The 71,485-nt window shown below is 41.2% G+C and overlaps 5 protein-coding genes across 5 annotated transcripts in view; 2 read left to right on the forward strand and 3 right to left on the reverse strand.

Moving 5' to 3' along the window:
• Nucleotides 1-3,440: 3,440 nt before the first annotated feature.
• On the reverse strand, nt 3,441-8,297 carry nsun3 (NOP2/Sun RNA methyltransferase 3). The gene is made up of 6 exons (XM_047580783.1): nt 8,005-8,297; nt 6,822-6,925; nt 6,226-6,731; nt 5,838-5,992; nt 5,036-5,157; nt 3,441-4,138 (listed from the first exon to the last, which is right to left on the reverse strand). Exons 1-6 carry the CDS (start codon nt 8,164-8,166, stop codon nt 3,805-3,807), a joined length of 1,383 nt encoding a protein of 460 aa, XP_047436739.1. The 5' UTR covers nt 8,167-8,297; the 3' UTR covers nt 3,441-3,804.
• Nucleotides 8,298-9,589: 1,292 nt separating this feature from the next.
• On the reverse strand, nt 9,590-12,610 carry LOC125005475 (ATP synthase F(0) complex subunit C3, mitochondrial-like). Its single transcript, XM_047580838.1, has 5 exons — nt 12,481-12,610; nt 12,100-12,194; nt 11,207-11,278; nt 10,221-10,420; nt 9,590-9,973 (listed from the first exon to the last, which is right to left on the reverse strand). Exons 2-5 carry the CDS (start codon nt 12,136-12,138, stop codon nt 9,859-9,861), a joined length of 426 nt encoding a protein of 141 aa, XP_047436794.1. The 5' UTR covers nt 12,139-12,194; nt 12,481-12,610; the 3' UTR covers nt 9,590-9,858.
• A 2,167-nt stretch (nt 12,611-14,777) lies between these two features.
• Nucleotides 14,778-17,673, forward strand: rrad (Ras-related associated with diabetes). The gene is made up of 5 exons (XM_047580837.1): nt 14,778-14,936; nt 15,098-15,488; nt 16,130-16,203; nt 16,315-16,519; nt 16,667-17,673. Exons 2-5 carry the CDS (start codon nt 15,116-15,118, stop codon nt 16,942-16,944), a joined length of 930 nt encoding a protein of 309 aa, XP_047436793.1. The 5' UTR covers nt 14,778-14,936; nt 15,098-15,115; the 3' UTR covers nt 16,945-17,673.
• A 728-nt stretch (nt 17,674-18,401) lies between these two features.
• cdh16 (cadherin 16, KSP-cadherin) lies at nt 18,402-48,569 on the forward strand. Its single transcript, XM_047580841.1, has 17 exons — nt 18,402-18,478; nt 18,579-18,677; nt 22,249-22,383; nt 22,630-22,759; nt 23,259-23,417; nt 25,178-25,374; nt 31,092-31,217; nt 34,020-34,170; nt 34,736-34,948; nt 35,926-36,002; nt 38,097-38,288; nt 42,641-42,882; nt 42,961-43,091; nt 44,182-44,421; nt 46,472-46,588; nt 47,143-47,259; nt 47,960-48,569. The coding sequence occupies exons 1-17, from the start codon at nt 18,431-18,433 to the stop codon at nt 48,058-48,060; spliced, it is 2,475 nt and encodes an 824-aa protein (XP_047436797.1). The 5' UTR covers nt 18,402-18,430; the 3' UTR covers nt 48,061-48,569.
• A 17,858-nt stretch (nt 48,570-66,427) lies between these two features.
• Nucleotides 66,428-71,485, reverse strand: part of ca7 (carbonic anhydrase VII) — a 7,683-nt gene continuing 2,625 nt past the window's right edge. Inside the window, exons 4-8 of the mRNA XM_047580861.1 lie at nt 71,003-71,121; nt 70,606-70,701; nt 69,535-69,597; nt 69,282-69,437; nt 66,428-67,731 (exon numbers count right to left, since the gene is read on the reverse strand). Of these exons, the coding sequence (XP_047436817.1) occupies nt 67,612-67,731; nt 69,282-69,437; nt 69,535-69,597; nt 70,606-70,701; nt 71,003-71,121 (554 nt within the window). The 3' untranslated portion in view covers nt 66,428-67,611. The remainder of the gene's footprint in view (nt 67,732-69,281; nt 69,438-69,534; nt 69,598-70,605; nt 70,702-71,002; nt 71,122-71,485) is intronic.

Consider the following 71,485-nt stretch of genomic DNA (forward strand, 5'->3'; position numbering starts at 1 on the left):
TTTCAGTCACAACTTATTCCAACCTATAACATATTACCAACCTGCATTACGTATTAATCTGACCTGATATGAAGTGTGCGTATTCTTGATGATTGTTTCACTCCAATCCTTTCTTTGAATCGCCAAAGTCAAACCAAAGTCGTCTACGACTGGCAGGGGCTGGTATGTGATAAAACTTAAAGCTAGTGTTTTTGATTTTTCGGTTTTGGCACACAAAAATAATGTAGTGACAGCTGCTCTCAAGCTTCCCTCTGTTTTGCCTCCAGTTACACAATGATGTCAGCCATGAAGGGGTCTATACATATACACAGATCAGGCATAACATTATGACCATTGACAAGAGAAGTGAATGACATTGACCATTTTGTGACATGTTCTGGTGGGAAACTTGGACCTGGCATTCATTCATGTGGATGTTACTTAGGCATGTAGCACCCACCTAGACCAGACCAGACACCCCCACCCCATAGCAGCCATCCCCAGCAGGACACAGGCACTCACACAAAAATGCTTTAGCAATAACTCACCCTCAACCCACAGGACCCAAAGACCCCCCCCACTAATAACATCCTGCTACCAGACACCACCGGACTCACTCAGAAGGCCCATGTTCATTCTCTGATGAGTCACAACCGTTTTTTGAAGCACAAGTGAGACCTACACAATATCAGGAAGGTGGTCATAATGTTGTGACTGATCGGTTATGAGGAGTAAGGATTAACTTCATGTCTGCATTTCCAAACACAAGTGACTAAGCTGAATGTTACTAGACTGAAAAAGCGACACTGTGGCTCAACAGAGCTCAAACCAGATTAGTCTGCCTTTCTGTCTCGTCCTCTGGCTTTCAGGACTCTCCTACACTCCCCATCTTTTACCTATTCCATCTACTGTTTCGCTCGTCCTCCTCTAACTTCCCCTCCTCCTCCTCTCCCCTTATTGTCAATGACTAGGGTTTTAATGATTACATCTGGCGGTGCCACAAATTAATTCCTGCCTCTCTGGCAAAAAGCTGCTCCCCACCTGATTATGCAAAGCAGGCCTACATTCGCTCCCTTTGAAGTGGAGGAAAAGCTGCTTAGAGATTCTCCCCCTGAGGAAACACTGCAATATGGGGAACATCAACAAACCCCCGGTTCACACAAAGGTCAGCAACATATTTAACCCCAATGAAGGCTCACTTAATCTCCATTCCTCGCAACTTTCAGGTTGCGTTGGCGTCGTACGGTGTAATGATTCACTCAAATCAGAGGCAAGGAGCGGTATTTTCGGAGGCACGCAGAAGTGGAGGAAAACTAGGACAGCCAATAAAAATAGCCATATAAATGCACCCAATAATGCTCGTGTCTATGGCCACACAGAGTAGTTGGAGGCGACCGGCGCAAGGCTCTTGCAGCTTTCCTACTCCAGCAAACAAGGTTGCTCAGACCTGGCAGCCTTATGTATTTGGAGGGAAGAAATTCATGTCTGCCTTCACAACTGAATATTTTGTCAGCTTGCTATGATCAAAGGGTAAAAAAAAGAAAAGAAAAGATATGGCTTCTTGTATATTATTGTCTACATTACTTGTGAGGTGCTTCACTTTGCTTCAGACCTGAGCAATCACAGCCAGACGAAAAGTTACAGCACTGCAATGAAACAGCGTCTATACGTCTTTGTTAGCATGACACAAGAACACAACCATTAAAAAGAGACAATATGGCCTCGTCAGTCCCACAGAAGGGAGGTGAGAAGGCAGGTATTACTTCTGGTGTGTCGGAAACCATGTGTTAATTCAAAATAGACCTGTGCAGTGAACGATTAGTAGGAACGAAGAGATAAACGGTGCATTAGTTGTGTAATTAGTGATCATTCAAGTCATTAAAGTTATCTCTCACACATGTTCCCGGTGTCAGTGAAGGTCCTCAGGCATTCAGGACATGATATATCCAAACACAAAGCTAAAACAAAAAGATGCATCTTGTCGTGAAGGCATTTCTTCCACATAGCTTCAAAATGTCTGATGAGGACTTTGGGTTTTTATTAGGAACACTGGTGTTAATTGACTTCCTGTTCCTCCTGCAACACTGTTGTATGACGTATTGACGAGTACATGTTGATCATTTTTCATATGGAGTCACTTAATAATAAATTAATTGATGATTTAAGAGGTGATAAATACTGAATGAATGCAACCTAATTTTTTGACCTAATTTTTGGGGGATTTTTAATGAAAGCTTCTGCAGTGTTTGTTTTGTAAAGTCATCTCCAGCTGACATTCAAAGAAGATTTAGAAACAAAAGCTAATCTAAAGCACGCTAAAGACATTTAATTCTACACCGATCAGGCATAACATTATGACCATCTTCTGACGATTCAGTGTTCTTTTGGGAAAGTTTAGACCTGGCATTCATGCATGTGGATGTTCCTTACACATGCACCACCCAGCTAGACGAAACCAGGCGCCCCCGCCCCATAGCAATCACACTCCTTGATGGCAGCAGACATCCCCAGCAGGATGCAGTCTGACACACACACACACAAAAATGCTTTAGGAAACATAAGTTGACCTGGCCTCTTTATTCACTAGATCCAGCCAAAGGCTACCAAAAGGATGCCAACATTTGTTTTTTTGTTCTGTTATTAACTCTTTTGGAGTCACGAGGGACCTACAAGATATTACGGAGGTGGTCATAATGTTACGCCTGATCGGTGTACATGCTCAGCAGCTTCAGCCCTGGATGTCATGGATTCTGCGCTCCTAATCCAATTCCAAGAACGTTAGCAGCAGGAGATAAGACTTATAGGCATGTCAACAATTTCTGCAATTTTGACAATTGTGTTTTCCTCCTTCAGGTAACGTCTGTTGCAGCCCCAGTTTTTTTTATGATCTGTCTGGAAGTGTGTTTGGGGGATTTACAGTCTGAACAAGCAGTTGAGGGAAGTCTCTTTTTATGATGAATACAGTAACTCTGCTGCCTGTTGAAACGTGCGTGTCTCCTGCCCAAAAACACATTTCCAGATTATTTTTCAGAGGGTAAAGACGTAATAAACAACAAATAACAAATGAAAAACACATACAATAAAAGAAAAGAGCAGCTGAAACTGAACTATTGAGCTTAAACTATGGAACCCACCCTCTAGCTAGCCACTTGGGCAAGTTGTTAACGCCACTTGGCGCAGCATCATTCATTTGGAGTTTTTTGTTGTTTTTGGCCTCTTGATGAATTTCTGTCCCCAGTTCCTTCTTTCTGATGCGTTTATCTGATAAATACTCGACTTTTTGCTGAAACCAGCGAATGCCATGAACGGAAACAGCGAACAAAAACAACAAAGTTTCCGGCTGAACAGCTAAACAACAAGCTGGAACTGGATGTGAAGCTCTCGTTGGAAATTATTGATTGCCTTCGATGATTCAATGCAAGCACGTCAAAAGTCAGTATTTGATATGGATGCACTGGATGTAAGTATGAATGTTGTGAGCAACGCTCTATTTTTATTTGCTTGTTAAATGTAACACGCCCACACACAAAGAAGGTAGCAAGTCTAAAAAACAAACTGCAAAGCAAACGCAACAGGAGAGAAATCTTGAGGATAGGGAGAGCATGGCAGCGTCTTAAAACCTGCATGTGTTGACAATGACATGTTTGTATCCACATGTATATTTTATTGTCGCTGTTACTTTCATCCTCTGCACATTGCAGGAGTTGGCACAGGATGTGCTGCATAACTAAATCGGAAATTTTAAACCTGGTGTTTTGCAAAAAAAAAATCCCCAACAAACTTGAGCACTTTAATGTATATATCTTTTCTGCATGAGGACACATATTACTTTCTCCTTCTAATCCGAGACAAAAACATGGGTCCCCAGGTCCTGCCAGGCTGAGGGACCACTAGAACGCCGAGCCTGTCTCGGTAAGAGGACACGGCGCTCTTGTGTGGCCGCGGGGACGGGTTGCGAGGTGTCTGTCCGTGACCGGGGTGAAAACTAAATGCAAAGTGTTTAGATAAAGGAACGGCGATCTCGTCCCGCAGGTCTTCGGGTTCGGCCTCGGGAAAGTCGCGCAGCACCGCGTCAACCACGGCGTGGTTCTCAAAGCTGGACAGCGTGCAAGTTGAATACACCACGACGCCCCCTGGACGCACGGCTGACAGCGCAGACCTGCAAGGATCGTCCAGATGTTGCGCTTTGTGACACGAGACTTTGAAATTTAAACTAATTAATTATTATGGATTATTTGGGTACCGGGGTAATACAAGGAAATACACAGGATTTGCAGAAGTAGGAAATGACACTAGAGAACTGTAGAGAACAAATATGACTTAACTATATGTTTATATATACACCGATCAGGCATTAGATTATGACCATCTTACTGATATTGTGTGGGTCTCCATTGTGCCTCCAAAACAGTTCTGAACAGAACAGAAACCAGTTGTTGTTAGTGGGGGGGCTTTGGGTCCTATGTGTTGAGGGGAGGGGCCTCTGTGGATCATCACACAGACACTTAATCTGTTTGTGATCTAGTGAATTTGGAGGCCAGGTCCTTGTCCTGTTTTTCATGTAGTTTGAGTTGTTCCTAAAGTGTTTTTGTGTGTGTCTGCGTCAGGCTGCTTCCATCAAGGAGTGTCATTGCTCTGAGGTGGGGGTGTCCAGTCTGGTCTAAGTGGGTGCTACATGTCTAAGTAACATCCTCATGAATGAATGTCAGGTCCAAATGTTTCCCAGCAGAACACTGAATTATCACAAGATGGTTTAAATGTTATTAACTTCTCCCACCAGTGGTCATAATGTTATGCCTGATCGGTGCATACATGTTTAAATGTGTGTTTGCATATATACATATATCTGTGTCACATGTGTTGCATTCAAATGCTTAAGAGCTTGTAAATGTTTTAAGTTCAGTTCCACATTCAAGTATAATTCATCCATCCCACATGTTTGGACATTAACGGTTATATCACACATCCTGAGTACCAGACCTTAGAGTACCACAGGGCTAACACACAGCAGGCTTTTTTCCTTTTTCTTTTTTTAAATGTCGGGTATGGAGCTTACCTAAGCAGCTGAGCCTGGAGTGCAGGCAGTTTGGCTCTTTCCTTCAGTCTCTGTTCCCCCTGGTGGTTGTTTCCACAATACAGCCAGCTCCTGTCATTAGAACACGGAGCATCGACTAAAACCTGCAGCAGAGACAGAAATACTGTGGTAGTGATGGTGAGTTAAAGAGCGTGGACGCAGTGACAGAGAGAATAGGTCAGAGAAGAAAAATTAATGTGAAGAACACATTTTAAAATTACATTAGATAGTAAAGACAAACACAAAGTTAAAATTACGCAGGTAGACGTTATATTTTTTACATCAATCTGGGTGGAAAAATAATTTCCCCCAAAATCCCTTCATCACCTCATACTCACAGTAAGTAAAACAGCTTTGGAAGCTTTGCACATTTGCATAAAAATCTTCACATCTTTGCCACAATATAGCTAATGTACAGTCTGTCTCCTGCCTTTGGTCACACTGCGTCTTAATCTAAACTTTTCATGTGCTTTCCTTTTTTTTTCCTTCAGTATTTTGTTCCATTATCAGTCACTTTGAGCCCTTTGATTCCTCGCAGCCATTTGTCTGCCTCTTCTTGGCGCCTCTTTTTTTTTTTTTTTTGGAATAAACGACTTTATTCTTTTCTGCCGGGTTTATTAGCCTCCGTTCAAAGGCTTGCTGTTCTCATTCATTTGTAGCCATGACACTGAAAAAGAACCGTGCCACCTAATTTGCTGGACACTGACGTGAAATTCAATGGCATGTTGCCACACACACACACACACACACACACATACAGACACAACAGGACTTATTTGCTCACCTTGTCGTAGAAATCAGCTTCATTCTGTCCAAAGAATCGCCCGTCCTGTGCAGACACCATCACTCTGCTGTTTAGCGAGTGCGGCAGATAAGACTCCAGGGTTTTGGCCAGCCAGTCTCTCCGGTGAGGATCTGGTTCATTACAGCAGAGAAGTGCTGGAACAAGCACAGGGCAAGTAGGTTCATGTCATATAGAGTATTAACATCAGATCAAACTTCAGTATGAATTCAGTATTCACTAAAGCTAAATCCTGAGCATTTAAACATGATATTTCTGTGAAAATCTCTTGTTATCTCCATGTTAATACAGTGCTTGATGACTTGGGTCGACTTAAACTAAATCAGTATTATTAAGACCACATAAAATCCTTTAACAATGGTTATATTACCTGGTGCAGCACTCTGCATTATGGCTAAGGCTTTACCACCGGGGGCGGAACAAAGATCCAAAACCTTCTCCCCATCCCTGACTTGCAGGGCCAGCACTGGAAGCAGGGAGGCAGCGTTCAGGAGGTAGTACTGCTTCAGCCGGCCAGGCCTGTGAGGCTGAGAGGGAAATCTGAGCGGACGTGGGTGGATGTAACATTGCAATAAAGGACGGGGCGAGCCGAGCAAAGGCTCCGGCAGAGAGTCCTGACGGAGCGCATAAGAGGAGCTGTCAGGCTGGGGGTGAGAGTCATCAGGAGGGAACTCGGAGATGTAGTGAGGTGCCAGCAGAGTTCCTTTGTGGTGTTTAGAATCTGACACCTCGGAGGGGCCGTTACAAAGCAACGCTGCGTCATGAAGCAATGCAGAGAAGCCGCGGGACTGAAGAATCTGTGTGATGTCTGTCACGGCGCTGAAGCGGTTGAGCATGACCCCATACTGCCAGGACTGAGGGTCCAGGAGCACCGCTCTGCCGGATGAAAGCAGTCCAAATGAAGGAGGACAGACGTGATGCAACATATACTGTGTATATATTTATATATTTAAGAAAAAAACTTACCTTGTAGATGCCCACAATTCTCCAAGTTCTTCTCCGTACTGCTGGTCAAAGCAATCCAGTACTGCTTGGCAGGCAGATCTTTCTTTTTTGTGCTTTTTTGTCACCTGAAATGTCATTATTAGTTGTATTAGGACACTTTCTGATTCAAGGATTTGAGTTCAACCCATGTTAAGTTAAAGTACGCTGAATACATCTAAAAAAAATTCATTTCCATCTTAACAGTTTAAAAGAGGATGCTCTTTTCATGTTGCATAACACAAAATCCTGGGATCTACAGTCTGATACACCAATGACCCCTAGTGGATTCTGACTGTAAAAGCCATCCTGCAAAGAATGACTGAAGATGCAGCGTTTGGATAGAATATACATGTACACTGATCAGCCACAACATTAAAACCACCTTCCCTAATGTTGGTAGGTCTCCCTTGTGTCTCCAAAACAGTTGTGACTCATCAGAGAATGGACATGGGTCTTCTGAGAGCGTCTAGTGGGGGGAATTTGGGTCCTCTGGCTTGAAGGGAGGGTCCTCTGTGGATCATCCAACAGATTGTTGATCAGTTTGGGATCTGGCGAATTTGGAGGCCAGGTCAACACCTTGTGCTGTTTTCCATGTTTTTTTTAGTTGTTCCTGAAGTGTTTTTGTTTGTGTGTCTGTGTCAGGGTGGATCCTGCTGGGGGTGGCTGCTGCCATCATGTGTCACTGCTTTGGAGTGGGGGTGTCTGGTCTGGTCTGGGTGGGTGCTACATGTCTAAGTAACATCCACACGAATGAATGCCAGGTCCATTGGTTTACCAGCAGAACACTGAATTGTCAAAAGACGGTCAACGTTATTTACTTGTCCTGTGAGTGGTTTTAATGTTGTGGCTGATCGGTGTATATATTACAGATACATCAACATTCAACATTAAATACCCTATTGCAACCAAGTTAAAAAGGAAGTACTCCATCTGGACAGCAAATAACTAATAAATAAGCTGACTGTGACCCAGCTCTAGTGAAATACTCAAGCTGAGTTTATATCAACTGCACAAGCAAAATACATGAATAAATGAATAAATAAAGCACTAATGTAACAAGGACTGTGACAGAAGAAACGAAGTTTAACAGAGGAGTTTTAAAACCAGATGAAGAGACAATATACAAACAATGCACCTTCAAAGATGTACTGTTGTGTATGTTTACCTGGTTATTGGAGGTTCCTTTTCGGTTAATTTGCTGTAAAACATCACCTGAACCTTTGTGAAAGTTACGCGACCACAACCTCCACAGAACTGACGGCGTTATCGTTTTAGTTTTAAAGCAAATTATCTCCCACGAAGAGTAAAACGGATTTACTAAAAACATTTATTAAGATATTGGCTTTTCTATTCTACTGCACGGCTGTCATGTCCCAAGTTGTTGTCATAACGGGAACATTTCTCCTATAAATAAAAAACACACCGGCAAATATGTGACACTGACGGGTCCGTCGCTCAAATCCGTCCCCTTGACTGTGTGAGATGTGATTTTGGTTCCGCCTAATCAAACCGCATCAAACCGTGATTTCTATACATTTTGTTTGACCTAAAAAAAACTTACTAATATAACATTAATATAATCTTTTAATTTAAATGGGTGTTCAAAGAAAATGAGCCTCACTCAAAACCTCTGTACGCCATAATGCTACATTATTCTGCCACATAAATAAGTCACTAGGAGAGAACTTGTTATTTTTATCAGTTAAAATGTATCTTTAAATTTATTTTGTAATCCTACAGGTATATAATCTACTGCTGGATTGATAACAGTATTGTTTTTTCTGTTTAAACAAATGTTTGTTGTATCCAGTATTAAAACAACAACAACAAAACAAAAAAAGAACATGTAGACTGGATTTAATGGTTAACATTTAGCTCTGGGTAAACATTTCATAGTCTGGACTGATACTGGATGCATGTGGCATCACAGAAGCACACTGGTGAGTACATCAACAGTAATAGACCAGTGCTGTCATATTGTCCTAGAATCAACAAGTATTTACTAATGGCAACAGACTTGTGAAAAGATCAAGATAAAGCTTAGGCATTTATTTATTAACTGAGGTGTCTTCATGTCTTCATGTCTTCATCCACACAGGTATTAAAGTTGTAAAAGTGTCTTTTGCTATCAAATAAAAAAGGCTTTTCTTTTGTTCCTGCTTGTTATTTTTCTCAGTTTAAAGGAGTAAATAAACTAATGATATAAGTTATTATTCCAGTTTAATTGTGTGTAAGGTCTGTCTTTATTTTAGGTGAAATAAATTCAACAAAACTACAAATCAAATCACATGGGGTCAAATGCCAAAGCAGTGGTGGCATTCGAACTGTAATATACAGTTCAGTCATTGAGCAGTCGCCCCATGTGTTGTCCGACTGCATCTCACGCTCCGTAACCTGATGCTTATTACAAGGAAGTGTCTGGAGAGTATTATTATTTAGTTATTCTCCAGTCTTTGTGTTATGTAACAAAATGTTTGCCTTGTAGTCTCTGTAGAAATATAGAGCAGTCCTCACCATCTGGTTGGAAGCTGGAAACATAAATTAAAATTAAACACAAATTTAAATGTAAAGAATGGTTTAAACTTGGTCTTACTTATAACCTCCACTCCATAATATATTCATTATATTCACATTATATTCACAGCTAAAGAAAAAAAAAAGTATCAGCAATCCAGGTTTCCAGTTTCTCATGTCATGGTGTTCAAGGGTTACACATAAAAAAACAACAACAAAGAAAACAGACACACTCGATGAATTAAACGTTTTACTTATGTCATCGTTTCCATGATTAACAAAGATTTTTGCTTACAGTAAATATACAATATAATGACAACACTGTCATTAAAATGAATTTGCCAGAGTTTCATACATTGACGGATTCACAATCTTTCGTGGAACACTAATGAACAAGAAAAAGCGACACAACAAGCTAAAATAATCCACCTAGTCAAGGGCATCTCAGACTGCCAATTCTTGTTAACATCATGATGTGTCCTTTCACGGCCAACGCCTGACAGGATTACATGGCGAACAGAATGAGGAAAGCAACCATCAGACAGAAGAGACCCATGGCTTCAGACAGAGCAAAGCCCAGGATGGCGTACGAGAACAGCTGCTGCTTCAGAGAGGGGTTCCTGTTGAGACAGAGAGGAGCAGATGAGACGAGGTGCAGGCAAAAGACCAAAAGACATTATTTCTTTTATGTCAAACGAGTGAGTGTCAAATGAGTCATAACCAGAATCTAAACAACTGCTCTTGGCCCGAGTGTTATTTGGACACGTATAAAAGGCAATTATGAAACACGCAGAAAAAAATCACTCCCTCTTCACTACTAGAGATTTTTAAAATGTCCTAAAATCACAGATGATGCGTTTAATGTACCTGGCATATCCGATAATAAGACTACCGAACACTGTCCCGATCCCAGCTCCAGAACCAGCCACTCCCACGGTGGCGGCTCCTGCTCCAATGAACTTTGCAGCGGTGTCAATGTCGCGGCTCACGGCGCTAGTCTGGAAACCCCGCACTGCCACCTGCTGCTGGGAGGCTACAATGCTCTGTGGTGCCAGGAGCGAAGCAGTCTGTCATAACAAAAAAAAAATAATGGGGTTAAGTAGAATAAAAAACAACAATAGGGTTGCAAAGCAGATCTCAACCATAAAGCTGCATTTACTTGCTACTTTTATCGATAATTATAAAACGTGAGCAGGTGGCTACAGGAGTTGTTGCTCATTGTCAATTACTTAAATATTTTGTGCTTTAATTTGTTTCACAGTGTAGTAAATAAATACTTTAAAGGATAGTTGTCTGGGAATATAATAAACTATGTGGAGATGAGGCCAAACATTAGTTCTTCTAATAAAAAAAAATTATAATAAACATTAGCTAGCTTGGCAGATGCTGTTGTTTTACCTTAAAACATGCAGATCAGGTCAGTTCTTTGCATTTAGTTGGTATACTTAAGGTATTTAACTAAATAATTAACTAACACAGCTAATGGAAATTTCATACATCAATGCAGAGTTGGCATTTGTTCTAACAATAGGAGTTGATATCTGCCACACAGGCATCGATAGCTAAAAGAATAATTGCAAATGTCACCATTAGTTTTGCAGATACTGACAGCTCAAGACAGTATTTTTATTTGAGACATGTTCCATGTGCATCTGCAAAATAAAGTGACACTGAATTGTGGTAGTGATGTCTACATGTTATAACATTAAAGGGCAAGATAAAAAAAACAAAAAAACAAGTGAACTTAATTTTCCATTGGATAATTAATATGTAGAGAGTTTCCTTATATGAGAAATAATACAGCGAAATGATGTAGAGGTGATATATGAGCTATAGAGGGTCCATCTGCTCACCTCAGCTTTCCTTCCATCGGACACTACTGCTGCTGAGAGGGGTCTGTACAGAGCCCGGGATCCAGTACGGATCTGCATCAAGATAATAAATAAAAAAATTTGTTATAGCAATCATATTTTAATAAAAAATTACAAACCAGTGACATCTGACTCCAACTATGACCCCTTTAAAGTGTTGATTCTAGATCACAGGTGTCAAACATATGGCCGGCGGACCAAAAGTGGCCCACCAGAGGGTCTAATCCTGGCCCGCAGTTGCAGTTTTTCCAATGAAAATAACTGCTAGCCTGAATTTGTCCACTGTTTTAGTAAGAGACGTGGACAGAACACAACACTGGGGCTCAGGACTAAACAGCAGACAACAATGAGCCCAAATTGCACTGATACTTCTTATATTTTTTTTTTGAAGGACACTTTATTAAATCTAAACATGGTCCTGATTTACTTGTTCTTATAGGTTATTATACTATTGTATTACTGGTCTGGCCCTGCTTGAGACCAGCAACTTGAGATCTGAACTAAAATGATCTTGATTCATGTTTGCAGCTCAGTCATCATCTTAAATTGTTATTTTTCATTTTGATGATGCTCGAGTCATGTTAGATTTAAAGCACACATGAGAGAAGTTCAGTTTTGTCCCGTTAAAAACGGGACTAGGACGCCCTTGCAGGTGTGTGTGTGTGTGCACCAGCTGACTTTAGCAGAGGGTCAAAGACGAATACATGGCTCAGTACCAGTGTTAGCATGCTACTCTGCAGCCGTTCATTGTTTGACCGTCAGCAAACAACCTTCAGCTCTTATTTGTAAAATGTTCACATGTCAAGCGGCGCCGTTTTAACCCACTGACAGAAAAAAAAACATGTTACAGTTACCATTCAGTCATGCAAACTCACCAGAGAGGGCGTGGAGACGAACTTAGCACAGGCATACATTGCGACTGGACGTCCTGGTCAGGTCAACCAAAAAGCAGCTGGCGTTTAACCGATGTCTGCAGAAAGATTTAAACAAAACAGTGATTAGATAGTCGTCTGTTTGGCGGTTCACACTGTAATCAGTTAGCAAAACTCTTTAAAGTTAAGCGGACACACGCAAGGAAAAAAAGGTCAAGATCAGCTGCAAAACCGCAAAATATGCGGATAGAAACGAGCTCGTTGGGGAACAAATTAACTGAGACGCGCGGCTGTGACTAAAACACCCGAAAATATAGAAGCAAAGAAGCGTCGCGATTATAGATGTAAGTCAAAGACAGTTTGAGACGGGAGGTTAGCTCTCACCGGTTCGTAGTAGAGGTCGAAGACACGAGAGGCTTGCGCATGCGCTATGTCCCAGTTAAGCGATCTACTTCCGGTTTCCTTCTTCTTCGCGTATGCGGTCAGCAAACAACGTTACGGCTCGTTACCCCAACCAACTGGAAGGGATGGCGATGACACGGTGATGCATTTCTCAATTTAAGATAAGATAATACTTTATTATATTTATTATAAATACAACAGTGACCAAAATAGAAATTAGACAGGACACAGAGAGCAGGCAGCCAAGATGAAAGACAAACACAACAGTTGACAAAAATAAAAATGAAAAATTGAATAATCATTTACATCAGCAACAAACAACCACTTACCTCAAAACAAATGTGAATTCACCAACTAGTAGACATTAGTTGTCAAATCGAGGTTATTTGCTGTGTGTAATTTTGTGTCTTCATGACGCACTTCAGATGATGAAACCGCTGATATTGTAATAATCTTTCCAGTACCTCTGATGTTGCATTAGCAGTGATCAGTAAAATGCAGCCACATGTGCCTTAAGATAGTTCATATTTATTTGGCTGGTTACAAATACCTACTGGTATTACAAACATGCAATGTGTTGGTAAATGTTGAAGTCAACTTTTACCAAAGTCTGAGCAAACAAGTGGCTGAAAATGTTGGATCATATTTCTCACAAATGTGTGTAGCATTTTTATTATTGTTGTTCTTAAAATGTGTATTAAATTGGAGACATGATGACCATGCTGAATGCACATATGCTTTGTGCAGATGCTTGAATTAATCTCACTGTTTCCACTTCTTTCTTTTCTTTCCTCATCCCATTACCAGAGAAATGATCCCCTTATTAGCTCGGTTTTGCTCAAGGTTTGATTGACACTGTGTCCTCACTGCTCATTCTGCAGGATTATGCTCTGGCTTCTGTAAACAAAGCGTTTAGAAACAGTTCAAATTGTTACTGACGTTATGTGAATAAAACTGAAAATGAACTTAATCAAATTAAACTACTCATAGAGGTAAGGCCACACAATTATTGTGTTCACTATTTTAGGATGTGAATACAGATATTCATTAATAGATGGACCCAGAAAAAAAATATTATTATGGCTGCAAATATAAAATCAAATGAAGGAAAACTGTGTTGCGTTTGAAATAATATTTGTTATATTTTAATTAAACTGAAGAGAAGAATACAGCAGATTCTAAAATCTAAGAAATCTTCCACATTAAAATTCGTGCCATGACAACATCGTGCCATGACAACATCATGCCTACATTTAAATTACTGACTACGTAATGTTGAACTGCTGACACACACTTAGGAAGGAGTTCAGAAGGTTCAACTGTAGTGCAAGACTTAAGGCCACAAGAGGGCAGGAAGACACCATGTAGACTGTGTCTAATATTTATTTTCCATGTCGGACGCGTTGCGTTGTCAGCCCCATTGTGCAGAAAATATGTGTATAATATACTCGATCCAAATTTATCTCATGCAACTCAAAACACATCTCGCCGTTAAGAGCTTTGGCCTCTACTGACGTGTTATATGTCCTTATAAATTAAAAGACTTCTGCCTCATTCAATACATGGACCTGTCAAACAAAACATTATTGACATAGATCAGGCCTGTCATTTGAGGGGAATTACACCTACAACTGCAACGATGAGCTCGAAGCTGCTGCATTCCCTTCATTTTTACTTTTCCAACAGCAGCAGCAGGGTGGGTGGGTGGCGAGCAGAGCTATGGATGAATGATAATTTAACGCTACGTGTGTAGAATCTGTATGTTGTCACAGCCCCCAAATTTCAGCTTTTATTGTTTACAGCGATGCACATTATAATAATAATAATAATTCAAGAATCTTAGCTGCCTGATGACCGGTTCACATTGGCCAGAAATCATTTTCGGTTGCCTACACACGAAACAACACACACAAATACATTTCCACTACATTATGTAAGTCGGTGACCACTGAGCTCAAAAGTATCACCTGATAATGGATCATGCTTCATTAAAAGCTTTTAGTTCGTTTATCCGTTCCGTCCATCAATCCTGTATCGTGAGGACGGCATGTGGACGTAACACCGGCTCTAAATTTATCTCCTAAATTTATATTAAATATTTATGCTCTTGCTTTAAGTGGGCTTCCCCTCTTCAAAGATTCATCTCTGTCCGCCCCCTCAAATGTAGGCTCCATTTGGCGATGCGGAAGGGAGATTCCTAAGCTCTTCCAGTCATACGCCCCCCCGCTCTCTCTTCGTGATGTTACCGTTACGCACCACTATAATAAACGGGGACGTGATTCTCCGGGGCGAATCCCTGCCGACGTCACTGGTCTGGTATAAATACGCTGAGCAGCGACTCCTACCAGACTCAAGCAAAAGCGCCTTTCGACCACAACAACTTTTCAAACCAAGGATTACTGGATTTGCCTTCGTTGGATTTAATTTCCCAGCACCGAGTAAGTGTCTTTAACTCGCATGAGAGTGTTTTCAAGTTTGTTTTAAGCTACTACGTGTTTTTGGTTGAATTTAAGTTTGGGTAAAATCGGTGCCCTGTTTTTTTTTTTTCGTATTTAAAAGTATGAGATTAGAGATTTACGCATGCCCCATCTATCCACAGATCCTCGGTATAAGTACAATGACTTTGAACAAGGGTGACAAACTGCGGAACATGGACAAGAGGAGAGGAAGCATGCCGTTCCCCATGAACATACCCAACTTACACAGGAGAAGCATGCCCGTGGACGACCGGGACCTGCGCACCACGATGCCACAGACCGGACAGACCGACGAGCTGTCCAACCTGCTGCGCTGCACGTCCTACTCCCAGAACGACCAGCACCGGAACAGCTGCGCGTCGGACTCCTCCGACTCCGTCATCTCCACCGGCAGCGAGACCGACTCCCAGGTGTACAAAGTGGTCCTCCTCGGGGAGCACGGGGTCGGCAAGTCCAGCCTGGCGCGCGTCTTCGGAGGAGTTGAGGATGCCGGTCACGACTGCGATGAAGCAGGTAAATGGTGATGCTGCGGATGAGTCATCATCCATAGCAACCCACACTCGCAGACTCACACGCTGAAGATGTCCATTGTCTGTGAAGACATTTGTGATAATTGGGCTTTGAAAGGTTAATTTAGTCTCCCGAACAATGATATTATGCTTGCAGATACAGCACTTGGGGGAAACAAGTCTAGCGAACACACATTTTACTTTCAAATTAACCAATTAATAACATTTATAAGACTACATGAGTTTTTTTTAGTATTTGCAGAAAGGCCACATGGAACCGCTAAATCTGCTTAATTCATGATTAAATTGATGTATGAGGATGAGGTTAATGAAAAAACGGGGCTCCTGTTTCTGCATACAAGAGTGCACATGCATTGATTATTGCTATTTTAATCTAAAGCGAAGGGCCGGCGTTGCCCTGAGTAGCACAGCTATCAGAAGCACATTCAAAGACATAATGTGAAGGGGAAATAACAGGCAGTGGTCACAGACTGTGATCCACTTTCCACTTTGGTGTGTAAAAAAAAAAACCTATGCCTAAATCAGAGAGAAGAAGAGCAGCAACACACACTGACAAGGAAGGGGGGAAAAAAGCCTGATCAGATATGAGATGTGTAACACAATATCTGTCCTCCGTCCCCTCAGGAAACACTTACGACAGATCTATCGTGGTGGACGAAGAAGAGGCCTCCATCGTTCTGTACGACATCTGGGAGCAGGTGAGCCTCATACATTATTAACGCAGTGTTTGTCCATTTGCATCGACTGGTGGATGTTGCGTTCGGGCCGCGTGCTGATGCTAAATTCGGCGTCTGCTTGTTTCCCTGAAGGATAACAGCCAGTGGCTGAAGGAGCAGTGCATGAGGATGGGAGACGCCTACATCATTGTGTATTCAGTGACAGACAAGTCGAGCTTCGAGAAGGCGTCGGAGCTCCGCATTCAGCTGCGTCGTGCCAGGCAGTCTGAGAACATTCCCATAATCCTCGTGGGCAACAAGAGTGACCTGGTGCGCTCCAGAGAGGTGTCTGTAGATGGTAAGTCAGTGTAATTAACCCAAAGCGGTCGACACTCAAATATGACTACAAACTAAAGCAGTCTGCTGCACAAATGTGATCATTTAGCTCTAATGTATGTATTCTAATCTTCCTGTGCTTGTTTTTTTGTCTTTTTCTGGATTGCAGAGGGAAGTGCCTGCGCGGTGGTGTTCGACTGCAAGTTCATAGAGACGTCCGCGTCCCTCCACCACAACGTGCAGGACCTGTTCGAGGGCATCGTCAGACAGATCCGCCTGAGGAAGGACAGCAAGGAGGAGAACGCGCGCCGCATGGCCAACTGCAGGCGCAGGGAGAGCATCGGCAAGAAGGCCAAGCGGTTCCTGGGCCGCATGGTCGCGCGCAAGAACAAGAAGATGGCGTTCAGGCAGAAGTCGAAGTCCTGCCACGACCTCACTGTTCTCTGAGGAGCGGGGGGACGTCGGCGGAACGGAAGGACATTCTTTTTTCTTTGGCCTCTGAAGACCAGACGCTGTGTGTGTTTTAACACTAACCCTAAAGGACTAATAGAGCTGTACAGAAATATATTTTTGTTTTTTTTAGACACCAACCAAAAGCAAAGAGAGGATGTAATGAGTAAAAAAAAAAAAAGAAAAAAGAAAAAAAGAAATGGCATTGTTCAAGTCATATCATGTTAATGGTGATAACCTGCATGAAGCTTTGCAAACCTTTTATTTTATTTTCTGCCTTAAACATATTGCCGTCATAATATGATCAGTGTGTATGGAAAAAAACGACAAACGCTTGTTGTGTTTAGTGAGTTGCGACGACTGCCTTGCTGTTGGGCCATTGCGTTGCTCCTCTACTGGAGGGGAGCGATGCGTGTGTGTGTATATATACTATGACGTGAATGATACAGAATGCAACATACATCTCATTTTTTCTCTAAGACAAGGGAAAGGATCACAACGCTACTTGAAACGCGGTACGCAGGTTCGTGCCTTGGCCAAGTCAACTGAGGTGGTCAGAGCTTAGCGGAAACTTCTGTTGTTGTTCCACTGCATTTGGATTCAGGGTGTGAATGTACGTGTGGGTAAAGCAATAAGTTATGTCCGTCTCGTGAAAACCTTGACATGATTTGAAAAAATTCTTTGTTTACGTTGGTTACATTTTTCTTAATAAAACATAAAATCAAACCCTGAAATCTTCTGTCGTTTTTTTTTGCAACTTACTGGGTAGAGTGCAGTAGACTGAGTGGCTGAGTGATTTACCTCCTCATGAATATTCACCTGGCGGAATGGAACCTCACTGGCCTATTGGTTTTACAGGAAGGAAACAAGGTAGTTAACAAGTGTTTATCTGAACGTGTTAACCATTAATCCGCCGCAGGAGTACAAGTACTCAATTTTTCCACCCAATTTAAACTCCTCTCACACCTCTTGGACGGAGCCCACACACACACACACGCGCGGCTTGGAGAAGGTAAGAAGAAAGTCTTTTTGTTTGAAATACAGCTGGTATTGCACGTTTTTTTGCAGTGTGACCAATGGCACCGTTCATACTTATCACCCTCTGCTCATTTTAAAGCCACAATCTTTAACATTTACTCACTGGAAGCTCGGATTGGAGGTAATGCAAACCCTGTAATTTGCTATCTAGCAGAAATTAAACGGTCAAAGAACCAGACAAAAGTTTTGTGTTGCGTTGTTTTTCCCTCCAAATAAAATGTGCCTTTCCTTCCGTGCGGGCGACTATAGCTGGGGCTCAGATGTTGCCTCTGTGCTGTAGACGGGGGTCGTGCATTTTAAAAAAAAACCTTTTAGAAATCTGTTGTGTATGAAAGAATTCCATAGTGGTGAATGAGTAACATGGGAGAAATCGTGTTGATTGTTGTGCTGCGGTTCCAGCCAGCTGGTTTGAAAAGCTGCGATTGTATCACACTTCCAGAGACGGATGGCAGGCAGAGGAGAAACACCGGCGCTCATCACAGCTCTCACCATAGTAAGATGTTACTGTATTTTCGTCAAAAGACATTATTTATTTATTCATCTGTAGACGGCACGCCGTAAAAGACACCGTATAACAGCGCCTTGTTTCACAGTTGGCTGTGTTTCACTCGTTTGCACCGTGCCACGGAGCAAACGTTAAAATCGGAGTCCCCGAAAACTATGACGGCATCTTCCCGTGGTATCTAGCCAAGGTAAGATATTTTCAGTTTACTGGAAATCACCAAATGAATGTCGCTCTTGTGCATAAGAAATTAGATCTCCAACCGGAGGCTTTGTTTCATTTAATATAAACAGTCAACGGCAATCGGAGCTGATATATTTGAATGTTTGAATGGAAAACTCACAAAAGAGTGTAATATTAAACAGGAGGCTTGTTTACATTTACGCTCTAAATATGAGAACCGGCAATAAATATTAAATTTTGTCACAAACGTGCAGTTTAAACGGTTCATTAATTTCCTGTGCGCATTCAAACATCAGTAAACGGTGGTAAATCTGTTGGAGGCTTTTTAGAAGAGAGGCGAAACACGGACTTCTGGAAAAGTTAGAAATTCTGAATTAAAATCCAAGTGACATTAGAAATTAAGCTAAAATACGGTCTAAACAGTACGTTATTATTTTTTTTTTTTTTTTTATTTGAATTGCTGATCTGGCATCAGATCCCTGGGCAATAATTATTTGTTACTGGAAACAAAAACACATAAAAGCAACTCATTAGCCGTCATAAATAAAAGATGATACGCCACACACACGAACCTCCTAAAGACAAATGAAAAATGGCATTTTTAAATCAACGTTGCTTGAAGCACAAGCCGCTCAAACCTTCTAACATATGGGACAGTTGGAGATCAGATAATATGGAGTCTACGCATTTAACTGGAAACCCCACAAAAGTGTGTAATATTAATGTGAGACACAGGTTAACTCTAAACGGCGATACGATAAGTGTAATAAATGTCCAAAATCCTGCCTGTGAGACTGATCTTTCAGTATTTCTTTAGAGTTAATGCCACAGAAAGATCCTCACAAGACCGTAAACTTCACTTTTTAATTCTTAACTAAAACCAAACCGTTCAACAATCTTCCTTCAGCCTTTTGATCCTTTAGTGATTACGGTGAAAAGACCTGCGTTGCTCTGCAGGCCAAAATAGCATCTGTCTTTTTTTTTTCCTCCTCCCCTTTTCATTTGCACTCAAGGTCGAAAAAGTATGAACACAACCGCCGTCATCACTCCACTCTAATGGGCATGTTCACAATGCCTTTCAGGCGTCAGATCCAGCCTCTGCATTGAGTCCAGCTGGGTGGCAGGCAGGGTGTTTTATCCGTACATGTCACTCAGGCGTCCTCTGGGTTGTGCGACAGCATGAGTATCTGGCGCTTTAATTGGCTGCTTTGTGACGTCATCATCGCAACGTATGAAACATAGTCATACGTTCAGTGCTCTGGGTCGAACCAAGTGTCATTAGCACTAGACTGAATCAAAAATAGCTTGTTAATGGCCCAAAATGGAGGATAATAACCCCCACTTTGTGTTATAAATGGAATGGGCACAATAATTGCGCCTGACTTGTTCAAGGTAAAAATTTTTCATGAAGCTCTTTTTCACATAAATAAGAACTTCTTCTTTTGACTGAATGATTAATTCTGCAAACCTTCACACGTCACAAAAGCGCCTCAGATGTGTTTTTTAATCGTCTGCGAACGAGCAGTGCCTCTCAATGTGGACATCTGAATCTTCAGATATTTTTTCCCTGAATGGACGCTTTATTAAGGAAATTCAAAACATCTAAACCTTGGGGCCACTGGAACAGAACAAGCACGTCTGCACCGAAACGCAGGGTCACACGTAGGATTGTTACAAAAACTAATTCGGCCATGAGACGAGTTGAGTAAAATTAAAGAATTCAATTTTGCCACATACTAGTAGCTTAAATGGTTCATTCATTTTCTGGGCACTGTAGTTTTGAGCAAGTCTCACTGAAATATCAGTAAATGGTGGCAAATGTGTTGGATGGAGAGGATTAATAAAGGCATAAAACTGAGGTTTAGTTCTGGATTCTGTTTCAGCAGTAAGACATCCTCAATTAAAATCGTAGTGACATTTGAAATTAACCTTACAATTAAAACTGCTGCCTAAACAGTACGTTATATGCAATAAGGTATGGATGACGTCACTGCCGCCCGAGGCCACGCCCCCCTGAGTGGCATAAAAAACTCGTGACATGTATCGTAAACAGCGACACCGAGGAAAATGTGGATTATCAGATCAAATTAAGTATAATTACACTCGACAATAATCCATGTGAACTAGTGTGGATTTGGAAAAGCGAATTAGCCTCAGTTTCAGCTAGTTTTAAGTCAATTCAGTTATGTTAAATGTTGCTAAATCAAATATGCTAATGCTAAGAGCTTTACTGAGAAGTAACGTTAGTCATATAATACTGTAGAGTCCAAACTTCCAGAACGTAACTGAAGAAGTAACTTAAGGTATGACTTCATCACAAAATGCAGCAGAAGTTAATATTACCTGACACTAAATGTGAACCACAACAAGGTTTCATTACCTGGATTCCAGTTGCTTCTTCGTAATGCACCGATCCATTTCTCTTCTCTCTTTTCTTCGGCAGATATCTGTAAAAATATATCTCCGACTGCTTTTCAAATCTGTTGGTTCGGTCAGTCGCACAACAGCTCTTCCCCATTTTTTTTTTTTTAATTAATTTTACAATTTAGACGCCATCAAAGATTCAAACTAATGCTGCTAATCTCCATGTTCAACTGTCAGTGGCTGTAACCATGGAGACTTCACTTCCTGTGACGTCACGTGCATATCTATGCATAGCCTCTATGTAAGAGCAGCTAAGCTTTTTGAAAAATAATTTCCATTGAGAATTGCTGGTCTGACACCAAACCCTTGCACAATAATTACTTGTAATTGGGGGGAAAAAAAGAACAATACATGAAAGCAGCCCATTAGCCGTGTTTAAAAAAAAAAAAAAAAAGAACAAAACACCCCACACATGCTGTCCCTCAAGATCAAGACCGATGGAGAAAAATGAAATGTGGAAATGAAAAAAGACATTTTCAAAGAATAGAATTTAAAGCAACTTGTTGTTACCTTTGCGATAAGCACAGATCTCTTATTCTTTAAAACATTGGGACAATTGGACGTTAACTTGAGTCCAAACACAGATTGATAAGTGGAATAAATGTTCAAAATCCTGCCTGAAAATGAAAGAGATCTTTCAGTATTTCTTTAGACTTAATGCAAAGTCCACTGAAGGATCCTCACGAGCCAATCAGTAAACTTTATTTTTTTAATGGCTAACTATAAGATGAAGCCATTTAAAATGAAAACATCTTCTCTCAGCCTGTTGATCTGGTCTGTGATTAGCGATACGGGGAAAAGACCTGCGTGGCTTTCCAGGCTGAGACAAAAGGCATAAACCGAAATAGCAACTGTCTCTTTTTTATTCTCACCTTTCTTCTGCACCAGTCAAGGTAGAAGATGAACAAGCTGCCGTCATCACTCCACTATGAAAGGACTTTGCAATAACTCTGCTGCGTTATTTATGTCTTGTTCACATTAAATGTTAAGAGTTTCATTTGAACTCAACATTTAGAGTTTCCCTGGAACACGACAAAATAGGAGTAATAATTCCTGTGATAAAATGGTTCTACTTCACTTATGAATGTGGTTTGCTTTTAAACAAATTCACAAATCACTTGTTTTTACCACATTTGTTCTTCTCCTGTGTACAGCTCCACAGCTTGCCGGTTAATTACAGTGACCTGGTGGTGACGGGAGATGATGAGGGGATATTTGGGATTGACGCCCAGTTTCTGTATGCCCTAAAACCACTGGACAGGGAGAAGCAACCGTCTTACTCTCTGCAGGTATCATATAGTAGTGATAACAACTTCACATACATGGTTTTATGTGATTAATAGCTGTCATAAATACATTAATTTAAGATTTACCACATGTACTTCTTCATCGTAGGGTCATCTGCTCACCTATATTCAATAATGTATAAAGTATTCATCTTTCTTTATACTACTGTTATCTGAGGGCTGCATAATAGTGTCAGTGCACGCTTTTCCAAGGTACTTACAGGGCACGTTTGTGTTTGTGTGTTGCAGGTGTCCTTCAGAACATCGGTGCATCGTCAGAGCTTCACCGTTGAAGTGTGTGTCATTGACAAGAACGACAACGTGCCTGCTTTCATAGAGGAGAGCATGAGAGGCAGCGTGCAGCTGGGGCTTCTCAAAGGTATGAGAACCTTCAGCTCCGCTGATGCCACCGCATTACACAACCTAATTTATTTTGATGTCTGCTAATCCACCCTCCCCCAACAGGCCAGAACGTGCGTAATGTGTCCCTGGAAGCTACAGTTTACCCACAGTCTCGTCAGTATTAATAGAATCATTGACGTAGTGAATGGGAACAGTTCAATTTCAATTACGGAAACATTTTTGCTGCAAACTGTTCCCGATGAAATGGCTTAAATGTATTTTATTTATGGTGCTCCCAATCCTTTTTGTCTGCGCGTTTAATTTTAGCAAACCGCATCATCTGTCATTTATTTTTCCTGGATACACCTGCGCATCTCTAACCTCGTTGTCTTTTATTGTAAAATGACCATGCAGGTCACTTTACCTGAAGCAGATTTAAGACAAATGACTAAATTTCTAACTTTGTAGCTCGTTCTATTAAAAATAATTGACTTTCCCTCCATTGTTTCGCTCTGCTCTGTGTCGCCGTCTCTCAGGGATCCCATTCATGCAGGTGGAGGCGCGAGATCGAGACGATCGCATCACGGCCCACGCTGACCTGAGGTTCAGCCTGATGGAGCAGACGCCCAGGATTCCCTCCAGCCAAATGTTCTTCATCGATTCCATCACCGGAGAAGTTTCCCTCACTGAAGAAGGTCAGTCCCGACCGAATGATATGCGTAACTTTCATGTTTTGGAAATGTCCTATGGGCTGAGGGTTTTTGAGTTGTTCCTAAACGCTTTTGTTGTCTGCATCCTGCTGGGGATGGTCCCTGCCACCAAGGAGTATCATTGCTATGTGGTGGGGGGTGCTACATGTCTGAGTAACATCCACACGAATGAATGCCAGGTCCAGAAGTTTCCCAGCAGAACAATGAATCGTCACAATTATGGTTGATGTTATTTTCTCCTGCCGTCAGTGGTCCTAATGTTGTGGCTGATCTGTGTATCTCTACATTTGTCCCGTTGCTTCTTTTCGCAGTGGAATCAATTGCACCGGCAGCCATCCATTCCCGAGTCTTAACAGAAGCACCGCTGTTTGACAAATGAGATCACATGCTTTGGATCGTGAACGGTTTATTTTATTCTCTACATTTACTCGGTGTGATGATAAAAGTAGATTTTTGCTTTATTAGACAGCAGAATTTCACTCTTTCCAACTCTAGAGTTCGTTTGTTTTGTCTTTCCACACGCTGCAACCTGGCCTTTTTATTAATCTTTGTAACTATCAACTGAAGCTATGAAGTCATGTCATGATCACTGACAAAGAAACGTGTTTGCCTACGTCGTGAAGTGCATTCTCGAGCCATGAAACAGTTTCGTAAATTTCCACTCTTTTTTCTAGCAACACGATGTCTTGGCACTTTATACTTTTCCTTCCGGTACCTTCCTTTTAAAATATAAATCTAACAGTCAACTCTGAGACATGAATGTGTTCTTTTGTGCAGTGACGTATGGAAATGACAGGAAATGGAAATGGAGATTTAGTAGCCAGGTCTGAATAATTATATATTGTATCTAACACCCAGTTACACGCAGTAAAGCTGCTCATAGTGAATCTGAGATTGGCACTTCAATGTAGTATTCACAAAGCCAGCTCAATACTGAGGCAGCCTCAACTTTGGGGAAAATGAAAGATAAAAAAATCAGTTTTCTTAAAACCTAAAATATCCTTATTGTTATCAGAGTCTTAGACAGACAATACTGCTTATTAATAATCCTGACTGAGTTATTTAGGAAGGATCAAAATGAGACAAATCCTGCAAAGTAAAAGTCCTGCAAAAGCCGGACACTTTTTCTGACTTCAAGTTATATATGGACTAAAATTTAAAGTATTGAGTCGTGATACTAAGTGCTGTAATTATGTTGGCCCTTGATACTTCTTTTAGGCCATTGCACACGCACTTACAGTACATTCCTGCGCGCTGTTGCTATTTCTGTAGCTCTAGTATTGACCTTTGTCACAGCGGATAACTTTCACACTCGTCCGGTCCCTCGTGGCCCACGCTGCCGCTGATCTCCACATGGCTGGCGGCAGTGCAAATTGCCTCCTTGACTTTTCTGGCTTAACATCAGCCTAGCTGGAACTGATGGCTGTGATTGCTTTAAGAGTGTGCCATTCTATGGTCTCCTACGTTTGAGCATGCAAGAAAATGCAAATGAAGTGATGAAAAGAGCACTGGAAATGTCATAAAATGTGCGCAACGTCTCATTTATCTGGGGAGATGTTGTCACGATTGGGTCTCTGTGAGCCTTTATGCCATTATGTGATGTTTGCATGTAATATTTACCTCCAAACATATCATTTTCTCTTGTAGAACTTGACTCACAGGGCCTCTGCAGTGCAGTTACTGCCCATATTAAAGAGGATAAATGTGAAATGAACCTGAAAAATATTTTCATCCTCCTCCTCCAGGAGCCTCTACGCTGGACCCAGAGATGTGTGGCCGCTATAAGCTCTCGGTGATGGTGAAGGACATGGGCGGGAAGGCGAACGCTTTCTTCACCACTGGCATCGTTACCGTAGAGGTGACAGGAAACACGTGGGCGTCACCCGACCCTGTGCGACTTCAGGAGAACCTCCCAGGTCCTTACCCCATACCCATCTCACAGGTGAGGCAGTTACCAAGCAAACACAGGGCTAATGTGGCCGATACCGATTTTTAACGAGTATTTTCATGAAACGTCATGATCATTGAATAACTTTGTAATTTTCCCACATGATTGTGATTACGATAAAATACGGGACAAATATTTAGGCAAATAAACCAGTTTTTCTTAACTAATCACAATATAAATTTCCCCTTTTAAATACATTAAATTAAATAAATAGTTTTAGATAAAACTCATCAGTGAAAAATAAGAAAATGGAACAATGTAACATAAAATATAAATATAACAATGTAAAAATAAAGTCAGTAATAAAGTCAGTTGAGCAAAATAGGTAAATAAAAGTGTAATAATAAATATAAAAATTGCATCACCATCACATCCCATGTAATTATCTTCTCTTCCGAGTACCAACGCAGCATCAGTCACCGCCCGTGCGACGCTGCTGTGATGATGGGATTTGAGTGTCAAACTCACTCATATCCACCTTTTACTACAGGTGGGGATGGAGCAGCAGACTTGGAGACAAGCTGCACTCACAAGAACTCTGTGAGGAGTGATTTAGTTGACGTTTAGAAGAGAAACAGTAACTCCCAGCCCCAGCAGCTATACCTCTGACCAACAAGTGTCCTCTTGGGCGCTAACCCACCGCTTCAGCTCCAAAATTGATTTCACTCGTCTACAATAAAAAACACTTTTACTTATTGGATTTGTGGCATTAATCATGGAGACAATTTGCAAAGTGCAAATATTATTCTTAATGCAGTTTTAGCTGTGTTATCGTATTACGATAAAACAAACACTGTCGATAGCGTTTGCTGAACAAAAAAGCAGCATCAGATTACAAATTGCTGTTTTTAACGTCTAAGTGACCAAATGCTGAATTATTGATGCTGGTCAAATGCCACGAATCCTTTAAGGCTGACTCCCGACTGAGTCACTTTAACTCTTTAACTCATCACTCACTCATTCACTCACCCACCAACCATCCACCGTTCTCAGGGGGTATTAAATGTGGTCCTGCTTTATGGACAGTCAGTTTTATCTGTTATCACTTTAAGCACATTTGTCAAGTCTCACGCACGTTTAAGGTCTTCTATTGCAATTTCATTCATCTATCTGCACAAACTAATTTGCAACTTTTAAAATGTAATCTAAGCCACTATGCTTTGCTTATTTCTCTGATTATTTATACAACAGTGAAATTAATATCTTATATCTGAATGTCAACTTTGCCCTGAAGACACAGTTATTTTCTTGTATTTTAGAAATGAAATTAATTATTCTTTCTACACTAAGGATCAGTGCTAACTCACAATGAGCAAGTGTGTGCGCTTGTTGGAATAAAAAAAAAAAAATTGAAAGTGGTTAACAGAACAATCGACAGGAAACTACAACTGGGTCAAGATATGGGCATGTTTTTGAGTCTAAAGCTGGAAATCTGTTCTTAAAATAAATTTTGGATCGTGTCCCTGCGTCACAAAAAAAAAAAAAAAGAAAAAGAAAGAAAGAACGTAAGAAAGAAACCAGCCCACAACACAGTCCTCACAGCTGGACCAACTAAAATGTCACTTGATGATATCTTTCAATGCTTTGACTTCAAACCGAAAGAGACATTTTTCGAAGAGCAGTTTAGTTTAGTTTATGTTAAAAATAGATTGTACAGAATAAGAAGGAAGAAATGTGCCGAGAACCTCCCCTGTCAAAATATCAAAAGCAACGTAAGATGTACACGAAAATAGACACGTCAAACAGAGGAAAAAAAGGTAATACCGCACTAAAGTTGATTGATTAAATACTTTTTCAGTTGATCTTTGAAGATTACCAGTGAAGAGGACGCGGCATGAATTCATATCTTTTGACTGTCTAGTGGAGGAACAGTGAATATCAGATGAAAAGAGGAAAAAAATTCAGAAAACACTTGGCAAATCATGAATTAAAAGAATGAATTTATACATAAATACTCAAATTTGGTATTCGTTGATGTCGTAAATAGGTAAAAGTTTGTATATTCTGAATAAAGAAGCGTAAGGTTAACATCTATTCATCCTTTTTGAACTGATAAAATCTCATTGAGATTAGCAGCACATGTAGCACCTCAAATTGAATTACAATACATAATACAGGGATGAATGAACATACATTATTATCAGTGCTGTAATGTTAATGCCATTTATAGGTTTCATGTTCTCATATTTGTATCCCTCCCGGGTCTCGTCTAACCCTTTGGTTGTTATAATATTAGTCGCATTTAACTTCACGGCTATAAATAATCGGGAAGCCCTCAGAGACTTTGTAACGCGTGGTAAAAATATCATCTGGTTCATGTTATTTGAGGAGAATTTTCAAATACATGCTATATATGCATGATCAAAAACATATTACTATTGAATTCTTCAATTTTGATGATGAGCTGAATGCATCGTCGTGGCTACCACTAGGTCCATCACGATACCCCTCCTCTCCTCTCGCCTCCTCTCCCTTCCCCTCCTTCTTTTCTTCTCCCACCTCCCCCACACTCGCCCTCTCATCTCTCCTGTTCCAAGCGTCCCTTTCCACCCACTGAAAATGTGTGGATTCGCAAGTGTGGGCACGTTAGATTTATTCATTTTTTGTTTTTTTATTTTTTATTTCAAAAGGCCAGTTGAAATCTACAATAAAGTTGATCTTTTTTTTGTCTTCGGGGATAGTTTGATATGATTTAATACCCAGTGAAAATTGGTATAATACACTAAAATATTTTTACTATTTAATATTGACAAACAGCGCTGTGCTTTTTATGCAAATCGTGATTCGACAAGCAGATTCCCTTTTGTGTGTGGAAGAATGTGTCGAAGCTTCTGCCCGTGTTTCTGAGCTGTCTCATTCGTCCTCGTCCAAATATCCAAACTGGATTAGGCTAACGCGGCGTTCACTTAGGGGAAGCCTCATTTCGCCCCCAACGACGCGATGGTGCCGCTGCGCTCAGTGGGCGGTGGGACGAACTGCTGCTGTGACACACACAGACACAGTCGTGTTCAAGGACCCACTCTGTGGAATCCACCTCCCCTGCTGTCTGCTAAATGGAGCAGTCATGTCCACAGTCACCGAGCTGTGACAAAGGTTGACATCTCCCGCGGTGTGTCAGATGCTCCGATCAATCCGCCGCTCCGCATACTTTATGCAGTTTCTGCCGTAAATCCTTCTCCGTGTAAAGGTCAGCTGTGATATTGTTACCGGCTCTGGTCAAAACAAGCTCCGGATGAAAATGCGAAATGTGAAATCCAGCCATTTGTTATCACCACTTGCGTCACCGAAGCTATAGAGGTTAATGTGTCATCTGTGTTTTTCCCTGACCGCATGAAAAACTTCAATTATGTAATGCAATCAGCAGAACTACTCGAGCCCTGTAATGCGATCAATCGAGACATCAGAGAGAGGGGAGAGAGGCCTCGGCGGCCGCGAATGAATGAGTCAAAGCTCTTAACTGCATTGTATTGTCAGTTTTCACAGTCGCAGATGAAATGTGTTTGTTTGTCGTGGAAGTAGTTTTTTTTTTTTTTTTTTTTTTTGAGCCCGGCCGGAACCGTCGTCACACGGCCTCATGATTCGTTTTCGGTTGTGCAAACAGCACTCGCACCGAGGTGGTCATCTGAGGTGACCTCATGCTGTGAAACGAAAACAGTCGACGACGATCGATACTGTTGCTGCGACAAATCTAATACAGAAACTATTACAGAAATACTTCTCTAGTCAGTAAAACTATGTCCCCCCCGGGTGCACTCTGAGAAAAATGATGTGCAGGCTCAACATAAACATTTGATGTAACAATTTCCATGGATATTTTTAAGTTATTTCAGCTTAGCTGGTATTGAGTACACGCCACAGGACTTTTCAAGTTAGGCCAACGAAATTAATTTGGTACAAGCAACATGATTAGGCTCTACTGAAAAATGTTTATGCAGATTGTTGCCTTATTTTTTTTTGTACAATAATTTATTTATCTAAATCAGAATAAATTTTAAGTTATACTTAGTGAATATACATCTATGGTGAATTAAGCCAGAAATGTCTGTTAAAAATTCATGTATTAATGACTCAAGACTACATTGTTTATTTTCAGTGATATCTCAAATGAAGTTATCAACTCATAATATTTACACACAGCAGACATATTTTTTTATGCAGATAAAACTCTTGATTTTGAGCCAAACTGAATCCATGAATCAGTGTATTTGCAAACTGACACTTTTTTGAAGATTATGGTGAGAGAGTTGAACTCCCCATCAGGAAAACTCTACCTGGGTTTTGCATCGCTCTTAAATTTCTAGTGTCCATCCAGTGATCAGGCATAACATTATGACCAGTTACATGAAATGTGTTCTAATATTGTGCCTCCAAAACCGTAGTGACCCATCAGAGAATGGACATGGACCTTCTGTCCTGTGGTGTCTGGCAACAGGATGGTGTTAGTGGGGGCCTTTGGGTCCTATGGGTCAAGGGGAGGGGCCTCTGTGGATCATCCCACAGATACTTGATCAGTTTGGGATCTAGTGAATTTGGAGGCCAGGTCAACACCTTGTGCTGTTTTTCATATTTTTTCCCAAACCATTTTTGTGTTTGTGTGTCTGTGTTAGGCTGCATCCTGCCGCCGTCAAGGAGTGACGTTGCTATGTGATGCTCCTGTCAGTGGCCATCATGTGACGCCTGATCGGTGTAGATTAATTTTCATTGTCAACATTTTCATTTAGTGCAGCATATTTAAATTCCTTGTTTTGTTGGATAAACACTCAAAAACCACATTATGAACTGCACAAAAAAAAGCAAATCTTCACATCTGAAAAACTAAAAATCTTTCAGTTTGCTTTTGAAATAACTAAAACGCTAAATTGACTATAAAAACATTTTGGTCAACTGGTATCAGCTCTGATATTATAGCACCTCCAGATTTTCAGATTTCAGGACATAAAGCAGATTAACGACGTCGTAGCCTTTCCACACCAAAACCCGTTCGCGGCGGACACAAGCCGCCCTTCGTGCAGCTCAAACCCGAGCGTCGAGCGGGAGGATGGCGGGTTCGGCAAACTCAAACACTGATGAAATCAAAACAGATGATTTCATAGATGTTTTGTATATAACTTTTTATAGAACCGTCCATGATCATTAATTATGCTTCTTAAAAGGTCTAAAAACACACCATTACAGTGAGAGGCAGTCAGCTGTGCGGAGCGGCCTTGTGTATATAAAAGCATTGCATTTGGGCAGCTATATCCAAAACAAGGTAGGAGTGTGTGACAGTGAGTTGAGGAGATGCACATGCCCTGGGTCTGTATCAGCTGTGCTTAGACTGGGCTCCTGTCCTTGTTGGGTGCTGTTTGATGGCTGCTAGGGCCCTTTTCAGTCCCTCCGCACAGCCCCTCTGTCAAGGGTTGTAAAGCAGAGTGGAAAATCCCCTTCAGCCTGTGCAGTTAGTTTTGGCCGTGCTCCCTGTTCCCCATCATTGTCAGTGCATTCGGTTGGCTCCTTATCATGTAAACAAATGGTTGCTTAGCTTTGTACTGACACATCTCACATGCTGTGTTGCAAAGCTTTCTAAGATTATGGTAGACTGCATATCAATTTCCCCGCTGCGCCAATTTGCAATTCATTTGATGAGTTTTATTTATGCCTACCATGCTCAGATATTATAAATATCAAAGTGGATAACCGTTGTTTGTCTTTATATGTGTGTGTTAATGTAGGTCAAATGGAGTGGAAGTCAGGCGCAGTACAGTCTGGAGGGGGAGTTTCCAGAGATGCTCTTCACCATCAGCAGAGAAGGAGTCATTTATCTCAACGCTCCTCTGGACAGGGAGACGCAAGACCAGGTCTGTACTGTAGCTGCAAGCTAAACATCTCCAGCGCCTTATATTAAACGCTGGTTTAAGATTACTCTTTAAAATGTCTAAACATTAGTGATGTAGATGCTACACTCACGGACGCCTTTATTTCTTTGTTTGAACTCTGCTATAGTGCAACAATAGTAACGTGGACATGGCTTTACACTATGTCCTCTGGATTTAAATGAATTGATGTAGTGGTTCTATTGGTAAGAATTCAAAATGCAAAACAGGAACAACACAGTGAATGACTGCATGACACTATACAGATTCTTACCTTAGTTATTAATTCATATCTTTGATAAACTTTTTAAAAAATATGATAATATAAAGTAATACAGTTAACGTATCTCTTAATTGAGGGGACCATTATACACATGATTTCACCAAAGTTGAACTGTGCAGCTTATTTTTAAACCCAACAGCAATTAAGGAAACAACCCTATACCTGAGAAGTAAAGCTTTGTTCCTTGGACATATTTTGCATGTGGTAAAGTAATTATTGCATAAAGCATTTAATATCTTGCAAATCTTAGACAAAGTGAAGCAAGTCAAATTTTTTTTATTATTATTGTTATTTGTATTTTACTCCTGGGGCTGTGTGCACAACTTGAACTCCTGAGAGCTTTGAATGGCTCGTTGAACAGTACATTCTGGCACAAATCTCAAGTGGCCGAAGAACAACACAGATAGACTGAGCTACATCAGTGGGTGTGATTAGTGTCAGTACACATGCTTCCAGCACAATGCACTTTATGTCTTGTGCAGATGAGAGATTGAGATTGCTTCGTTAGCCTTGTGGGTTTTAAATTCTCCAAAACATTTTTTTACAGGTGCAGATTAATTGCCTCTGGGCTATTGGTTAGTAGATTCAGATGGAAGTGCACTTGAGAGGCAACGATGAGATGACCCCCCCAAAACAGGAATGGTTCTACAGAAGAAGGCCACTGACATTTTATCTTTCTGACGGTTTATCACGTGTTTTGTATGTGGCTAGGCTTAGTGTCACTGCTGGTAGCAAGAAACGATTCCTGGATCTTGCAGAGGTTGCACATGCAGTCCAATTCCTCTAGGGTGGCACATCAACACATGCCATTGCCAGAAGGTTTGCTGTGTCTCCCAGCACAGTCTCAGGAGAAGACAGTCTGACAGACTGTTACTCTAAGAGAGCTGAACAGGGCTGTAGAAACTCAACCTCTCATCAGGACCACTATCTGCTACTTTGGGCAAGTAAGAACAGGGTGAGCGCTGGCAGAATCCTACAAAATTACCTCCAGGAGACGACTGGTGTGAATGTCTCTGACAAAACAATCAGAAACAGACTTAATGAGTGGTGGTCTGAGGGCCTGATGTCCTCTGGTGGCCCCTGTGCTCACTACCCGGCGCCGTGGAGCTTGACTGGCATTTGACAGAATTATTACCAGAATTAGCTGGTCCTCCACTGGTGCTACCCTGTGCTTTTCACAGATGAGAGCAGGTTCACATTGAGCACATGTGACAGATCTGAAGGGGTCTGGAGAAGCCGTGGAGAATGTGGGTCAGTGATGGTCTGGGGAGGCATATCCATGGAGGGATACACAGACCTCTACAGGCTAGACAACAGCACCCTGGCCACCATTAGGTATCAGGATTAAAATCCTTGGACCCACTGTCAGACCCTATTCTGGGGCAGTGGGTCCTGGATTCCTCCTGGTGCGCGACAAAGCCCTGCGTTATGTGGCCAGAGTATGCAGGCAGCTCCTGGAGAATAAAGGAATTGATATCATTCACTGGACTCCGCACTCCCTTGATCTAAATCCAATAGAACACCTCTGAGACACCATGTTTCAGTCCATCTGACTCCACCAGTTTCCACCTCTGACCGTCCAGGAACTCAGTCAATATGTTTACATGCATGTAATAAAAACACATTATTGCCTTAATCCGACTTTAACCGGACAACTTAAGTGCATGTGAACACATTACTCCGACTAAAATCTGAGTTGTCCTTATCCGATTAAGACACTCAGATAATGCAATTGGAAATCGATTTTCTCCCGCATGTATTCGCCATGCCAAGAAAGCCAGTCGCAGAAGAAGAAGGTAAACAGAGCCGGCAGAAGAACCACCTGAGGGATAGCGGCATGTTATCTGCACCGGAAGTAGCGCACAAATTACGTACAAGATTAAAAACCTACACTATTATTCTTGTTGTTTGGAATGATGGTGTTGTTTATTATCATGACTTAATAGGTCAAATGGAAAGGGGGCCATATTAACCTGCTGACAAGACACATATCACCACCTAGTGTCAAGGAGGAGGAGATGGGACAAGGACCGCATTCAGAAAAATGTAATTTCGAGCAAAGCTCCATTAAGCTGAGCGATGCCCTGGTGCAGATTTGGGAGGAGACGCCCCAGGATACCACCCAGTGTCTCGTTCGGAGCATGTATCTTCAAAGTGTTGCTTTGAACTTTTTTCATACTTGTGCTGCAACAGTTTTCAAGACGTCGACGTGTATAAGAAGTTTCTACAAATACCCTGATTGATATACAGTATGTTCAGCAAATCAAGGTGGAGAGGTGCAGCAAACATTAGTCTATTGCTCTTGCTAACATATCAAAAAACATTTCTTTTATTAGACAGCCATTTGCATTGAATTGTCATAATCAATTATAATATGAATTATGATATGAAAGTGTATATGATATAAATTTGATGCTACTCATGATCTGAGGTCACAACGTACAGTAAGTACCACACCAGATGTCCTCCACTGAAATATTCTGTTTCCCCTTTTGCCTTGTCAGTTTCAAATCAGCATCGTGGTCGAGCGTCCAGATGGCAGGGAGATCGCCAAGCCTGTGGAGTTGCGGGTGATGGTGGGCGACGCCAACGACAACAGACCCACCTTTCCACAGGCACAGTACCATACCGTGGTGAAGGAACTGGCTGCACGAGGTAAACCGTAGCTTCTATATGTCATAGCAGACTCAAAGAAGATGTGTCATGTGGAACTAACACAGTGAATCTAAAGAAAAATGTTCTGTCAAATTTACTCCGTAATGGGACTTTGGCTACACAACACGGTGGAGAAAACAGAGTGATGAAAGACTCGAGAGTGCCAGATACCTTTTGTGACAGCAGCTTGGGCCTTTTGCCAGGAGATGGGGAAAGTACAGTCACTCCTCCACGCTCTCATAAAAAGCACATGGTGTGTGGTGACGAACGAGGTCCAGCGTAAAAGCTTTTTTGTTGATGCTTTAAAACGGCTCGATTCTGGGAAACGAATTAGACGGGACAATCTGTTAATCTAAATGGAATCGCTGAGTGAGGATTAAATGAGAATGCTATTGTTATATCTGTCCACCCCCCCACCCACCCCCATATTCCCATAAAGAATCCCATGTGACTTACTTAAAAACTAACTGAGGAAACTATGACCCTGCTTTAAGTGTTAAGGATCAATGAAACTTGTTTTGTTTCTGTTTAATCTTTAAAAAATTGTGGGTGTATCTTTCCCCAGGGACGGAAATCCTCACGGTTCAGGCGGCTGACAACGACGACCCCAAAACAGACAACGTGAGGATCTTCTACCGTTTGATTGGACAGATTCCAGAGAGCCCTCGCGCCCTCTTCAGAGTGGACCGTGACTCAGGGGTCATCTCTGTCCAGGCAGACAGCATGGAGGGCACAGCGCCGCAGTACACCCTCACCATCACGGCTGAAGATGCCAAAGGTGACTCTGTTTAATCTGCTCTGCTTTATGTGTTATTTCCAGTTACTCAGTGAAGGATTAACACACGTGCATATGTAACCGGTCTGCGGAGTAACTGCAAGGGGGAGGCTGCAAAATTGCTGGTTGATTACACTTTTTTTTTTTTTAATTATCCCCCACAAATTTAACTTTTTTTTTTAAATACACATTAACAGAAATCCAACATATTTTAGTAAAGGTCTCAATAGCGCACGTTTCACACAGAGCGCCACACTAGACCTGTCAATCTGTACACAGTAGGCCCCGCCCCATATCGCTGCTGAGCCAATCACAAGGCTGCATATTCCACGCTGACTCTGTCGGGTTCCCCGCAATTGGCCGAGAGCCTATTCAGTCCCCATGGGAAATACAGAAGCACGCTGCAATATTAGCAGAAGGGAAGCTAACGGTGCAGCTCGCTCCTATCATCCAACTACTCAGGCCAAAATGGATCATTTTATTTTATTTTATTTTATTTATCTTTTAATTTCATTAGAAAAAAAATCATAAAAAAATGAATATTTGAACCTGTGTATTATTATGAATAGCTTAATAATGCTTCCAAAATTATCATAATAATGTATATTTATAAATAACATTAGACCGAGTTTAATACAGAAAACATGCAGTAGGTAGGGGGTCCCTACTTAATCAGTTTGGGGGGTGCTTGGTCTAAAAAACGTTGAAGACCCGCGCGTAAGACAACGCTGCCTTTGTAACAATTGCCACAGACAAAGATTTATTAGCTTTGTCAGCTTGTAGCCTTGTTAATACTTCAGCGTCCGGGAGATGTGCACATGCTAGCCTCAGGGGTGACGGATTATGTGGCCCGCATGACTCACACACACAGGGTGCGACGAAGGCAAAGACGCGGTACTCACTGTTCCTTCAGAGCTCCTTATTTGTGTGAATGGCTGACCCTGAGTCACTGACAGAAGCTGTGACGCTGTCCCCTGCAGGTCTGAACAGTTCCTGCACTGTGGTGGTGACGGTGCAGGACGAGAACAACAACCCGCCGGTCTTCTCTCAGCACGAGGTACGAGGGCACATGTCAAAACAGACACACATGCACGGACATTAAGACGCACGGCTGATGCATCGATCTGCTTAGCTCATTATAAACAATGACAAAAAACACAAGGCAGGCCGTAATGAGTGACTACTGGACTGCGGATTTTGAATGCGCTCTGCAGGTCACTGATCTAATTTTCCTGGCGGGGAACTAGATATGCCCTCTAATCTCTGGCTTATAGCGATGCCACCATGTTATTGGAGGAGTTTTTATTTGGTTCTTTGTACTCTAAGTGGACAGTGTTTTCTCAGAGATCAATCTGATAAAGCATTCTTCTGAGACCAGTTTCCACTCATTTATTTATAACTAAATCTACGTCACGACTGCAAAAGGCCATCCAGTAGCATTAACATGACACAAACTGAGTGAGAATCAGCATTGTCGAGGCCATTACGATCGCGCGGAAACATCCGTATTAGTTAATGTCAGGGGAGAGCTCTTGATGCGGTCCGAGCGTCTCCAAAGGAGACAAGTAATTGCTCTAATTTTTTTTATTGTATTCTCATTTACATTCTCTCTGCATGGGCATTCATGAGACCACATTTCTCTGTTCTGCAAACCAGAATAGCAGTGCATCATTAATGTGCTGCAGTCACAGGCTCAGCGTGAAACGGACCTGTGGCTTCCCTCAGTCTGGCACAACTCCTTGTGTGAAAGAAAAATAGGCTAAAGATAGGCCGCCACAGAAAATCCCCTCGCTTCCACCCGCATATTAGAAGAGAGGAAGTGGAAGAAAGAAAGAAAAAACACGAGGGTTGGGAGTTACGTGGGAGAGACATCATACTGTGATAATGTAGCTGTTCTCCCTGTCAGACCATAGTGACAGTGGGAGAGTGCACAGACGCCCTTCTTCCTGTCTAGGAACATTATTTGGAACAAGGAGCACTGCGTTGAAATTAGATGTTAGACCGGTTATAGTAGATGGAATTGTTTTCCATTAGATCTTTTCCCGCCATCCAGTGGACACTCTCTATCTCCTGAAGTATTACTGGATGCTCGTTTTCAAGCCGTTAAAAACAAGTGCGCTCAGATAATCGCCACCTCGGTCCCACACACCAGCGCAGAGGTGGAAAAATGCTCTTGAGCAGGTCACGCCTGAGCAGCGCAGCTTTTTCCACGGGCGATGTGAAGGCAGCGCTATAGGGGGTGAAGTGGGAGGTGAGTGGTGACAGGACAGGGTTCAGCAACCCCGCGGATGGGGCAGCCAGATCACAGGCATGGCTGCTTCACTTAGAGGACATCAGCGAGTGGCAGATTAAACGGCTGTCTAAACACATGTGGGGGTGGGGGGGGGGGGGGGGGGGGTGGGTGGCGAAAGGTCAGCTAACACCAGGAAGGATGAGATGGGGCGAACGTAGTGTGTAGTCGCATATCATCTCGACGGAAAATTGGATAGTCGTTCACGTGTGACTTTTATAGGAGACGAGGAAATCTTTGGTTTTTCTGGCACTTTCCATATTTAAGATGCTATTTTCCTTTAGAGATGCTGTAAATTCTGTGTATTCACAAGAAATGATGTTAAATGATGCAAAATTAAGCACCTATCAGTTGTAGATAAACAACCATGTATGGTTTTGGTGCTTTATGTAAGTACAGATTTACCTAACTTTTTTATTTGCTTTAATGGTTTATTATTAAAATGTTGCATTTTGTTTCTAATTGCGGTTCATATCGAAAAAAATTCAACACTTTGCAGTATGTTTAATATTTATTCTGGTCTTTTTGCATGTTTCTCTTGCATTCTTCTGTGATGGGTTTCTTGCCGTTTCGTGCATACGTGCATTATGCATGACATGAATGAATGAATGAGAAGTTCATTTTGAGTGTGTAAGTGGAAAATGCAAATATATCAACATTACACAAGCTTGCATAGTCGTAGCACATAATAAGCAAAATGCAAAATATACATTCTATCAATTTGTAATTTAATTTGCACACTTCTTAGTTTCTCCTTAGTCTTCGTGCTTCTACTCACTGGCTCCCTTTTTACGTGGGAGCGTGGATAAATAAGCGGTTTCCCCTCAGTGGTCTCACATGCTCCGTCTCCTCCACCATCAGTACGGACCCTACCACATCCCGGAGGACGCTCCGGTGGGCACCACGGTGACAGCTGTGCTGGCGGGGGACGCAGATGTGCGGGGCGGGGACAGCTGGCAGGTGAACTACCGCTTAGAGTCCGGAAACGAGGAGGAGGTCTTCGCCTTGGTGACGGACAGGCAGACCAACGAGGTGTCGCTCGTGCTCTCGAAGGTGAAGAGCGGATCGCTTAACACGCGCACATTAGCGTCACATTATCCCATCGGCTTTTCAAATTAAACTCATTAGTTGCTCTCTTTATCCTGTTTAGGGTATGACAGGGTTAGGAGCAAACCACTTCCTCTTCGGGGACGAACGTTAATGTCAAGGACATTTTTTAAATACGAAAGGCTTGGAAAATGTCCCTGGTGTGCGTGATAATTATAATGCTCCATGTCAGAAGATCAGTCACGAAAAAATAAAAAGCCGTTTTATGATTGCACGATTCGAATATCACATGGAAAATAATATTGCAGTACGTCAATACTTCACTCCCACAGGCCTCAAATAAAAAATAGACTCCTGATAACAATGGAATGTTTTAGCCCAATAATCTCTCCTGTCCCCGGGGCGCATCACCCTTCGCCTGCCTCCTATAATCCAGCTGTGTGTGTGTGTGTGTTGGGGGGGGGGGTTAGAGATCCATGCGGGAGTGTGTGTGTCTTTGTGTGTGTGTGTGTGTGCATACGGTAATGGTCTGCTCTGTGTAAGTGGGCCAAACAGGAGACAGTCTATTATTTTCAACCTCTCTGTGGGAGTTGATAAATGTGATTGAGTGGTGAGTAGCACACACTCCTCCTGAGATGAAGCAGGAGATGTCCAGAAGCTAAAAGTGGATCTTGATGTATTATATCGGATTAAAATAAGGACTATTCTATTTCTGTAATTTCTGGAAGTGACGTCAGGCAGACACTTTCTATTTTTTTATTTTTTTTAATTGTCTCTCCGGGTAGCTTTAGTCAAAGCTCTGTGAGGCATCGCTGCGTATCACTTGGTGCGATCCTCGTTGTTTATTTAGCTTTCTTGCGTCAAATTAAAGCCTAAATCTTTCACGAGCAGAGCCCCAGTGGGTTAACGATGAACCTCAGCAAATCCCTCACTTCACTGAGTGTTACACTGTGAGGTCAGCACCGCAGAGCAAACACTTCTTTATTAGAAATTACACACCGATCCCCGGGCCGAGTGAATAATTAGATTGTGCGAGCAGACACTAATGGCAGTTTACCACATGGTCTAGAGGGTGGCAGATGAAGTAAATGTATAATGCAGTGGAGGGAGCGAGCACGGTCTAATCAGTGGAGGAAGAACCGTTGGCATTAGATATCACATTAAATAAATAAATAATCATTAAAGCGAAAGGAATGTGAAATTGGCCTTATAGCAGTTAGAGGTGTGGAATAGTTTTTATATTTTTTCACAGACCTCAGATAAAGACTGTGCAGAATCATGCAATGCTAGCATAATTATTTAAATAGTAATAATAATTAACATGTTATACGTAGTCACAAACATGTGAAATGGCTATGTACACCAATCAGCCATAACATTATGACCATTATTCCTAACAGTTGTGACTCATCAGGGAATGGACATGGGTCTGTGGTGTGTGGAAACAAGATGTTAGTGGAGGCCTTTGAGGGGAGGGGCCTCTAATACTGGATCAGTTTGGGATTTAGTGAATTTGGAGGCCAGGTCAACACCTTGTGCTGTTCTTCATGTTTTTATTCCTAGAGTTGTGGGTCTGTGTCAGGCTGCATCCTGCTGGGGATGGCTGCTGCCATCAAGGAGTGTCATTCCTATGGGGTGGGTGGGGGTACATGGTCTGGTCTAGGTGGGTGGCACACAGCGTTGCCAGACGTACGATAATTATCGTATTTGTTGGATAGTATCACCCTCTGTATAATCAATATTCCAAAAGGTGTTGAATAAAGGCAACTGGACGTGTAGAGTTTCTTGAAGATGTTTCGTCACTCATACGAGCTCCTTCAGTTCTGAGAGACTAATTTACATTTTAGAAAACATTTTTCAACGACTCGTATTGGCCGGTTCAGCCCTGGGGTTTGGTACATTCCCTTTCTGGTTGATGGTGAAGTTTGCAAATTTGTTTCGGGACTTGTAAAAGTGTTTCATCGTTCTTAAAAGTGTTTCCCCGCTTGCAAATTCGTTTTCTGAAATGTAAATTTGTTTCAGGACTTAGGGATAGGTAAATGTGTCGTGGTAATGTAATTTTGTTTTACGATTTGTAAAATGTTTTCTAAAATGTAAATCTGTGTTTCCCGTTTTGTAATGTTGGTTTGCACCTCCGGACCACCGTACCCTTCAATCGATGGCTGTTAGCAAACACACAGTGCTGTCATCTTATTTAAAGGTAAAACTGCATTATACGCTATACGACAGTTACCTAGCAGTTGAGTTACCTAGTCTCAGCAACGTCAAATTGGGTATATACGGGTATTTTCCCTCAAAATACGATACTTTTAAGTTTGTGGTACGATAATTTGTCATTTTCCCATCTGGCAGCACTGGTGCTACATGTCTAAGTAACGTTTACCAGCAGAACAATGAATTGTCACAAGATGGTCGATGTTATTTACTTAACCTGTGAGTGGCCATAATGTTTTTGAGTGTGATTTATTGAATTATGAGCAGGACAAATAAGACAGTCAGATTTCTCATTCTTTCTTAGAGTCTTTCTTAGACATTTTGAAGGTTTTTCCGTGCGTCACTGTAAAGGTGAAGCTGTAATGGGTTGAGGTTTTTATCAGAATAATTCCCTGGTGCATGAGTCACGCTCCAGGGGCACAGAAACCGAAACAAAAGTAGTGTCATCCTGTGAGTCTTTGAGCAATGTAATTGTTCAAACAAGTGACTGTAGCCTCCACAGAGTCCGTGCACATGTTCCGACGCTCTGATACACACTGAGTGGTTCGATGCGTCACTTCCAATCAAGAGCAGCACTCATCTATCCTCCAAGGTTTGCGTTTCTTCTCCTTGGCAACAGAGACACTTTCAGCCAGAGCAGCATGATGTCAGACCATGTCTGCTCAGCGCCGTCATGTTTTATGGGAAGACAAACCACGTTTAAGGGTAAAAACCTGACAACAAACGCAAGCCCGAGGGCAGGATTCAAAGCATGGCATTGCCGTAATCCTATTTGTTTCGTTTTTTGTTTCTAAACCGAGCTGTAAAGTCATTAGATGTGTGCCTGCACTGTAGACACTACACGGTTAATCTTTCCTTACCCCAGCTATGAAACTATGCTTTTAATCCCCCAAACAGTGTCAGCAGGTCAGGATTATTTTTAGTGTCCAGATTATAGTAATCTCCTCACTTGAAATACGCACTCTTAATTTTGCCCCAAAATGTGGGGATCTTGTTATATTACACAACGTATATCCGATGTTAATGCACAGATCTTTATTTGTTCGTATGTGAGTGAGTTTATCCCGTATTAATGCCTATTATTAAATAACAATGTGTGGAGTTCACATGAGGACATTTATCGTCACATAGCAGTTGCAGACATTCAGCATTATGGAAAATGTCTCATTTGTGACACAGTGGAATCAACTGGTTTCCTTTGCCTGTAACTCACAGAATCTGGTTCATATTAGAAAACACTGCAATGCTCTGCCAATAAATCTGGTTTCCTTGGAAATAAGATAAGGGGACTGGGACACGTGGGACTGGACTGTGTCCCTTTCCTGTTGGCAAAGACAGCATGCTGTGTTCTGACTGTCTGTCCCTTTCATTTGTTTCATTTCCTCTATTTCCGTGAGTTTCGACACCCAATTATTTCTTTGCACGTTTGGTAAATTAATCATCTATTTAAGGACCAGGTCACCTAATTTGAATAAGCACATTTCCCTTTTGATTATTTAAGGCGAGACGCTGCAGGTGAATAGGGTAAAAATTTTAACCAATAGGTATCACCGTGATTGCTTAGATAAATACAATATTTTCTTTTGTATTACAAGTTTTCGGTGAATTCGTATTTAAATATGCCAATGAGGAGTTATCTACTTAAATATGCACTAATTTGCATACATTTCCAGCACAGAAATCTGAATAATGACTAAAGTGAGGTTCAAAATTCTTGTTTCTTTTTGTTAACATATGATGTTTCCAGGTATTTACAGAGGGGAGTTTTTTTTTGCACTGTTTAGAAAGCTGAGTTTTAGTGGATCTAGGAGTAAATTTGAGGTGCAACACAGACAAAGTGTAGTGAAATGAACACATGAATGTGCGTTTTGACCACTTTTTTTAAACTAGTTTGATAGAAGACATGTTAAAAGCAAATAGCAAAAAATCTCAAAATTGATAAGTTGGTGAAAAGACTGTGTTTTTGCTCCTGTGTCTCACCTTAAATAGCTTATACAAGGCTAAAGACTAAATTCAGCACCAGAAACATTCTTCGTGACCAAACTGTTCTGGGTACTGTATAGTTTCCAAAAAGGAACACGGCGGCTGAGGTTTATAAATGTCTGTTTGTGTAAAAAACATATTGAATGTACATGTTTTCAAAGGTGCTGGACTTTGAGCGTGACTATGAGTACATCCTCGTGCTCAGCGCCCAGAATCCAGTGGCTCTAGTTCGCGGAAGATACGGACCCGCGTCCACGGCAACCGTCTCCATTTATGTGGACGATGTGAACGAGGGTCCCATCCTGTCGCAAAGCCATTACGAGGTGACCGTCCGAGAGGGGGAGGAACCGGGACGGGTCATCGCCACCATCCGAGGTTACGACCCCGATTCTCACCCAATAAGGTAAACGATTCAGGCAGGTAGGCGGACAGGAGCGTGGCGGCGTGTGTCAAGCTAGTTAATCGTATTTTGTTTGCGCAGGTATTCCCTTCAAGGGGACACCAAGAAATACTTTTCCATAGGGAAGTATTCGGGTGAACTTAAGACTGTGCAGGCCTTGGACAGAGAGGAGAACAGCACGTACACCATGGAGGTGATTGCAGTGGATGGACGTAAGATCATTATTATTTATACCATACAACAGTTAGTTTGAACCTTGGGAAACACCTCAGGTTAAACCACAACACACAATACGAGGCATTTATGATGAGAAGGACAGAGGAGGAGGGCACAGTGTCACAATTAAGGTGCAAGTTTACATTTTATAGCAGTTTTTAATAGTTAAACAGTAATTTATTCATTTTTTAGTGTTTTAAATAGCATTTTTACATATTTTGTGTGACGGTTTGGTTTTTCTGTTGTTGTATCAGCTCGGCTATATAGTAAATGAACCCACTTCAGAGTTTAACATAAATAAATTAATTACACTTACTACTTGAAGTGTATTTCAATTTCGTAGCTTCATAAAAAATCCTTTTTTTTAGGTTTACCAGACACATTATTTACAAAAAGTACCAGTATCGCCAATACCAGCCTGAATTTTGCTTGGCTCTGAAAGGAGGTGGTATCGATGGCATCGAACATTACACGACTCATCAGTCTGGCACTAGTCGGTCTGTGTCTTTTTTGCCAGCTGGGTTCATTTGTGTTTCTATTTTCTGCTTCTCTTTCAACAAGACGGGAGTTATACAAATATCCGTGCCTCCAAACCTCCTCAGTTAACCTTTTCTCAATGTGATCCATGTTTCTGGATCCAAAACAGTCTGCGTCGACATGATGCCTAGTTACATTTCTGGGGAGGTACACATCAGGCTACAGTATAAACTGTGCATTATACTCACTCTACCTACAGCCACACATCCAGAGGGGCTCCATTCACAGTGTATTTCACTAAATCATCCAGCTGATTGCTCCTACATCAAGTCCAACCTTCCTCCCACCCCCACATCCATCCCAACCAGCCTGTGCAAATGTAATTTATTCTGAGCCGTCGTTTTCATGAGGTATCTCAACACATGTGTGCCTCAATTTGTCATTAATAGCAGTTCTTCATATCTCCTATTGACCTATGTTATTGTGAATAAAAGACTGAAACAATGTGTTTTTTTGCTTATTGAGTTAATGATGTGAGGACAGCATCTGTGTAGCGATTAGCAGGAGACTTGACCTCAAACAAATAACCGCATCTCTCGTGTTCACCAGGAAACTCCTCGTTATCTGCGTCCACCCTGGTCACCGTTCAGATCCTGGATGTGAACGACAACAGTCCAGTGCTGGTGGGAGACTACTCCTGGAAGTACCTGTGCACGCCTCGCTGGGAGGACCAAGCCCTGGTGCTGGCTTCACGGGACAGCGACGGACCGCAGCACGGGGGACGACTCAATTTCTCGCTCCGCAGTGACGCCACGGTCCGACGTAACTGGAAGCTAACGCCTATTAACGGTGAGCCGACGGCAGGCTGAGTGAACCCGGTGCACCCACAGCGTGAAGCACAAAAGCCTCGTGATTCATGGTTAAAAGAGAAAGAGAGAGGAGGGAAAATAATGTCGGGAGAAGCTTTCGCGCTTCTCTACTCTGATTTTTGCGGCTTTGACGAGCTAAAAATTAAAAGGTTAATCAAAACAATGTTCTTAGACAGTAATGTGATTCATAACAAATGCGTTTCTGTTGCAATTTGACTTATTATTTCGAGTAGTAATTACGCCCGGGTACTCTGGTCTGATTGTGGTTGCCAACACGGTTTCAATTTAGCAACCACAGACCTGGGTTATTTCTCATCTGAACTTCTAGACTAAAGCAAATATAATCATTTAATTTATATGGTTAAGCTGTGTTGTGTGAAAATGGTAATTTATTGGAAGGAACAGACTGTCGCCTTGCAGCCACAAGCTCCTGCAGCGTGACAGAGCTGATAATTGGATTATATATACATCAAGTGGACGTCTAGTTTGACTTACATCAATTAAAATGTGTCAACTGCCATTCACGAGTATAGAAAGCATAAGAAACCGAGCCACCTGCCCCCGGCGATGTGCATACTGCCGCAGCACTTTTTCTCCCTGCATAATTTCTCCAGTCCTATTCTAGCTGGGAGGTATAACGCAATTATCCTGTTCTGCCGTTTCAAACTGCTAGTGTCGGCCTCGTTTAATGCCAACTATTTACAGCTATGACGTCTGTCATTAAGTCATTCAAACCGTTCACCCACTTCCCTCTCAGGTTTTTTTTTTTTTTTTTATCTTTCTCTTTCACTCCCCTGTTCCTGTTGGTATTGATTGAGCCCGGCTGTAATTATATCTTCTGTGTAATTTCTGTGGCGTCACTGCTAGTTTCCTGACAGCTAATAGAGGCTAAAAGAGGAATCTCCCATAGTGCTTTGCACCTGGTCGCAGGCAGTAATGGTTGTACCAATAAATGAGTACTTGTGATGGTATAATTTTAGAGTAGAGTCGCATGGTTCGTGTGACAGACGCAACCTCGTACAGAAATGTGTGTGTGACATCTCCATTCATCCCAGGTCTTTCAGACTTATCTGTCATTTTCTTTTCTTTTCAGTGCTCTCAGCTAACGACGCTCTTATTCCAGTTATGTTCACTCTTAAAGATGGTTCGTAGCTGTAAAAGTGGTACATCCAGTCTACCTCTAACACTTAAAACCAGGGGTCTTCAACGTTTTTCAGGCCCCAAACTGATGGAGAGTTAAAATAGGAACCCCATACCTACTATATGTGTTCTATATTAAATTCGTGCTATTTATAAAATTCCATTTTTATCATCATTTTGCATCATTTTTCATGTGGATTCATGTTAATGTGTATTTAAATATATATATGAAGAAAATGTCTAATCAGCCAAAGATTTTGTGACCCCCTTGCAGTACCTCTGCAGACCCCTGAAGGGTTGCAGACCCCCCTGTTGAAGATATGTGCTAAACAACTTTGTGATGTAAAAAAAAAAAAAAATACACCAAAATAGTTTGGGGTAGGTAGGCGATTACAACCTGGAAAGTGTCACGTCACAACGTCAACAACGTCTCCAAGTGCTGCGCAGCACCGCTCGTGTTTCTCCGACTGGCAAATGGAACATGAAGGGGAGTGATGGTGAGGTGGAAGACCCCTCGGATAAGGCTTCAAACGGCTTGATAAGGCGCGTATCTGCAGCACGGGGCTTTTTACGTCATGCAACCAGGCTCGATCTGCAGAGATAAGATAAAGTGTCGCGGACGCCACAGCGATCCATTCACAGCTCCATCGGCGTCTCTCATTCTGTGCATTGTAGATTTGTGCAGTTGTAATGTTGGGTTTTTGGTTGACCTCAGTAGTAGAAGGTGTAGACTATTTTGTGCAGCGACTGCTACGTAGCGTAACAAACCATTTTGGTATGTTATTTAACACGCACTTGTGATGGTGGGAAATGGTAAAATGAGCTTTGAAGCTGCATAAATTGAATCAGTTCATGCAAAAGGAGAAATACTTCTTGTCTGTTTCTTTCAGACACTCACACCAACCTGTCCTTAAACATCCCATACCTGGCCCCTGAGGTCTACACTGTGCCCTTCACCATCTCTGACAGCAGCTCCCCTCCCAGGAGCACCTTCATAAACTTGCCAGGTATTGCTGACACTTGTGCTGATGCGCTAAGGTTGAACCCAGGGTGGCCGTGGGACGGGAGCGGCGGAAAACAATCAATAGAGATCAACTCCAGTGTGCCAGCTTGTCCTAGCAGCCGCGCTCTTGTTTATTAATGATGCAATGGGGCTTTTACAAATGATTTTTCCAGCCTTGTGATTACACAGCCCTCTAAAGACTGCGCTCTGCCTAATACAAACACGCTGACACCTTATATACATAACACAAAGCAGCACATAACTTATCGTGCACATGTTTGGATAAACCATATGGCTGTAGGAATAAGTGTAGAGCGTGTTGTTCTTGTTTCGCTTATATTCGAGGCATCTCTTACGTAATGAGAATTATTAGCCGAACTTCCCAAATATATGCCTCATCTTTCGTAAGCGCAGTGTTGTTAGCTGCAATATAAGGATTTAAGGATTAAAAAAAAACACCGTGCCTTAAAATAACTTTCAGTCGTCAGTTTTATTTCCTGTTTACTCAGACGTTTCCTGGACTTGTTTTTGTTTTCATATTTTCCTACTCCTGTCCAGTGACGGTATGTCCCTGCAACGTCAGAGGGAACTGCAAAATGGCAGCCAAGCAGCTGGAGGGCATGCCAACGATTCAGTCTGCGGTGGGCATACTGCTTGGCACCTTTGCAGTCATAGGTAAGCAAACAGACTGTAGACTGTAAATAGAGATGGATGAGGAGGAACTGCTCCTCCAAGAAAAAAAGAGTGGAGCCAAAGCAAGTAGAGCTCCCCCTGGTGGCTGGCTGCAGTATAGGTCATAAGCTTCACCTCCTCCATGTCAGACGATGGGACTTGGTTCAAACTAAAACACTAAAGTCATGTCATTTATTTTTTTTATTTTTTAGGATAATTTCTGTCATTTCAGATATAATAATATTTAAATAAATTAATATAATACTGATGCATACTCATGTGTCCTTTTTTTCTTGATAAGTTTTGGTTTTGGTGCTATAGGAAGAGGATATGATATAATGCCGACTATCAGTAGCCCTGCTAAACGTTCCGTAAAGAGTTAAAATAAATAAATAAATTAAAACAAGTACAGTTTATAATCCAACATTTCTTTATAATCGGTGGAAGCTACTGCACAGACTCTGGCTCTAAACCCACAAGAAGTTGCCACCCGTATCCCTGGGAAAGTAGGCCAATGCAGGGGAGTAGAGACGCAGTGTCCATATTTATGTACTGTCCATTCAGAATGCTAACAGCACATTCTAAGCGACCACTGCAAGATTTACAGGAGTATTGTTGGATCATTACAACTACATCAGATATTCACTAACTTTTATACACATTTTAAGCAATAATACGGCAACTACTTTTGTTTCAATTCCAGGAACTATCCTCATCGTTGTATTTGTAAGACTGTCCTACCAGAACCCCAAACGGCCAAGCAAAACTAACCAGGAGAGGGTCCCCCTGAAGATTTCAATCTGACCAGGACGGTATTTGCGGTGTCTTGCTGACTGGACACGCATTAAGTGTCATGAATGTCTAAATATGAATGTATGTTTCATTTATTGAATCTGTTCAGATGTGCACAGCATGTATTTTAGTTTAGCCCAGTTTTCCATTATATGTTGAACACTGAAGCCTCTGCCTTGTTTTTTTTCTTTTCTTTTTTTTTTTTTTATTGCTGTAGAGCTGTTTGTTTCTAAATGGTTAATTGACTACAAAATATGGACAAAATATGTAGAGCATAGTTAAGTGGACAGCTTTACAAATAAATATATTTTAAGAATGCATGTACCAGTTATTCATTCTTGTTATATTTACGTTACACTTCTTGTCATTGTATTATCAGCTTTTTCCATTTCCAAGTTCTAATTATGACAAATTATGAACAATATAAATCATCAGAAACCTGCTTGTAAATGCTGAGATTTGATTGTATGTAATTATGTATTATATTGTATATGTAAACAAATCAATAGAATTAAAATGCATTTCAATCACCAGATACAGTACATGCATAATTTAATTTAATTTCAAACCCTCTGTGTTCTGTTCTTCCATTTGGTCCAAGTTTACCTGTTCATAAGATGCGTTGCATTAAGCCTCATTGTCTCCCAGCTTCCTCCCATCCTCCCCCTTTATAAACCAAAACACATTTAATCTGATGAGACGGCCTGAAATCGGCCCGTAGTTGCATTAGCGGCGTGCTCCAGTCTCTGTGATTAAGTTCTTTAGAAACACTGACACAGATGACCCAACAGGAAAGCAAAAGCTATATTCAGACCAAAGTGTTGCTATGAATAGCTGAAGAAACGAAGGTCCACTCAATAACACTCAGCCGGCAGAGACCAACCGAGTAATTGCCACTCGTTTGCAAGAGAAAAGCTGCACAAATTGGATAGATGCCACGTATTTGTCAGTGTAATTAAATTTTGGGTAACTGTTCATAACTCAAGTGTAGGGAGAAAGAGTAAATAATGCAGCAGAAAAATTGTGCTCTGGGACAAAGTTGCCACTGATGCACTTGACTTTTGACAGCAGCTGTTTGATTAAGAACATAACAAGCTCTATTTTAAATCTGACGCTAACATGTTTTTAATATTAGGGTACAATTACCCCTCATATTGTCTGTATCACCTAGTTCTGTGTTACACTTATTTAATCAGCCACAACATTAAAACCACTGCTTCAGTGTTTCTGCTGTGAAACTGTTGGACCTGACGTTCATTCGCGTGGATGTTACTTAAACATTTATCATCAGTAAAAATGTCAAAGTTAGGGCTCAGGGAGAACGATGAAGGTGACATGGTGCACAACCTCTGGACTGCTATTATCCGATTTATTAATGATGTACTGAAAACAGAGTTTAGGAAAGGTCCAGCATTGTATCTTTTGGGTCTGGCCCATCCTCACCAAGGGAAGTAAAGGGAAGTGGGGTTATCCTAAGACACTGGAAGTCAAAAGAAGAAAAAAAACAAGTTTTAAGAAATGGAGAGATGAAATAACCAAGATAGCCTCTTTTGAAAAACTTTTTGCAGGATCATTAACAGCGTAGACTCTTTTTTGAAAAAATGGGCCCATTATCTGGAAATGATAGGAATGGGTTGATCATCATCATCATGCTTCAACACACACTTTACATACCTTCGTATGATCTGTATACGCTCAGGGAACAAACGTGTCTTTCTTCTTAGTTATGCTTTGGATTTTCATTTAAACGAAAAGTTAATAAAACGTTAAATCACAACAAAAAAAAAGAAAGAAAAAAAAAGATATTTACCACCAACCGAGATCTGACCAGGCGCCCCCACCCCATAGCAATGACACTCAACTCTCTCATCAACTCTCTGTTGGATGAGCCACTGTGGACCCAACCCTTAGGACCCTTAGACCCCCACTAACAAAACCCTGTTTCCAGACACCAGCTCACAAGGCCCATGTCCATTCCCTGATGAGTTACAACTGTTTGGCACAAGAGAGACTTACACAATATTAGGAAGGTGGTCATAATGATATGCCTGATCGATGTAAATGATGTATATTAAAAAAAAACCCACAATATATTCTAGATAGGCATTAGTAGATATAAACTAGTAGCTCCTTAACATACGAATTGTTCCAGTAAACATGAATGAGATGGCACATCTAAAAATAACCAAATTTACTCCTTAATAACTATATGAATATAAATATGAGACACTCATTCAGCTGGACTTTTTTTTTTTTTTTTTTTTCAATGTGCTCTGACTCATATACAGATAAAGCTGCTGGTATGGCCTACACACAAACCACCCGTTTATATCAAGTTATTTATATCCCAGTCTGACTCTCCCAATCAAAGCCAGCTCTAAATAAAAAACAAAGTTTACCAAAAAGCACCCGGAGCGCGGTAGGGGAAGGGATTAGCTCGTGACAATGGGTCAAGTTACATTTCACAACCTTTAGCCTTGATCTGTTCCTGCACATCTCCAGAGGACGGAGGCCCCCCCTCCCCTCCGCCTCATCTGGCCGAGTTTGGGTGCAAAGCCATGGAAAGTTGGGAGGGGGAGAGGGGTGAGATTTCCAATCACTGCAAGCACCTTGGGAAACGAGCGATAATTCACCACATGTGGACGGACGCTCAGGGACAGGAACAGCGGAGCACTGACCGGTTTTCCCCAAGAGGCTGGCGAGTTTTCCATTGCTCAGTTACCGACACAGACGAGTGTTTTTCCTAATCCCTCCTCCCTCCGGACCGAGTCTCCCCACAGATTTGGCTATTTTAAGATTGCTTAAGGATCACGTTGTTTTTCACTTTGGCTACAAAGTTGACAGTTTTCCCATCTGTAGCTGTTAGAGACTCGCTGAGTGTCACTACCGGCGCAAGCTGTTACCCTGAGTGAGATGTTGTTTCTGTTCAGCTGTGGTTTGTAAAACTTTTGCATTGCATCTGCCTACACATGTCACTATTATTCCGACACCTCGTTTTAGTCAGTGACTAAATAACTCCAGCTTTCTAGTGTTTAATTAAATCCGGTTTAACACTACATCCTCCAAAATGGTCATACCGTTGAAAGACTGCAAAGTTATGCCGCTTTTACATAAACTAAACATTATAAATGCCATGAATTGTTGTTTATTTTCACATCAGCAGGGTGGACAAACTGATCCGAAAAGGCTGGACATCATCATGGAAAATCTTTCACACCCACTTCACCGCACAATAGAGGGGCAGGGGAGCTCATTCTCCAACAGACTCATCCGGCCTTTCTCTTACAGTGAACATTATAGGACTTAACTCATACCCTACTGCAAGTGCAGCTGTACAACAACTCACCCTTCAATATTTCTACAGACAACTGTTAATGTTATTCATGTCAGGGTTCCTCCATTCATATTATTGCATCCTACTACATCCTACTTCTTGTACATTTGTACGTGAGTTTGTAAACAGAATAGTATAGAATAGAATAGAATAGAATGTCCTTTATATGGAGGGTATACACGTGACGTCACTGCCGCCCGGGGGCCACGCCCCTCGAGTGGCAAAAACATGGTGAAATATATCAGTAAACACAGCGAGAAACGGGAAAAATGGGGATTATCTGATCAAATTAAGGACAAACTGACACCCTACAACGATCCATACGAAATAGTTTGGATTTGGAAACGTGCACTAGCCTCAGTTTCAGTTAGTTTAAGTTAGTTTCAGGTCATTTCAGTTATGGTAAATGTAGCTAAATAAAAGATGCTAACGCTAAGAGCTTTACTGAGAAGTAACGTTAGACACACAATATTGTAGCGTCGGACCGGACGTTAAAAGTATGACTAGGAGTGATCACAAATATTACGTGTATTGTTATTTAGTGTTGGAACCGAAATAGTTACTGTCAGCAGTAACTACGCCGAAACAACAACATGGACAAACTTACCTGACAGCCCTCCAGGACGTAACTTAAGGTAAGACTTCATCAAGAAAATACAGAATAATTACATGACAGTAAATGTGAATGGATTCCAGGTGTTTCTTCATAATGCAGCGATCCATTTACTTCTCTTTTCTTTGGCAGTCGGCGATATAAAAATCTGAAAAAATATATATCTCTGACTGCTTTTCAAATCTGTCAAGTCAATCGCGCTACAGCTCTTCTGCTTTTTAAAATTAGTTTTACAATCTAGATGCTATTAAATCCTATGATTCAAACTAATGCTGCTAATCTCCATGTTCAACCGTCACGTTTTACCACAAAGTGGCCGTAACCATGGAGACTTCACTTGCTGTGACGTCACGTGCGTACCCTCCATTGTCATTATACAGTATACAACGTAAACTGTATAGAAGAACACAAGTATATTCAAAACAGTGCAAAAAAGTATTATTTACAATTTAAAGTTAAAATACTAATGCTAAGAAATATTGAAAATATACAAAAATGCTTTTAGTAAGTTGAGACATTTAGTAAGTTGATCGGGTGGAGACCAAAACCAGAGCTAAAAGAAGACATAAGTTTCTGAAGAGGAGCCGAACATGACTAAAAGTCGACCTGTTCTTGATGCCATCAGACACATACAAAATAGTTCATCATTACTTTTCTTGATTGTTGTAATGAGTCTGCTCCTCTTGGTTTTAATCTGATGTTGATTATCTCAACAGAGGATTAAATGAGCATCGCCATCTCTTGTGCATTTTGAGAGTTTCCAGCCTAAAATTCAATTTGTATTTGTTGCGATACAGATCTACTCAGAGGCTGAGAAACCAGCTCACTAATAGCTTATTTAAATGATTTGTCACGTCACACATTATTGACATGGTGATTTTATTCATATTACCATATATGGTGTTTATTTGCATTTTGATAATGCCATGTTTGATCCTTTATTAAAAACATACAGACCTTCATTTCAATATCTGTAGAGGAAAAGATCCCCAACAGCAAAGATTAAGGACGTATATGGACGTCTAAATCCTTCAAATATTGTTCTAATGGAAACTCTTAAAGGTCGAAAACATCTCTCTTTGGAATAACCTCGAGGCATGCCACAATAAACGGCCCGCAAAGTGTGGGAATAAACTCGCTGTTAGTTGTTTCAGCATCCCATGCTCTTTCAGTAAATGATGTTTGACTAATGTAAATTGCCTGCAATTACTGGCAGTAAATTAATGCCAGGGAAAGGTCAGAGGCTGTTGGGGTTTTCCATTTGCAGTATAAATTGATTCGCTGACAGGAATGGCACTGCGAAACACCGACACAGCACCCCGCCGTGTTGTGTTGCATCACCGTGACCCAAGTGCTCCAGCTGTCCACTTTTACAGTAACCCCACTCAAACGGTCGATTTGGCACAAACTTCGAGATTCGCCATGGAGACTGGAGAAATTGTTCATGACCACTGTAAAATCCTCATGCGTGCGTTCACCCCTAAAACTGGGACGAGTGGATTTTACTATGTCATGCTACTTTATACTTCTGACTCATGCAGTTTGGTAGAAAATATGGTGCTTTTTACTCCGTTATATTCATTAGTATTACAAAACTTTACTTGCAAAACTTATATATCTTACATAGCATAGGTCTTCGATAGGGGGTCCATGGCCCCCTAGGTGGTCAGCAGAGGTACTGCAGAGGGTGGGTCGCAAAATCTTTGGTTGATCAGACATTTTTTTAAATTTTCGCACACAAATTTAAATTTATTGAAAAACGCATTGACATCAGTCCAACATATTTTAATTAAGGGATAAATGGAGACAGAAGTAAAATACTGAAATAAAAAACTAAATATTTGAACCTGTGTATTATTTGAATAGCTTAATATTGAATCCAAAATGATAACAATAATGTATATTTATTAATAGCACTAGTTTAACATACAACACATATAGTAGGTAGGGGGTCCCTGCTTAATCTCTCCATCTGTTTGGGGGTACTTGAAGACCCCTGTTATATAGTGGTGTATACTCTACCTGCAGATGGGTCCCTCCATGTGTTGCCAGATGGGAAATGACAAATTACCGTACCAGAAGCTTAAAGTTATAGTATTTTGAGGAAAATTATCGTACATACCCTATTTGTCGTTGCTCAGGACCATCTGCTAGGTAAAACATTATCGTATAATGCATAGATTGAGATTTTTGGAATTATTGATCGAGCAGACTGTGATATTATCGTACAGATACGATAATTATCGTACGTCTGGCAAGGCTTGTTCTGGGGGTTTCGGGAGAGATTTTATAAATCATCTAGAGACAATTTTTATTGTTACTGTTGCTATATAAATAAAACTGACTTGAGCTGAGTGAGAGACTATACATTTTAAAAGAAGAAACAATGGTAGCTTACATTTTTACACAAAAGATTGAATCCATTTCCGATAAAACCCCCCTGTTTTCCCCCCATTTGTGCTCACAGCAGCCCGCCTGGTTATTCGTGACTTTTCACTTGTTGCCACAGTGATTGTTACAGAGCCACGCTTCGGGGCAGTCGTGTATAAAACGAGCTCTGCCATGCAATCAGTACTAATCTCTCAGAAATAAAATGTATGATATTAAACCTCACGACGGGTATTCTTCTGCTTCACAAGGGCCGTTTATTAAAGCACAATAGGCGATAATGAAAATGTAATTTTGCTTCTTTCCGTACTCGTATATTCAACGTTCCTAGCTCATTCCCATTCTCATAACATGTCAAATGATTGCAAGGATTCCAGCTCTTTTGATATCACACGTGAAAATTTTTTTACTTGACTGCGTCCTCCGTGTAGATGGAGTGGGAGTTTATGTGTGCAATGCATACGCAAATGTTTAAAGCCATAAAATAGGAAAAAAAAAACATGTCGTAGATCCGTCCATGTCTGATTTCTGTTAGTCATTCAATGCAGTCAATTTGACGTTCGGAACAGGAAAAAGGGTTTAAACAGCTCATAATGCGAAATGGACGTTGGACAGAGTATGTGCGTCACTCACTGCTATTTATGGCATTTCAGAGACCGTAATCACTCACTTACATTTGAGACTATCAAGACAGGAAGCTGGAAATCAGCAATCAGATTCAAGACGCAGCTGGAATACAAAAGTAAAGCAGACTCCATAGCACAGCACTGTGTGAGAGTGTCCTCCTCCCAGCGTGTGGGCTTTTCTGTTTGAAAAGAATTCAGAGGTGCATCAGTCAGGACTGCGATTCATTTCTTAAGGTGTACAGACAAGTATGAAGTTAGAAATGAATTATTCATGGACAGATTTATTCATTTGTTAATGTTGTTTTCCTCAAAAATGTTGTGCTTAGTTGTACATATACTTGTTTAAGACAAATTATCACTACAGGTACAGTTCAGCACCATTTGGCACTAGTGTGTGTGTGTGTTTGTTCGGGGGGCATGAAACTCTACTGCTTCCCGTCCCTTACATCATAGGATGGCATGTTAATTAAATGTATTTATATAATGAGCATAAATCACCAGCAATGATCCTTCTCAGACAATTAACGTGACATTACAATGAAGCAATGGAAACCTAATAAACTAAATAAATAAATACAGAATGCAAGTACGTGATCACTCATGTACAGTATGTTACGATATTCTATTAATAAAAAATAATAAAAAGGAAAACATCTTAACCTATCCGTTATTTTCTGACCTTTTCCATTGCTGATGCTCAAGAAATACAGATTTTTACACCGATCAGGCATAACATTATGACCACTTACAAGGAGAAGTAAATAACATTGACCAACTTGTGATAAGTCAACGTTCTGCTAGGAAACTTTTGGACCTGGCATTCATTCATGTATATGTTACTTAGACATGTAGCACCCACCTAGACCAGACCAGACACCCCCACCCCATAGCAACGGCACAGACACACACCAAAATGTTTTAGGAACAACTTCACAAATTCACTAGATCCCAAACTGATCAACTATCTGTGGGATGATCCCAAGAGGCCCCTCCCCTCAGGACCTAAAGCCCCCCGTTAACAATATTCAGGACACCCTCAGAATGAATCATAACAGTTTTGGAGGAACAAGGGAGACCTACACCTGCACAATATTATAAAGGTGGTCGTAATGTTATGCCTGATCGGTCACCGAGTGCAACTGTGACGCTCACTGATGTGTGTTTATGGAACATGACTCTGATGAATTATTTAATTATTTTTTGTCATTAATTTTTAATTTGTTGTTGTACAAACACACACACACAAATATCACGTGGCTCATGATTTAAATCATCAAATGCGTCGTTCATCAAAACGTAGGACGACAGAAAAACACGTTGCATGTGGTTGTTGTCCGTGTCAGAGCGACAACTGGAGACAACAGTGTCAGGTCATACGGTGCTGAACAATGAAATAATAATCAAGAGTGTTATAGGAAAACTTAGTGAGAAAGAAATACAAGAAAGAAAAAAAAAGATATGAAACCCAGAATTAGGTTCCTTGTCGTCGCCTTCTTGAATTTCGTTTTAATCAGCCTGTTTCTATGGTTACATATAAAAAGGCTTTTGTATTTCATTTCACTTCAACAAAATTCCGTAGTGTTCCACTTTACACCATGATTTTTACCTGCGGCTGAACATTGATCCACGAGGACATTGAAGGCACAAAGTGCAGCGACTCGAGCTCTGTCTGTATGTGCTGTTACATCAGTAGCATGCTTCCAGGAGGCTACAAACATATAACATAGTGCTATATTTAAATTATTTTTGCATTCATTTAATGTTTTACCTTTCCTTGTGTCGTGCAAATTTCCCCAATTTGGGATCTTATCTTATGAAGTCATTAAATTAACTCTACAACATAAAAATATACAGTTTATTGAATATTTCAATACAAAATTGTAACTTAACAACAGCATATAGTAATAATAGTGACTATTCTACTTCACTGCACTGCTACAAATGTTTATTTTTGAATACACGACTTTAATCTGTAATTACAGAATATTATAAAGTGCAGTGTTGGGTCCTATGGGTTGAGGGGTGGGGCCTCTGTGGTCATGATGTTATGCCTGATCAATGTATATGAAAAACATCTGGACCTTTCTATTAAATAACACTGTCACATTAGAGCCTAGAGATTTAATTGTTGATCCTTAAATCATGAGACTTGGAACAGACTCCAGTCGACATCAGCACAAACTACGAATTAGCAGCGAAGACAAACAACATGGACGTGTTCCAATCATTCATTCCTCTCAGACTCACTCATCCCACACACATCATCCACAAACACTGACACGTCTCCATCTTGGCACAGACATTTGCATGATTGTCCTCCTCGGTCTCAACGCAGATCAATGCAGGGTTCAATGAGGGATTAAAAATAGAAATAATGACTACCTGTTCTCCGTGTGGTCAAAGTCACTGAGACAATAGAGGGGGGCAACAGGCGCTCACACGATTGCCCCCTAAACCGGGGGCTAAGGCTTTACTGTAGCAATGCTCCAGTCTTGAGAAGAGCTTCACAAGCCCACGGATGCAGACTCACACACACACACACCACCTACACCATCTGTGTTCACTATGAATGTGGCCTCTGCCATCAGCCGTGAACCGAAGCTTGAGTGGGATGAGACCTACTGTCCTTGTGTGTGGGCAAACTTACTCTGAACTATTCTCGATAGAACACGCGAGAGGGAGCGTTATAGACGGAGAGGAAGAAGAGAAAAAACTGACACATTCAGTGCACAACCTTGTCGTCTTGTGCCCCCCCCCCCCTCTCCACCCCCCCCAACGTGAAGTGCACTATAAAAGACTGAGTCGCATCTGTCACGAGTTGGACTCAACTCTCGAGTCTCATCTTCACTGTTTCACTCATTCAGGTTTTTACCTTTAATAGAAGTGACCCTGATTAAAGGTCGTGAGCTGTAACGCGTGGGTCTACGACAAGTTGTTCCTTTTACTACAAGTGCAGCTGGAGTCTTGACCTTCCTACAGTTTCTTTTCCTCCTCCGTGCACCTTTGCGGTAGGTGAAGTCATGCTAGCAACACAACTTTTTAATGAAAGGACACAAACTGTATGAAGATGGAGGCGGAACAGCTCCACGAAAGTCTAAGAGTGAAGCCAAACCAAGTAGAGCTCCCCCTGGTGTCTGGCTGCAGTACAGGTCATAAGCTCCACCCACTCCATGTTAGTGGATGGGTCTTGGGTTAAACTTAACCACGAAAATTCACGTCAAATAAATATTTTTCAAGGTTTCGGTCATTTTAGGTACTTAATATAATGCTGACGCATGTTCAGACGTCCAATTGTTTGGATACGTTTCATTTTATTTAGTTAATTGACACAATAAGCATCATGATGACTACTAGTTGCCATGCCAACCGCTCTGTAAAGGTCCCGCAGGACCTTGAGACTTGTAAAAGAATAAATAAATAAAAATCATTAGCCTATAATCTCAATCAAACATTTCTTTATCACTGGTGGTGGTAGAATACATTACATAAACCTTTAAATTTACTTTAGTTCTAATCATAAATTGCAAAAGTTTGATTCATTTCAGATTTTTATCCGTTTATGTGCCAGTGTTTGTTATGGCATCACAGAAAAAACACACACACACATAGAAAATACATATATATATACAGTATATATATTACATCTTATATATCTATATATTTTCAATAACCTAAATGAATATATATATGTATGCCCTAAAAATAGCATGTGTTCATTTATTTCTACTTTTTTTTTTACATGAATCTTTTAATCCACTTCAGTCCTAATCTTAAATGCCAAAGGTTGGATTAATTTCTGACTTGTAACCCTTTAAATGCCACTGTTTGGGACGGCATCACACATTATTCGTAACAAAAGTAAACAAAAATATTTTCAATGATCTAAAAACAAGTAGATTTTTCTTGGAGGGGATTATTAGAGCTTTTTACATGTCAATGATAGTTGATTTTGATGGATTCTATTTATTTATTTACTTTTTGTAGTGTTAGATTTAAAAAAAAAACAACAACTCCCATTAAAAACCCATTGAAACTGCAACTTTTTCAGATTCGCTCTATCTTTCAAGTAAGTAAGTAATAAAAGATATAGTTGGACGTGTAATAATCCGTAATTATACACAGTCTATGGCTGAAACAAACAACTCGGAAAACATCTGCAAATACACCTATTCTTTCTGCAAGGGCCCCTCAAACAAACTAAAAATAGACACCAAAATACAATAAATGACTCATCTGACTATCCTCATCGGAAGTTAAACAGGCCCCGAGGCTCTCACTGGGAAAGCCGCAGATGAGTGTTTTGATATGGAATGATTAGCAAAAGCAAAAAAAAAAAAAAACAATAAAATGCCTACATTATTTCCATAACTTGTTTTCATTTCTATTTTTAACAGCGGTAAGAATAGTGGCCTGAACCTGGGCTGAAGGCTCATGTGACAGCTGTAACAGTGCCAGTCATCATTTCACAATAGTGGACGTGCCCATCTATCATCAGGCGAGAGCGCCACAAACTCTAAGTAGAAGGAAAGAATCTGAGGGGGAAGAATCATCAAGCCGTTAACTCGGCAGCTGTTAGGCGGCTTGTTTCTGTAAGGGATGCGGGACGGCTCGACGGCCTCGCTGATTACGGCTTTCACTCGGCGGCGCTTCCAGCGTCGGGCAAAGGGCTCGGCACACATGTGACCTATTGAACGGTGACTGGAAAGCTCTGCAAGTGGTGCTGTCAACACCAGGACATAAATAAAGCTAAAGATAGGGCGATGCGGCTTCGGCCCGAGGTTTCTGGTCAGCCAAGTGCTTTTTATAGCAACGCTGTGATTTATAAAAGGCTAACGGGGACTATTTTTGACACGGTCGACTTGGGGCAGGGGAGGGTGGAGTGGGGGTCTTGGAAACTTGTGACGCTTCTGGGTGCATGACTGACCCCTCTGACTTGAATGTGTCGGGGGGGGGGGTGGTTGGTTGTGGGACTTGCAGCAGATAGCAGATGCGGCAGGGATCAAACTGGCCAGCAGCCTGTGATGTTTTTGGAGTCCGTCCAGCGAGAGACGGGCACGGAGGGAGAGAGATGATCACATGGGTCTACCCCCAGTCAGACCTGTTCGGTTATCAGAGCGCTCTCTAACTGGGACTGACCGGAGGAGAATTTTAAATAACGCTCGGCATCGCTCACGCTTCACTCGAACCCGAAGTTCAGTTTACGTAGAGACAAACCGAGATTGTTAACTTTATAGAAGCTCTGTTAAGAAACACAGCTCACGTGTTAAAAATGTGAATTTATCTAAATTTTCAACCCATTTTTTGAAATATTCTACATTTGAGCACTCGGCTGAAGGGCTGGTCAGTCAGTACCCAAATTCACAGATCAGCCATAACATTAAAACCATTGATAGGAGAAGTAAATAACATCTTTTAGACCACAGCAATGACACTCCTTGATGGTAGTGATGTTCTGTACCACCAATGTTCTTTCCCATCCGATACTTTGCGCAAATATAAAAAAATATATATATATAAAAATGTCTAATCAACCAAAGGACGACCCCCCTGCAGTACCTGGGTGGACCCCCTAGGGGTCACTGGACCCCCTGTTGAAGACCTATACTCCACGCATCCTTACACCTCGGCCATTTCTCACATCCAGCTAATAATTTTGAAATGAGACGTCGTGAAACATTTCCACGTGAGCTTGTGAATCATCTATCTTGAATGAGTTTGGAAATGTCACGCTCATGAAAACACGATATCTAATGAGCAATTGTCGTTTGTGTTGCCGGACCCAGCGAGAAACCTGGCGGCTTAATGGAGTTTATTTGTCACTTTGATGAACAAAAAAGCAGCCGACTAAGACGGATTATGTCAATACTCGGCACTGAAAAGGGTTTGGTCTGTTATAATTGATTCAATAAAGGAAAAAAAATAAATAAATAAACCTCCTAGCCAGTTTTAACTCGTGTTTATTTTAATACCGGGCTTCTTTGACCACTGGTTTATAAGAACGCTCCTCAGCCCTGACTGAAATAGCTCCGGATGTAAATCTCTGATCCTGAAGTCACTGTTTTTTTCTTCCCGGCCTGCCAAATGTTTCTGACACTGACTTTAAACAGACATGTGTGAAATAAATAAGGGTGGACCGAAGCTCTGATGCGGCTCTGACTGTGTGCGTTGCTACGGATACCAGGCGCAAACACCGGAGTCTCGGATTGACTCGGAGGGCTTTAGGGGAGATCACCGGGGGCGAAGGCGAGCCGCGAAGGTGTGTAGGCGTCTGTCACCTACTCGGAATATGTCATGGCTCATTGCGCCGGTGTGTTGGGGTGTGTTGGGGGGGTAACCTCACACCGTCAATATCGCATGTCAGGAGGGGGGGTCAGCGTGTGACCGTCAGACCTCCTCGCACTGAATATTCGTGTCAACCTGAGATCAAAACCTCAAGGCCGTGGCTCAGGGCCTTCGCAGGATATATACATTCAGATGTGCGCCGGCCGGACGGACAGACGGGTGTTGAATTACAGATCGTGACCTCTGCTCCTTGACAGCAGAGCTCTGTTTTCTTTAATTATCATAACAGACCACCAACGGAGCGCCCAAGAGAGAGGGGAACCTCATCTCTCCTGCTGTGATTTATTACCCGCTCCGGAAACCAAGGACACTAACCCGACAGCCTTAATGTTTTGCTATTGCGTATACTCGACCCATAAAAGGTGCACTGTTTGGCAACTTGTTACGGTTCTACCTTTAAACTTGACCCTGGACCCCCCCCCCCCCCCCCCCCCCCCCCCCCCCCGGGTGAAGGCCAGACCTCAGCGTTTGGTTTTGGATGGAATAAAATCAATGAGCAAAGATAAACGTCTAAATAAGGCACCCTAATGAATACAGGAACACACACACGTGTCACTAGAGAGGGGGGGTCATTAGAGGAAAGACGCGCTAGATATTTTTATTGTATGGTTTTATTTTCTGACAGGGTGACGGCGATGGATCACCGGTTCATAGACAAGTGGGTGGGTTGGGTGGGAGAGAGGGAAGAGAGATATGAGCCGGCCAAGTATTTGTGTTGTGTTACATGTGCTGTTTGTATCCATGGCAACTGCACCAGAGCCCCGTGTCCTCTGATTGCCAGATATAGTCGCCGTCCTTGACAATATTAAGAAACTTACAGTGATTTAGGAGCGGAGTGGCCCATTCGCAGCCGAAAACAGAAGCAGTGACTCAGTCGGCATCACGAAAAGCCCGACCAGGGCGGATGTGGCGGTTGCTGGTGGGGCGCAAGCGGCCGCGGCCGTGGCTGTGGCAACTGCTGCGGCGTTTAAGTGGCACGTGTGGTTTGAGCCTCTGCAGCTTCACGCGACCGTCAGACGCGTTGGGTTTTGCTCAGATCGAGTTAAACGGACGACAGAGGGCCGTTGCGTAAAGGATGCAATGAGATTACTAGACCTCACTCAAAGGAGCTCTTCAGCAATTTGGCTGAATTTACACCTCCATTAAGGAGAGTCAAGAGAGGAAAGCTTAACACAGACTGGTGGAGAGGAAACAAAAAAAACACCAGATCAAGGGTCTGCAACGTCTTTCAGGCCAAGGATCCCAAACTGATGGAGAGTTTAAGTAGTGACCCCCTACCTACTGTATGTGTTCTATAATAAACTCGGCCCAGTGCTATTTATAAATAAAAAATTACCATTATCATTTTGCTTTGACAGATTTAAACTTTAATCGTGGCTAAATTTAGTAGGAGACCACACATGCTCTCAAATTAGTGATATGTCTGATATGACGGATTAAAAGTGAAGCCAAAACTGTCTGACATTATAATTATCTGAGCATTTTCAGGTCTTTTTTCTTACCCGTCTCCTCAGCAGCTATAGGCCAGTTTTTTTATGTCAAGCTGAAATCTCGACACTAAAATAACGTGTTTCACAAAGAAATACAAAAGAATTGAAATCAAATATTGAATATGTGATATTTAACCCGGTGGCCAGAATCATGAGGAGAATAGTAAAAAAAATAAATAAATAAATAAATAAAATATGACGAAATGAAGAAATATGACACAAATTTATATTTATTAAATTAATTTTACTTCAGTTAATTTCTGTATAATGTTTGAGTTTAGGGGACATGTTTAGCTGATAAAACAAACAGTAGGGCCAAAAAAAAATAAAAAATAAAAAATGTTAAGAGAAGAGTTCCCACAGTCTCCAGTCACTCATTCATTCATGTCTTTCCACTCTCATCACTTCACAAACATATGCTGCGACATTCTCTTTATAACTTTTTATTTATCTGTTTCATCTGAACTTTTTCCGTTGCTCCTCACTTGTCCCCTGGACTTTTTTGTATTTCGCAATGTTGCTCAGATGTTGCTGCATCTGGGGGGAAAATAAAAAAAAAATAAAAAATCACTACGACAAGCGAGTAGATATCCTGATGCTAAAAATACACGTGACTGACTCTATTTCTGAGGCCTGGCTGTAATATCTTATTACATGGCACATCGATTGTGGCTGGGCATGATGTGCCTGCTCAGGTATTCTCAGTCTCGATAAAGCTCACTGATGCTATTTCAGAAGGATTATCTGAGAATATGTGTTAAATATACTTCACACACCCACTTTCATTCTTTATTCATTAGGCTGCACGCCGGATTTTCCACAGTCGAGGGAGAAATGAAACCAGATGGGGTAATTGAAACTCCTCATTTGAAAACACTGACACAGGAGGGCAGACAAAGGCAAGGTCAAGTGTTATTGATAGAGACTGGGAAAAAAATGAAGTCGCCTTCAAGGATGTATGCGGTTTCTGCTGTAGTCAGCCATTATATTCACGCTATCTAATTCCCCCATTAATCTGTGTCCATGTGATGTACGACTATATGCAGTTAATTCATTTATTTTGGTTAACCCTAATGATTTGTCTGTTATATTTTGGTAAAAGACAAACCATTTCTGGCAGCATTTGTTAAAGAGACGGTATATGCTGCCCCCTACAGGAAGCTCAAGAACAAACTCTGCAGGTCACAGACGAACAACTACATAGAAATTAAAATTAAAATACACCTGAAGAGAGAAAATAAATGTCAGAAATAAAGAAGTTAATCCAGAAAACATACGTCAATAAACTATGAAATTGTAAATAAACGGAATTTTTCCAGTTTCATTCGTAATTGAAAGAAGTAGATGTTATTCTGGCTGGGACACAAATATAAAAGTGGAGATTTATTTCTTGTGTTAAATATCTTATTTTATTTCATATTTCTTGTGGTTTTTAAGATTGTTTTACTTCTATGTGCTACTGTGACAAAGAAATTTCCCTCGTGGATCATTAAAGTTTAATCTAATACACAATCTATGGATTTTAATCTGCAAACAGACACACTTGCCATCTGCTGGAGAAATGATGCAGCTACATCTTGAAGATACAAGGCTTGAATGGGTTTTATTTTTAAGTTTTATGTTTTTCATTTATTGGCAGATATATATATATATATATATATATATATATATATAGTTAATCATGTAGTTAAAACAAAACAACTCATTACAAGAAGAAAAGCCAAGTCTTTGCATTTTAAATTATATGCAATTAGTATTTACATGCAACCACATCCTGATGTTTGGTGTCAAATCCTTAAAGTCTAATAAATACACCAGAGCTTTAATTAAACATGCAAAACCAAATTTACACTAACTTATCTTAATGGTAGACGTTTTGACTTTTTACATGTTTGCCTGTTTGTTTACCTCTGACCTCTATCAAACAAAGCTATTAAACAGCACTAGCACACAGTGCTTGAGTAGTTAGAGAGATGGACTTATATAAGAAATCAGTGGACAGTTTCTCAGTGCAGCCTATATGTAAAGCAGCATTACTAAGGGACGGTTTTGTGTCACCAGAGACAGTCTTAACTATAAGCTTCAGCAAAGAGGAAAGTCTGAAACCGAGCCTTAAAGGTAGAGAGGGTGTCTGCTCTGCCACCCGAAACCAATCTGGGAGCCTAAGCCTCTTCTTTGCATTCCCCTTGTTTAAACTGTAGGAACCACAAGTAAAGCCTGCACTTTGAGACTGGAGTAATCTATTGGGACGACATGAGGTCTTTGAGATAAGATACAGAAAACAGAGATGTGCAATAGAACGGAGCAGCTAACGGATCATAAACACACCAGTACACGATTTGGTTAATGAGATAATTAAAGTCCTCCTCCACTCCATGTGGAAGGTTTGGTTGTGCTCACCTAAAATCTTGTTTCAAGTGAGAACCAGCCGGTTGAACTTTTACCAATGCTGTGTGGAAACCTGCTCTATGCAATGAATTTAAGAGACGTGTTGTACCTAGTAATTAAACCCTGAATGTAGAAAATCTTTGACTATTCATAGATCCTGGATACGTAAAAGTGTGGGAGGAGGCACAGATGTAGTTTAAAGAATTTCTAGCTGAGGGGAATCTTTTGACTGTTGACTATTGCTGATTTGGAGGAAGAAATAAAACTCGCTCAGTTAAAGTAGTTGGTAAATAATTGACTGATCACAGTCCATGTTCCTTCGTTCTGTCTCCTCCAGGTGAAAACTTGGCTACTTATTACCTCAAACCCAGATCAGGGAAGAGAGAGTTTAAACATTTACTTGAATGACTTCACCTAAAAAAAAAAAAAACTAAATAAATAATAATAATAAATAAATATATATGTTGTTCACTTACTGGCCACTTTATTAGGTACACCTGCTCAATTGCTTGTTAACACAAATAGCTAATCAGCCAATCACATGGCTGCAAGTCAATGCATTTAGGCAGGTAGAGGTGACTAAGACAACTTGCTGAAGTGCAAACCGAGCATCAGAATGGAGGAGAAAGGGGATTTAAGTGACTTTGAACGTGGCTGGTGGTGGTGGTGTAATGGTGTGGGGGGTATTTTCTCCTTAGTACAAACTGAGCATGGTTTAAATGCCACAGCCTACCTGAGTATTGTTGCTGACCATGTCCATCCCTTTATGACCACAGTGTACCATCTTCTGACGGCTACTTCCAGCAGGATAATGCACCATGTCTCAAACTGGTTTATGGAACATGACAGTGAGTCCACTGTACTCCAATGACCTCCACAGTCACCAATTCAGGGCAGTTGACAAATATGCAACAACTGTGTGATGCCATCATGTCAATATGGATCAATCTCTGAGGAATGTTGAAAGTATGCCACCAGGAATTAAGACAGTTCTGACGACAAAAGGTGGTCCAACCTTTTAGGTGTAGCTAATAAACTGGTCAATGTGTTCAGTTTTATATTTTATTTTCAATTCTCTCATAAATAGTGCCTTTTGCACTATTTTATATATACTTTGTCTGCACTGAAAAGGAAAAGGTCTCCCATTTATATTGTATAATAACTATAAAAGGGCCCCATTAATGTGGGGAATAAAAAAAAAATGTCAAAGTTATTCAGAATTTTATTTCCTTCAGCAAACATGGCAAGAATTTTGAATGCATTACAAAAATATTCACACCACCCATAAATTACATTTTAACTGTTCTTCCACAAACACAAAACAACCCTAACTGACGCGTCACTCCTTATATGTGCGTGATTAAATAAAATCCCTGCCATACCACTGCATTAGCAAAATCCCAGTCCATCTAAACTAAGGACCAGCGTTAAACAAAGCTGCCATAACTCTCCCAAACGCAGCACCGAGCTCTCACTGAGGCATGTACATACGAGTCCGCGCATGTATTTTTAATTTTTTCAAGTTGTTGAGATCAGTGCAAACTCCAAACCAGCAAATATGACAGTATGAAAATATTTTGATTCAAAAACTAAATTCATTATTGCCTTGTTAGGGTTGCTGGTGTTGGATAAGTCCCGAATGATCACACTGTTAAGGGGTTATATATATATATATATATATATACACACACACACATATATCTCCGTCTCATGAGCTTTAAGGACCGGAGACCTTCATGCCCACAGTCATGGTCATCACAGGAGTTTAGCTAATGCAGCACTAATCTGACTCGAAGGGATCTATGGCCTCAAGGACGGGGAATCCACCAGCAATAGGCTGGATCAACGGGGGATCAATCAGATAAGCAAGGAGGCCAAGGCTTTGGATACAGGCTGCAGCGAGGAATGGTACCAGTCTGTAAACAGCAACAGGCTGCACTGGTGTATGGAGCAGTTATTGAAAGGGGTTTGCTGCTAACTATGGAGGCACCAATACATGCCCAGCATTTAAATCTTCAGCTCATGTTTACATCTTAGATTAACATACCACCTCAAAAAGCATACGGCAGTTTTATTATTTGACTTTTCATTCTTAAGCGCTGGCATTATTACAGTATATTGCTTCGTAAAATCCCTTTTATTTTCCCTAAATTATTCAAAATCTGATTCTTCTTGCTGCCATTGACATTTCTGACCAGTAGAGGGAAACATGCATCTCAAATAATCCGGCAGTGATGAGAATCTTTTTCCCACTCTTTTAGTACAAAAAAATACATTAGAAATCACAGGACAGGCTACGTGGAAGGGGAAAGTACAGTCGGATTAATGCGGTCACCGTCTAAAAAACAGATTTCATCATTTATGAGATCGGTTGAGGTCACGTTAATTGGAGGAACGCACTTTTCTGCCCTTGAGAGGCTGAGGAGGCCTGAAGTTGTTTTCCATGTGTGTCCTCTGATCCTCTTCCTCTCCGTTGAACAGAAGCATTCTGAACTTCCCCAGCTGCAGACAGAAAAAAAACAAAACCAAAACTCAGTGTTCATTTGTTTTGTGCACCACACAAAAAGGATGACTAGTATGATTTACATTAAATCCCCAAAAACAATAAAAATACATGACCTAATCTCCAAGGAGACATAGGAAATGCCTGTATCCAGCTTTGGTTGCACACTTTTGTTGATAATAGTTGATGTGCAGTCTCGTTTTATTTTAATTCATACAATATCCAAAAGATAGAACTGCTTTCACTTGTGTTTCAGCATTTTCCCCATAGCTCCATGTTTACCTCTATGCTGGGAAACAAAATAACTCAGTTATGTAAGGTCTTTGCCCTGCTACGTCTCCACGCAAGCATTTGTCAAAAGCCCTGTAACCATCCAGTCATTCATCAGGATAATCAGCTGGAGGGGATCAAAAGCTTCAGGCCCCCAGAGTCATAGTTTATGAGTCCAGTTGCTTAGCAGACACCTCACCCCCAGCTATGCTGCAGCTATTGGTTTACGGACGGATCGTTTTCATCCAAAGTGCCTCCGTCAGTAGAACCTCCTGATTCCTTGTGTACGGTCCTGGAGTTAAAAATGGGTAAACTACACAAGAAGAGATCAGCTAAGTGTGAGTATAATCCAGAGGATGGGAGCAGTCGCCACAGGGCAAACTGGAAGCCTCGTGCTCCAGACGTCCAATTCGACAGCTCAACTTGTCAACGGCTTGGGGTTGTCAAGCCCGAGCTTTGTTTAAATTCAGTGTCAAGAGCAGTGGATAAAGAGACGTTGAACCAAGCTGGAACCCCCGTGAATGACGCTCAGTCTTGTTTTGGTCTCCAGATATAGTCTCATACTTAGGGTAAAGGATATATTCTGCACAGAGGTGCACCCCAGCATCCCCCTCGACAGCTCAAAACTGGCATAGTAATCCGGGCAATGCTGAACTTTACAAATACAAAAAAAAAAAAACACCATGTGTCTGTAACTGTTATTCCATTATAACATTAAAAATCTAATTTACATTTTGAGCACTTGGGATGAAAGAATGTGGCTAAAATGAATGTGAGAAACCAATTGATATTACTGCAAGGTTGAACATCCAATATGTGCATTTAAATACGAATGCTGTTTAAAAATGGTGCATATTTGACAATTTATCATGAATGAGAGATGTTTTCTTGCATGCTCCCAATCCTGCAATTGTCCCCTTTTTTAAGCCGTAACCTATTGTATCCAATTGTACGTCGTCTATTGGAGAAAACAAAACATAGAGCCAGAAGAATTGCCCACCATCGGCTTGCAGCCAAGATATGAGAATATGGGTTAATGCCGTGTATGGGCGGCTGTGCCACATGACCCGGAATAAATGGCTGCTACAGACTGCAACACTGAGAGAGAAACCAGCCTCTTCCTCTATTGCAAATCAGAGAAATAGATTTTGCATAATATTCCTGATATACCTTATTTTAGGACCGGTTTTCTCATTTGCTGTGCAAAATTAGTGCCACTCCATTTCGCCTTCAGTGAATTAACATCGACGGGCTTAAGTTTTGAGGATGAATCACTCACCTGTTTTTCAGACACCACAATTGGATCCTTCAGGACGATCCAGATGACGCTCTCGTGAAGAGGGGGCGTGGTCAGTGAGCCCAGGTAGGTCCAGAAGTGGAGGCTGCTGGGTAGGAGGCACTTGGGGTTGAAGCCTTTGAAATCTGTGACGCTGCCCTGCGACAGGAGCCCCCCAAAAAAAATGCTTTTTAAAACGGCACTGCAATAACACCAAGAGCAGGTCATAAGCATCGTCATACAACGCAGCGCTCACCTTAAATTTCACCATGTAAAGAGCGTCTGTTATTATATGGAGCCATCTGTGGTCATCCCCCGTCTAATAGAACAGATATGAGAAAGTTGGAGAGAATGTAAACTTAGTGTACTTTGATTTCTTTAGAGTTGACACACAGATTAAACTTAACAGATGTATAAATAAAGTGGATCTTAAATATTTTGGCAACATTCAGGATTTTCTTCATAAAAATTACTCCAAGTAGAAGTCAAAGAGACCTCCTTGTGCTGCAATAACAATTAAACATTTACGGTAACTGCTGATCAGTCGTCTACAGCAGCTTGGAAGAATTTTAGCCCATTCCTCAAAACAAAACCGCTTAATTTTCAGAAACGTTGGTGGGTTTCTCCCACAACATTACTATTGGATTAAGGTCATAGCCATCTGAACACATTCATTTTGTTCTTTAACTATTCTTTTGTAAAACAACTTTGCTGTTTGTTTCTCTTCAGATTTAGCTCACAGAAAGACATCCATGAATATACTGGTACAAATCAGAATTCATTAGTGCATTTAAACCAAACAATTCTACTTTGGTCTCATTTGTCCATAAAACATTTTGACTTCTGTTTTTTTCCCCCACATGTTTAGCAAACTACAGATGTTCATAAATGTTCTTTTTGTTCTTTCCACTCTGCCATGCACACCATGGTTGTTCAGTGTAATCTGATGGTGAATTCATGAACATTAGCGAGTGTTAAGAGAAGCCTTTAGCCCCTCATGTAAAGCATCTTCCTTTTCGGAGTAATCTTTACTGGTTGTGACTAACTAGCAGGAGGGTTTATCTTAAATCTCCTCTATCTGTTCACAATAGTTTTTTAGAGATAGTTTTGTAACCTTTTTCCAGCCTGATGAGCAACAAAAAAAGCCCCTTTCTCCGAGGAGTCCAGAAAAAGACTGAGCAGAGACATAAGAGTGTGATACATTTAAGCTTTGACAAGCCTCATTTAACAGTGGCAATGTTTTCTCAAATGCAAAATAGAGAGAGGGGGGAAAAAATGGGCACAGGGGTATAAAACTGGAGGAGTGCACTTAAAAGAAACAACTTACATCCAAAAAGATGCCGAGGACTGCAAGGCCGTCGGGAGCTGTTGCCGCTTCCCCAAAACTCTTGTACTTGACGGCATTCCAGTGAACTAAATGAAGCTGGAGGCAAGGAATAGCAGGACAGGAAAATGGTCGGGAATCAAAACAGGCTTTAATAATTAAATCAGGCCATGCATGCTATGCATTATGGCCTTTTGATTTATTCATCATATCTCATGTTCTGTGATAATAGTTTTTCCATTTCATTTTGTAGAAAAACACGATGGATATGCTACTGTTGTTGGGATATGAATATAAAACAAAGGGCGTATAACCATGTATCACATATTCTGCATGTATAACATCCAAAAACGTTTTATTCCGCACTGATATATTAAAGCATTCGTGTCCAAACACTGACCTCGGAAGCGTAGGCGTGTCCTGCAACAGTGTGCTCAGAGCCATTGCACCCCTTTCCACCCCAGTGGAAGTGAAATTGTTTCAGTCTGTAGGGGTTGTCGAGCGGGCCTCCCTGGATCACTGTAGGAGATGGGAGATGTCAATAAATAAATAAATAAATAAATAAATAAAAGGGGGTTGGCATTCACACACACCAAGCTTTAGACAAATCTGCTTTCAAGCAAAGCCTGGTAGAGAACATCCTGTGTGCAGCATCATCCAAACTGCTTGGTAAACCCAAACCCCCAAACACAACACATGATGAGTCACCCTGATAGCGCCCATGAGTCTTTATTAAACTGCTCACTTTTAAAGCTGAGAAATGAACAGACAGGCTGCCTTACGTAGCACATGCAAACAGCTTGGAATCCCATGCAAAACAACATTTTAGTTTTGCGCAACTTCCTATTTACATCACTCGGTCACGAAATATCAATTTGAACTT

This window comes from Mugil cephalus, chromosome 3 (assembly GCF_022458985.1).
Source record: "Mugil cephalus isolate CIBA_MC_2020 chromosome 3, CIBA_Mcephalus_1.1, whole genome shotgun sequence".
Classification (NCBI taxonomy): Eukaryota; Metazoa; Chordata; class Actinopteri; order Mugiliformes; family Mugilidae; genus Mugil; species Mugil cephalus.

Bases quoted from the DNA above. Each gene is read 5' to 3' on its own strand.
- rrad (XM_047580837.1), top strand. From the start codon at position 15,116: ATGACTTTGAACAAGGGTGACAAACTGCGGAACATGGACAAGAGGAGA. The intron at 16,204-16,314 runs GTGAGCCTCATA...GTTTCCCTGAAG, and splicing joins TGTACGACATCTGGGAGCAG to GATAACAGCCAGTGGCTGAA. The intron at 16,520-16,666 runs GTAAGTCAGTGT...TCTGGATTGCAG, and splicing joins CAGAGAGGTGTCTGTAGATG to AGGGAAGTGCCTGCGCGGTG.
- cdh16 (XM_047580841.1), top strand. From the start codon at position 18,431: ATGGCAGGCAGAGGAGAAACACCGGCGCTCATCACAGCTCTCACCATA. The intron at 22,760-23,258 runs GTATGAGAACCT...GCCGTCTCTCAG, and splicing joins GCAGCTGGGGCTTCTCAAAG to GGATCCCATTCATGCAGGTG. The intron at 23,418-25,177 runs GTCAGTCCCGAC...CTCCTCCTCCAG, and splicing joins AGTTTCCCTCACTGAAGAAG to GAGCCTCTACGCTGGACCCA.
- nsun3 (XM_047580783.1), bottom strand. From the start codon at position 8,166: ATGTTTTTAGTAAATCCGTTTTACTCTTCGTGGGAGATAATTTGCTTT. The intron at 6,732-6,821 runs GTAAGTTTTTTT...TTCATCCGGCAG, and splicing joins GAATTGTGGGCATCTACAAG to AGCGGTGCTCCTGGACCCTC. The intron at 5,993-6,225 runs GTAATATAACCA...TGCTTGTTCCAG, and splicing joins AATGCAGAGTGCTGCACCAG to CACTTCTCTGCTGTAATGAA.
- LOC125005475 (XM_047580838.1), bottom strand. From the start codon at position 12,138: ATGTATGCCTGTGCTAAGTTCGTCTCCACGCCCTCTCTG. The intron at 11,279-12,099 runs GTGAGTTTGCAT...ATCTTGATGCAG, and splicing joins TCGTCTCCACGCCCTCTCTG to ATCCGTACTGGATCCCGGGC. The intron at 9,974-10,220 runs GTACATTAAACG...CTGTCTCAACAG, and splicing joins CTTATTATCGGATATGCCAG to GAACCCCTCTCTGAAGCAGC.